This window comes from Diadema setosum, chromosome 8 (assembly GCF_964275005.1).
Source record: "Diadema setosum chromosome 8, eeDiaSeto1, whole genome shotgun sequence".
Lineage (NCBI taxonomy): Eukaryota > Metazoa > Echinodermata > Echinoidea > Diadematoida > Diadematidae > Diadema > Diadema setosum.
In genome coordinates, this window is record NC_092692.1 from 15386533 (window position 1) to 15458621 (window position 72089).

The 72089-nt window shown below is 39.1% G+C and overlaps 5 protein-coding genes across 5 annotated transcripts in view; 4 read left to right on the forward strand and 1 right to left on the reverse strand.

Annotated features, from left to right (window-relative positions):
- LOC140231594 (multiple inositol polyphosphate phosphatase 1-like) overlaps positions 1 to 3923 on the forward strand; it is a 9066-nt gene extending 5143 nt beyond the window's left edge. The window contains exons 3-4 of the mRNA XM_072311741.1: positions 1343 to 1565; positions 2329 to 3923. Of these exons, the coding sequence (XP_072167842.1) occupies positions 1343 to 1565; positions 2329 to 2767 (662 nt within the window). The 3' untranslated portion in view covers positions 2768 to 3923. The remainder of the gene's footprint in view (positions 1 to 1342; positions 1566 to 2328) is intronic.
- A 2525-nt stretch (positions 3924 to 6448) lies between these two features.
- LOC140232086 (multiple inositol polyphosphate phosphatase 1-like) lies at positions 6449 to 12993 on the forward strand. Its single transcript, XM_072312238.1, has 4 exons — positions 6449 to 7027; positions 7454 to 7712; positions 11716 to 11938; positions 12564 to 12993. Exons 1-4 carry the CDS (start codon positions 6449 to 6451, stop codon positions 12991 to 12993), a joined length of 1491 nt encoding a protein of 496 aa, XP_072168339.1.
- A 12000-nt stretch (positions 12994 to 24993) lies between these two features.
- On the forward strand, positions 24994 to 39542 carry LOC140231945 (tektin-3-like). The gene is made up of 6 exons (XM_072312092.1): positions 24994 to 25689; positions 28779 to 28849; positions 32820 to 32963; positions 36437 to 36659; positions 37218 to 37372; positions 38242 to 39542. Exons 1-6 carry the CDS (start codon positions 24994 to 24996, stop codon positions 38462 to 38464), a joined length of 1512 nt encoding a protein of 503 aa, XP_072168193.1. The 3' UTR covers positions 38465 to 39542.
- Positions 39543 to 55611: 16069 nt separating this feature from the next.
- LOC140232087 (adenosine receptor A1-like) lies at positions 55612 to 56607 on the forward strand. Its single transcript, XM_072312239.1, has one exon. The coding sequence runs from the start codon at positions 55612 to 55614 to the stop codon at positions 56605 to 56607; it is 996 nt and encodes a 331-aa protein (XP_072168340.1).
- A 3855-nt stretch (positions 56608 to 60462) lies between these two features.
- Positions 60463 to 72089, reverse strand: part of LOC140232089 (uncharacterized) — a 47246-nt gene continuing 35619 nt past the window's right edge. The window contains exons 37-50 of the mRNA XM_072312240.1: positions 71911 to 72084; positions 71079 to 71281; positions 70389 to 70664; positions 69602 to 69825; positions 68838 to 69015; positions 67565 to 67742; positions 66741 to 66860; positions 65400 to 65699; positions 64788 to 64951; positions 64108 to 64266; positions 63324 to 63428; positions 62626 to 62773; positions 61929 to 62198; positions 60463 to 60626 (exon numbers count right to left, since the gene is read on the reverse strand). Of these exons, the coding sequence (XP_072168341.1) occupies positions 60463 to 60626; positions 61929 to 62198; positions 62626 to 62773; positions 63324 to 63428; positions 64108 to 64266; positions 64788 to 64951; positions 65400 to 65699; positions 66741 to 66860; positions 67565 to 67742; positions 68838 to 69015; positions 69602 to 69825; positions 70389 to 70664; positions 71079 to 71281; positions 71911 to 72084 (2663 nt within the window). The remainder of the gene's footprint in view (positions 60627 to 61928; positions 62199 to 62625; positions 62774 to 63323; positions 63429 to 64107; positions 64267 to 64787; positions 64952 to 65399; positions 65700 to 66740; positions 66861 to 67564; positions 67743 to 68837; positions 69016 to 69601; positions 69826 to 70388; positions 70665 to 71078; positions 71282 to 71910; positions 72085 to 72089) is intronic.

Sequence of the window (72089 nt, forward strand, 5' to 3'; positions counted from 1 at the left end):
GAAATCCGTTTGTCCCACTTGACGCATCTCACTAAAGGGCCATTGCGGGATAAACATTTACATCGATGACTAACAAAGATTTGACACAGGCACTTGAGTTGAAAGCCACTCCAGGCCCCTTCGAATTGGGTTGAATTGAATAAAAATCAAACAGATACAAGACAACGACGGTTTAAAAATCATGCAAAGAAACCCAATTTAAAATACGAAGTTGACTGCGAAATTCTAAATGTCTAAAATTATATGCATGTTTGTGTGTGTTTAGGAATAAGTGATATCATTCACAATCACATAATTTTTGCAAATTACATAGAAAGTAATGTGACCGTCTCAATTTTTTCGTTACCAATCACATCGATTCTATATACGATTATATTTGTTTATGAATTATTGTAGGTAGGCTACGTGCCCAAGAGGTATCAATCATAGTTGTTGAATTACTGACAAAAGTTTCTCTAATATTTTGAATTAGTTGGTTTCCCATTACCGTGGGGGGGAAAAAAAAAAGTTAAAACTTGAATCCCCATCCTTACCAAACTATATCATCCCTTTAAGGGGCAAGAGCTTATCCTCAAAGATAGCTAACTTTGAAGTTAAGGATCATCGTATGAACGTAGCTATTGTTTATAATCAAACCTGTGGGAAAACGTTGAGGTCGATAATTCCTATTTCTTCAAGGGTTCTTCGTAGGTTCTGTTGACTGACACTTATCACCTTTTCATGCAAAATAGAAATTACATGATTTTCATATATACTCGTTTGTCCTGTTCATGTATAACGAAACTCATTGTTTGGTTTGGTTGACTTCATAATTTCTATGCATAGACTAGGCCGAATTAAAGATGTGGTGTAGATTGATTTCATTACAAGATTAAACTAAAACAGTTACCTGACAACCAGAAGATTTCCTGATTACCTGTGTCATGTTGCCTGTGCTCATCATTGGCATAGTGTTGGTGTGCTGAATCCGCTTTGAGCTGTAAAAGGCAAAACTATACTGAATTGTGGATTTCCCCTCTCCCCCTTCCCCCTCTTTTTTTTTTCTTCAGGCCCTATGTTTTCAGGTCGTTGTTACTTCTCTGACATCCCGTTTGCTCACAAAGACTGAGAGTATAGGACCCCATCGAATATTACCTTGATGTGAATCATTTATTTCACAGCAATGAGATCTGGCTACAAGGGTATATACGAACTTCATGATTATTAAGTTGCATTTGCAAAGGTACGGTATTACCCGTTATGACGTGCAAATTGTGATTGTGCGTCGACAACTTCACGTTCAATGATCATCATATCCCTTCGCCCACCCCGTCTCATTTCTCTCTATCCGTGTTCCTCGCAGATGAACTTGAGGTCCTGAATCACATGTGCGGTTACGAGACAGCCTACAACGGCAGCTCACTCTGGTGCAATCTGTTCACTGATGACGAGAAGCGCGTGATTGAATATTACCTCGACCTCGACCAGTACTGGACGGAAGGCTACGGCCACGAGATTAACTACGAGATGGCCTGTCCCCTGGTCGATGATGTCGCCAGCTACTTGTCGGGCGTACTAAATACGGGGTGAGCGATACGATGGGGGCTCTGTTATTTATTTAGAAAGTTTGAATGGAAGTCGAAGTAGACTTTTATGAAACTGGATCTTCATCGGTCTGTTAAAACCAGTAAATTATGCCATTCTGTTTGATTCAAACTAGGCGTGGGATAGTAGCTATAAGGCCTTGGACACTTTAACAAGAGATCCTGGGTTCGAATAATACCAGGTGCGAACCCCCCTGGGCGAGATGCTTTCATTGCAGTGCCCTCCTTGACCAAATTAGGTATGGGATGGTAATTAAGCCAGGCTTTGAACTCTTCAACAGGAGATCCTGGGTTCGAATCTCACCAAATGAAAACCTCCTAGGACGAGATGTTTTGATCATCTTAACCCCCAAACCCTTCTTTGATGAAGCTAGGTGTGGGATAATGGTTAAGGCCGTGGATACAGTAACAAAAGATTCTGGGTTCAAATCCTACCCGGTTCGAACACCGTTGGACGAGATGCCTTGGTCGCAGTGACCTTCTTGACCAAATTATTTATTGGTTAGAAGTTAAAAGGCCTTGAACTCTTCGACAGAAGATCCTGGGTTCGAATCTTACCCGGTGCGAACACCCCTGGACGAAATGCTTTAATCAAAGTACCCTTGATCTTGACCAAGGTGTGAAATGAGTACCTGACAATAATGGGTACCTACGGCAGGAAGAGCTTTGACGGTGCAACAATCAAATTTTAACTCGACAGTATCACAAAATTTTATTATGGCACTGTATTCGTCTTTATCCTCAGGACTCCCAAGGGTGCCTTCAAGTTTGCCCACTCCTCTACTCTCCAGCCATTCTTGACCATCCTCGGCCTCTACAAGGACTCGCCCAAGCTCATGGCCGACAACTACGACGTGAGCATCAACCGCACCTGGGCCAGCGGCCGAATCTCGCCAATGGGCGGCCACCTTGGCTTTCACTTCTTCCGGTGTCCCAATAACGACCACCGCGTCCTTGTCCAGCACAACGAGCTCCCCATCCAGGTTGGAGCCTGCCAGGACTTCTTCTGCCCCTACGACACGGTGGTCACCCATCTGACCCAGTCTTCAAACGGGTGCGCGTGGGACAACATCTGCAGCGTGCCCCCCGTGGATCCCGGCGATGGGGGCGCTAGTGCTCTTGCCAACTCTCTGTTTGTGATGTTGATACTTGTCGCGTCAGCGCTTCTTGCTGTATCGTGTTAAGAAAATAGATAAAATAATGAAATAATCGATGAACAGTCATAACGATGAATAATGTGATATTATAATGCATGGAGAGTAGAAAGATATGAAGGGCATTTACAAAGCTGTATTAAACATAGACGAATGCTAATATCAGGCCAGTAAGTAATACATAAATACATGTTCTATTGTTAATCTTCTTCTTCAACAAAAGAGGAAGGTTAACAATAGAACATGTATTTATGAACGCAGGTAACTATGTCATGGTTGCAAATTTTGATTGCCATAACCCTAATTCACAAATGTCATTAAAAGTATCATAGCACCAGATATATGGAGTGGGATGGTGGTGTAAAGTAGTGTTCTGGGTTTTAAATTGAATAAATGAAGCGTAACGAGCTAAACTACGTGACAGATTCATGCAAACATACAATCTCGTCACGAGGTCACCATTTACTACTTTGCGTGCTTGGCATGCAATAATTGTTTTGGGCTGGAACATTTCAATGTTTATTGGTTTGGTTGCTTGTTTTCTTCTGCATTTCATCGAAAAACAGCACATATGCATGTGACAATGAGATGACATGATGTGATCATCCCTCATTATGAAGCAATTAAGGCCTATTATCTGAATTTACGCATCGTAAATCTGTTGGTCTAATTCTAAAATAGTTTATTTGGAATCATGGCAATGCATCTTGTTAATGGAAAACAAAAGAAAGAAAAAGATGAAAGAGACTCCCATCCTTAGCAAAGCTTGACGAGGGTAGCTGCCTCGAAATATGAAACATGCTTATGAATACTAAATCAGTTGTGTTAAAACAAATTTTTAAAGAAGTAGGATGGCTTTTGCAAGTGTTTTTAGAGAGAAAGAAAGGGGAGGGGACTACAAAACAGGAAATGTACGTCTCCCAGTTTTTAAGTATTGTCATTCTCTTGGTTTTTCGTCCATTTGTTCCGAATGTGTGTGTTTGTTTCTTTTTTTGAAACATGGATCGGTCAACAGGGTCAGTCAGGGTAGTTCATGAGTCAGCAGAATTCTGTGAGCGAGCCCTCTCTCTGGATTCATTTCTAAATTTGCCTCTCCCCCCCCCCCCCCCCAGAATTGTTGACTTTAACCGAGGCTACACTTTGAAAACTAGTTAAGCTTTAGAGTATTGTGAGTTTTATACCCCAGAAAGAGAATTTGGTTAATAAAACAAAATGATGAAACGTCATTCCCGTTGTCAATATTCATGCTAACTTACATTAGATTCTTATGACTTAAGGAGTGCATAATCCTCCCAGAGGAAAATGTTGCGTGAGAGTGGAAAGCGTAATGAAAATAATACTGAATGTTGATATAGCATCAGTGATAGCAAAAAATCATGTACAGACACAATTGAGCATCAATTGCCTATCTTTAACAGAGAGAGAAAGAGAGAGCGGAGAGGAGAAAGGGAGGGAGAGGAAGAGAGAGAAGAGAAGGCAGGAAATATGAAATATAGATCTCGATTTCATTTGCAATTTCAATATAGATACATAGGGAGAGAAGGCAGATAGAAGGAGAAAGAGAGAAGAGATAGAATGAGAGTGATAGCATGACATGCGATTGTCAGTGAGTGAGTGACCCTTCCGGAAAGAACACGAAGTATGTTTCAATGATATTACACTGATACAAATGTTATAAGGTATACGTTGCAAAGACGTGATCTACATAACATTTAAGTTTTGAAAAACAATTTACTATTATAATGATTTGGGGTGGAGTTTGTCAACATGGTCAACATTCACAAATCCAAAACAATTACCTTACATAACACTGCATAATGCTCTCTGCCGAGTGAGTCGAAATTTATAAGCCGTACTTCTTTTGGGAAACCAAGGTGGTAAATGTATCACCAAGACAACATGCTTTCTTGTACCACTGGCTGATAAAATCAAAATTTATACTAAGTGCGACTGACACATTCTTCGCGAAGAAATAGATCAATATTGCTATTTGCTTGTCGACATCTTGTAGATATGTATAATATTGTGAGGTAAAAAGATTGGCAGTTCTAAATTTCGCAGTCGCCACACGCTAGGCACACATAGTCACTGTATTGTCAACAACTTCATAGTATTAGATATTCAAATTGGTCCATGTGGAAATTTCATGATTTTGTCGAAGGTATTTCCTCATATAGCTATACGGCAATAAAAACTGGCTACTTCATATCCGCTAATCATATCTCGAAAAATAGCTGACTGAAGTACCCTGAAATTACTAGTACTCGACGCGAGCAATCTTGACTTCTTGTCTGTTGCACACAGCGCCATCAGAAAAACAAAACGAGACAAAACAAAACAAAACAAAACAAAACAAAACAAAACAAAACAAAACGAAACAAAACATAAAACTATCAGACAACATGAGATTCTAAATCTTAGTGAGAGGATGGGAGAGAAGGAAACAGAAAATGAAGAGAAACGTGACATTAGCTAACAACAAGTAAGTGGGGATCCATTGTAAGATTTGGTAGGCTTACATAAGGCTGTCTTGCAATCCCGCGATCGGTGCCAAAATTTTGGTAATTCTCCGCCGTACTCAAATCAGGTTTCAGTGTCTCTCAGTCAGTTTGTTTGTTTCTTTGTTTGTTTTCTGTCAATTCAGTCGCTATTAGACGCATAACTTAACACAACATGACCACATGCTACGTGTTACCTTTCTAAATAAAGCTATCAATAAATCAAAGCACATGGTTATAAGAGTGCTCAATGTTATTGGTGGGTCTGTGAGTGAGCGAGTGTTGATGTAAACTCTGTGACATTTTAATCATTCCATCGGCTAGCAAAGCTTTCAAGTAATAAGCCAAAAATTATAAATGTCAGGGTCCTTTACAATTCATATTCTCATTGAAAGGATTCTGAAGGCTTCGTTGCACAGGTCGCCAAAAATAATATGATCATGGCTCTAAAAGTGTAGTTACACGGATCCTTTTTATGCCTCCGCCACGAAACGTCGCCGGAGGCATGTTATTTTGAGGATGTGCATCCGTTCGTAAACATAATGTAAAAGAACCGATCGCGGTTTCCAAATGAAACTTGGGATGTGTGAGTATATGAGTGTACGAAACTGCGCCTGTCAACTTGTGGGCGCCAAAAGGTCATAGGTCAAGGTCAAATTCTAAGATTTCTCTATTTCTCCCATAGCTCTACAAAGGGGAATGTATTTTCATCAAACTTGGTGCATAAATATATTACAATATATTGGATTCAGAAGTACATGTACAGCTATCTAGTGGTAGCTGTTCGGTAAAGATAAGACTATAACTAAGAGACTTATACACCGAAACAAGCCATTTGACAACAGAAGATCTGCAATCTGTTCTGGACTACCTGTTAAGTTATCAAGATTTAGGAGAGAACTACGCCTAATTTGCTACAGCAGTTGAATTTTAAAGTTTCATCTTTCGTTCTCTTTACTCCCACGGTTTACGTTTCAAATCGTGTTGTCAAAAGACCTAACATTCGCCCATAAAGGAGCTGACGCTATAGCTCACGTACATGACGTATTTAGCGTGGCGAATCTAGGCAATGTGCCTCTCTTTGGCCGCTTTAGCCTCTTTGAATGGGCACATCAGAATTGTATGCAGTAATATGCGTTCTTTCACTTTACAATGTACACCTGTGTATCTATGAAATCGCACCACGCGAGATCATAGATCATGGACTGTCGTCATGATTCGCACTCTTATTCTCATTCTGCTACTGACATTTGTTGTCGGCGACCAGGGTAGCGGTCCGACGCCTCGCTACAGTACAAAGACGGGCTATGAAACCAGCTTCGAGCCGCAGTCAGACGAATTCGTCCGTCGGGAGCGTTACTGGCGGGACATCGCCCAGGACGTCGGGGAGCTCTCCGCAGTGGACCAGTGCCAGCCGGCCGGCGTCTATGTCGTTCATCGGCACGGTACGCGATACATGAGCGTTGGCGACATCGAAGACTACAACTCCATCCTGACTCGAATGAAGACCGAGGGCGTAAACGACAACTTCGCCTACCTTCTCGATATCCCGGACAACCTCTACCCCATTTCGATGGAGGGCGAGCTTCACCCTGCTGGGTTTGACGAGATGAGGGGTCTCGGGGAAAGGATCAGAGCTAGGGTCCCGGAACTCTTTAGCGGGAACGATCTCGGGAATTTCATTTTCCAGGCAACATGCAAACAGAGAACCATCGACAGTGCGTTTGGCTACATCGAAGGGCTGCTGGAAGCCGGAGCTGTGTGCAACGTCACTGGCAAAACTCCTTCTAAGGTGGGTGTGGTCTCATTTGCAAACAAGAATAAAGCATTTGCATTAGCATTAAGTATAAAACATAATGGTACGTTTACACCATGTTCCCGGCGGCCAGAGCAGTCCCGTTTCAGGTCACCATTGTTGTTTTGCTTTGACGGAGATGGATTGTCATTTATGTATACCAGCATGCACATGGTATTTGCTCTCCCACTCTTTTCTTCCTCTAGAGTGTGATAATTGCCACATTATTACGAAAATAAAGTCGTTGTATTATTACATATCGCAGAGGTTTGAACCCTATATTACACAGCATATGCTTTGCTTTTAATTTGCCAGCGGTAGTGCATGAGGATGAACACTAATGGAATACCCTTATCAATAATGATAAGAATTCGGTGTGTCACTTTAAGATCATGCTAGCTAGCTTTCTTACGAAAACTGCAGGACACAGTGACATGTCGAAATATGACCACCGGCGACGTCGAAGTCTTGGTCATCGACCAAATCGAGCAAAGCAGGGATGACAGGGTGCTGAAATTTTACGATTACTGCGACAAGTTCATCGTGACCGTCGACGAAAACGACACGGCCGTCATCGAGAACACGAAATTCGGGCGTGGGGCGGAGATGATAGCTGTTCATCAGAGCGTGGCGGCCAAGCTAGCACCGGCTGGGTCATCCGCGCCCTTTAACATGACCATTGGTAAGCAGGTCGTACGTCTCCCTCTTCTTCTTCCTCCTTTTCTTCGTTCAACAAGTTGTCGTCTTTGACACTTGAACCTATTCGCTTTTGTGAACAAAGTCATTCTTACATCGATTTCGGATGTTCACGCGATTATCAGTCTGTTTTGTAATTGAATCACAACTTTCAATTTTCCTTAATTGATGCTGGTGTACCTTTCGCGCATCTTGCACCTGTATACACACGCCACCAGTAAACCACCATTTTACGCAAAGTGAAACCGCGGTGTCCGACGAACCTTTATTCAGACGTAGGACATATTATACAGATGGAGTGATATCGGATTTCACTCCATGAGTTGATTAGTTGAAGATGCTCTGTTGTTTAATTACCTTTTTTTTTTTTGGGTGGGGGGGGGGGGGGTCCTGCACCCTGTCGTGATTAATCAGAATTCTCAAGCTCATGCATAATCTCTCCTAGACTACCCTTCTTATATATTAGTAGCAAACAGTTAAAATACAACATTGAATATATTACACACAATCATGTCCCTCTCCAGCGGACACTTTTTAAATCGAATTATTTAGTGGCAATTGATTATGCATTATGCTGAACGATTATGTCCTGGGTCCCGTTGCAAGAAAGTTGCAATCAATTGCAAATAATTGCTAATTTTGAAACAACCATTCTGATTGGCTCAGGGTCTGCCCTATTAAGAAGACATGCATGCAACAATGATTTTGATTGACCAGTGACAATCAGTTGCAAGTTGCGTTTAAACGCAAAGTTTCTAGCAACGGGGCCCTGGTCACTCAAGAGGAAAATGTCCCCATCATAGAAAATCAATGTCAGCAAATATTAATGAAGACCAATGTTAGCACATCACCACACGCCAGGCTGAAGCTATAGTCGTCATGGGACAAACATTAACACAGTCACTTCTCCACATGCTTTTACAAGTGTCTGAATCATGCAGGTGAAATAAGTTCTCCACAGTAGCTATATAGTTTTTAGACAGTCCATAAAATTTGTAATTACACTTGCAATTTATAATGATCAGTTCCGGATAGTTTCACATCAAAAGATGGAGGTTATAGGGAGCTAATCATTTCCGCAACTCAAATAACTGCACCTTCCCAATATTTTACGAAAACCGCCTGCTTTATAACCTCAATGCCTCGTCCCCCTCAAGACTGTCTCATTCTTTACAACTTCAGTAAGATAATTATGTCTCCAACAAAATACAACGGGCTTGTACCTTCCTTGACTGCATGCACAAGCTTTGTATACCTTCTTGCACTAAATTTCTTTCACAGACGTTTTACAGTCCAGTGACCTGAAGCCATTGTGGAAACATAAATCAGTCAATAACTCATCATGACAATGACGAAACGATCAAAGCATAAACATAATGACAGAATTCAAAATGATCATGGTAGCATGACAGGCGAGGATTTCGTGCAAACAGAGTTCATCTTTTCTGCGAGAGCTGCACTTCATTAAAGGTACACGTCGGATATTATACAGTATAGAGACTCAAATGTGTGTATATATATCAAATAAATAAAGAAATATATACATATTATCAGATTATATATATATATATATATATATATATATATATATATATATATATATATATATATATGTGTGTGTATGTATGTATAGTGCGAGAGATAGTTCCCTTCCCAAACGTGCGCGGTGCCTCATTGTGGGTAACATAATCGCTGAAAGAAATTAGACTGAGGCGGAGCAACGTCCGCCTCAGTCTAATTTCTTTCAGTATATATATATATATGTATATATATATGCATGTATATATATATATATATATATATATATATATATATATAGATACCATCACATGCCATGTTTGAGTTATTCAATACTAGTTAATCAGTGGTAATATTTTGCAGTATGTGAGTGGAAAAACGTCTTAAGCTTGTGAAATTTTCCAGCTTTTCTTGAAAGTATAATTTACATAGATCACTTATTTGCCTGTATCCAATCTTTGACGAATTTCGATTCAGTTTACCACTCTTTACAAGAATTTTGGATCACTATAATTAAAAAGATACATTACTGTGTTCGAGTCATCTGCAAAGAGGATGAAAGAAGGAAGGTCGAAAGAGTTAGGGAAATTATTGATATAGTACAAAAAGAAGTGGACTGATTAAGCATAGTTAAGGAACCAAATGGAACACCACATGATATGTCCTTCGAGGACTAGATTCATGTCCATTACTAGCAACAAATTGTTGCTATTTGAAAGATAGCTTTCGAACAAGCCCAAGGGTTTTCCACGGATTATAGAATGCTTATACCTTAATATATATATATATATATATATATATATATATATATATATATATATATATTGTTAAGATTAATACATATCTTTCGAACAAGCCCAAGGGTTTTCCACGGATTATAGAATGCTTATACCTTAATATATATATATATATATATATATATATATATATATATATATATATATATATATATATTGTTAAGATTAATACATATCGAGAGAGGTTTGTTCATCAGGGAGACCTCGGTATCCTTTGATAATTTCATTGAGATGGATTTTTAAAGGAATAATGGTATTATAATGCAACTAAGAAATGTGTAAAGGTTTCCCTTGATTTTACAAGACATTTTTTTCAAGAGTGGCGGATATTGTGTCGCCAAGGTAACAGCATATGTCCCTCAAAATCAGGTAAAAGGCTTGCAGATCGAACTGCTCCACTATTTCACTGATTTACAAGAAAATTAGCACACATGAGACATTTGATATGAAATTGTGCAGTATGCATATTTCAAGAGTACAGGACGTAGGCCTACTTTGCCATATAGTAACAGGGTATTATGCCCCAAAGCAGGTAAAAGGGTTTGCAGATCGAACTACTTCTCCAGTTTTAAAGTGAGTCAAACGAAATTTGCCACACACAGCATGCATAGTACATTGTAGTAAGCCCAATGTATAGTTGTGCAAGACGTGTGTTTCAAGAGTACTGGAAAGTGTGTTGTCATGGTAACAGGTCATCATGGCCCCCAAACCAGGTAATAGCCTCGCAGATAGAACTTCTTTTTCAGTTTCAGGGAAAAAAAATGGCAAAAAATGAAATTTGAGATTAGTATGCTAATGCATGGATTTTCAGCATGGAAGGATGAAAAGTGGGATACACCGCTTAAATTCTAATAACAAAGCTTATAGGTGGTATTCGTTTCTTTTCTTTTGTTTTTCATGAGCAACATGTCCATCCTGGCGAAATACGAGGTACCTCAAGTTAGTGTAAGATGTATAGCATGTATAGGGAATCATTATTAACAAATGATCTACATTTCTGTAAGTGGTCACTGAATACAAACGAAGGGACATATTCCATTATTGTAAAAATTTTCCAAAATTTGATGTTTTTACGAAAAAATACACATTCCGTCTACTCGTTAAAGGTTGTGTTATTCTCCCTTCTATAAACGCCAAGTGCTCCTTCATTATGCTGGGAAAAAAAAAAGATATGTTAAGTTCTCTCCATGTTTTCCTTATATTGCTTTCCTATCCTGTGGCATAACGATTTGTTCATAATAGTCTTCATATCCATCGTAGGCGGTACCAACAAATTCAAATATTTCTAAATTTCGAACGGATTGTCCAAATTTCATCACTCTTCACTACTGTTTTCTACTAACGTTTCTGCATTGAATCAATCCAAACAAATTATGAATTACGTAGGGTCCATTCCCCTTTAAGCCCTAGGCATCTCTGCACAGGAGTGTCTCAGGGAATCTATCTATCTATCAAATGAACTGATGAAAGAAGATGATGATGAAATAATGTCACGCCGAATATCAGAGAATCGGTCGTTCATTACTTTTGGGACCCTTGGCAAAGGTAGGGTATTACCTCTGATGACATGTCGATTACCAATGCACATTGATAGATATACACCTTAAATAAACGAAGATGATTATTTCCCCTCCCAACCCCGTCTGTGTTTCTCTCTTTCCATGTTCCTCGCAGATGAACTGGAGGTTTTGAACCACATGTGCGGTTACGAGACAGCCTACAACGGCAGCTCACTCTGGTGCAATCTGTTCACTGATGACGAGAAGCGCGTAATTGAATATTACCTCGACCTCGACCAGTACTGGACGGAAGGCTACGGTCACGAGATTAATTACGAGATAGCCTGTCCCCTGGTCGATGATGTCGTCAGCTACTTGGAGAGGGTACTAAATAGAGGGTAAATGAATATCATGGCTCTGATGCATTGTCAGATAGTTTGATTGCGAGTCGAAGTAGAAACTGTTGAAACTTGACCTTCGTCGATCAGTTGACACCAACCTAGCAGGGCGTTTTGTTAAATTCAGTCAAGGTGTGTGATAGTAGTTAAAGCCTTGGACTCTTCAACAGGAGCTCCTAGGTTCGAATCTTGCAATCGTGCAAACACCCCTGGATAAAATCGCTCTGATTGCAGTGCCCTTCTTGGCCAAACTATAGGTATGGGGTAGAAGTTACGGCCTTGGCCTCTTCAGCAAGAGGTATGGGTTCGAATCTTACCCAGTGCAAACACCCCTGGACAAAATCGCTTTGATCGCAGTGCCTTTCTTGATCCAAACTAGATATGGGATGTTAGTTAAAGTCTTGGACTTTTCATCTAGAGATCCTGGGTTCGAATCTTACCCTATGCGAACATCCCTGGAATAGATGACCAAGGTTTGAAATGGATTCCTGACATTGATAGGGTACTGAAATAAAGGCAGGAGGGGCTAGCAGTGGTGACTGGCTTACTAGTGGGACTATCAACTCTTAACTTGACCATTATCAAAAGGTTTTGTCAATGCCATTGTTTTCATTTTCATCCCCAGGACTCCCAAGGGTGCTTTCAAGTTTGCCCACTCCTCTACTCTCCAGCCATTCCTGACCATCCTCGGCCTCTACAAGGACTCGCCCAAGCTCATGGCCGACAACTACAACGTGAGCATCAACCGCATCTGGGCCAGCGGCCGAATCTCGCCGATGGGCGGCCATCTTGCCTTTCACTTCTTCCGGTGTCCCAACAACGACCACCGCGTTCTTGTCCAGCACAATGAGCTCCCTATCCAGGTCGGAGCATGCCAGGATTTATTCTGCCCCTACAACACGGTGGTCACCCATCTGACCGAGTCTTCCAACGGATGCTCGTGGGACAAAATCTGCCGCGTGGATCCCGACAATGTGGGCGCTAGTGATCTTACCAAATATCTGCTTGTGATGTTGATTCTTGTTTTGTCTGCGTTTCTCGTTGTCTGTAGCTAAGAAAGCAATCAATGAACTACTAGAGCAATGAATAACGAGATGCTAATATGCGTGAAAAGTAGATAGACATGAAGGCCTTTAACAAAGCTAGATTAAACTTTGACAATACCAAAATCAGGCCAGCAGGCTGGCAAAACTTGAGCTCTCCAACTTTGGGTCAATTTGATCCCAGTGATTCCAAGATGCAAAATGAAAATCAGATGTGGGAGAACACGATGTTAAAATCGAGGAATTGGCCTATGAGGTCAAGTTTTTGAGTGACATTATGTCACGTCACTAACAGCGATTCAGCGACAAAGATGGATTCCAGTAGGCCTCGCAGGAAAAAAACTTGTGGTTTTTAAAATTAATGAGCATACAGGGCTCGAAGGGGGACTGTTTGGAGGTAGCCAAGGATTTTCGCTTTTTTATCAGGGCTCTTGATGAGGACTCGGGATGACACAGATTGAGAGGTGCTATGTAGGACAACCACATCTCCCACGACAAACAAGGATTCATCTCGTTCTCCTCGAAGAATCCACATCGGGTCACCTACGTTGCCGAGGAGAGAATGAAGAGGAAAAACAAAATATCTCGAGAAATTGAGAGCCACCAGTTGAGACTGAATGCAGAGGCATGAAGGTCTTTGTCGCAAAAGATTTATATCCCAAACAGCGCTGCTGCTTCGCAATAAAAATCTGTCATATTCAAACGTCTGTAAGATGAGTGGAAGCGGCCTTATTTTGCCTCGCCTAATGGGCTATGATCCATTAAAAACTAATCCCAGTGGACTGAGGCCTGCTTTCTGCAACTTTCTTTTTTTTTTTTCAAAAATACAATCATACAAACGAAAATACAATGATACCAATTTTGGTTGTCTTGGGAAGATCTTAGTGTTCAAACAAAATCAATAAATCATTAAGAAGTTAAATACAGTAAATTATTGCATTTTTTTCACTTTCATGACATGTTCAGCGTTGCAGGGGTCGTCACAATAAACATTCAGCCCTTTCCTGAGACAACAACTAGGAAACTTTTCTCAAAGATTTACTCGCAAGCAAACAAGGGGGTGAATATAATACTTTAAATGGCCATAATTAACACATCTGCACAAATCTGTTGCAGTTGTCAACACTGTACCATATCTCAATCTATTTTCCTATCAATATAATCTTCATTCATATTAATTCAAGAACAATGTTTATCAATTATTTTAAGTTTTCTTTCTTGAGGATAAAGACAGTTGTTTGTCTCGATGTTTAACCAAGAAATTACACTTGTGTGAATATACCAAAGAGACAATGACAAACTAAACTACAAGACAAGTAGTCACGTGTTGACTAGAGTGGAACAGAGGTGGAATCACTTTTTTTTTTTTTTTTTTTAATGATGAATCTATTCATATGATTAAACGAACAATAGGTGAATATTAAATCGATAATCAGCATTATTGTCAGTGTCACTAAATCGTCAATAAGATACAGAGTATTTTGACAGAGTAGTTAGAACGAGTACTGGTACTCCACGAGCAATCCTGACTTTATGTTTGTGGCAAACAGCGCCATCATCGTTGACACTAATAAACTCGCGCTGTACAATGTACTACGGCGTAATGGGGGGGGGGGGACACTCAAGAATTTGAGATTCTGAATACAGAGGGTGAGAAAAGAAAGGGATAAGGGAGATAAATTCTAAGAAAACAAAAGGTAAATGGATGCCCATATGCTATAATAATTATACCTCACCTTGTATCATCTGAGATTTAGTACATGAAGTGTAGCTAATTCCGCAAACGGTGCATGTAGAGATTTGGAGATTGCACCGCGGTACGTAAACCATGCTTTTGATGAGCGGCAGCACAGTGTCTCACAGTGTTACATTGTTTGTTTTTCGGGGGGGGGGGGGGGTTCAGTTGATTTTAACAAGGCGCTCTAAGACACTTAAATTCAACATAATCACGTGTTATATGCCTCTTATCTGAAAAAAAAATGTTGTGTTTATATTTTCTTCAGAGCAGGGAGGTGGGAAGAGAAATAAACCAAATCATAATAGCTTCTCGTTTCCCTAGTGTGCTCTGTCGAAATCTCTTCCTTTCTCTTCTTTTTCCCTCCCACCTCCCTCCCTCTATCTATCATACATCGTATTTATCTATTATACCTACCTTCCTATCTATCTATATGTATGAATCTACCTATCTACCTGCTTCTCTCTCTCTCTTTCTCTGTATATACACTCACCTACCTATGAATGCATGTATGTATGTACTCTCTAAAAAACTTCACTCAAAACTCATTCTTTTCTGTTATTCACTCCTTCAAGAGTGAAAATTTTCACTCGATTTTTTTTTTTAGAGAGTATGTACTATGTATCTATTTATATCTATCCATCGATCATTATCTCTATCTCTTTATATCTATCTATCTATCTGTCTGTCTGTCTATCTATCTATCTATCTATCTATCTATCTATCTATCTATCTATCTATCTATCTATCTATACTTAGTATCTATCGATCGTAGCATTCGGCAATACGAATTAATATTCCGTTAACACCGTGCTAACTCTCCAAAGTAGCCGTGTTTAACTGAATTAACTAAGACTACATAGTTTGACGAAATAATGAGCTTTCGTCGCATTATCCCTCAAACTGAACATTCGACAGCTCAATGAGCACCACGCAAAGACAGGCTTAGCAAGTTAAATGCGAGTGTTAAAGGAAATCCTCGGTAGATGATCGCGCACTCAGAATGAGTGACATGACGTGAGCCCTCTATTGTTTGGTCTGTGGGTATTCAGTATGCCAGTGTGGAGGCGAGATCTATGTGGAACTGTATAACAATACTTATTGTGCATAATCGGTTGACAGACGGCTTCTGCTTTCTTTTCTCCTCTTTCTTCATCTGCCCTTACTATTTTATTTGTGTGTGTGTGTGTGTGTGATACCACTTAGGAATCCTCAAATCTGGCTGTGATCTTTAGATCCCCATTATTTAGTTCTTATCCCTTGTAAATCCGAAGACTAACTGTTTTGACGAGCACAGTGTTGACAACGGGCAACAGATACGTGATGTAGTCAATCATTGATATCATTAGCAATAAAACATATGGACATATGAACTCTCAAACCAAATGACTAGCGAAAGAATATATTATAACTTTTTGTAGCAAAAGTGTGTTCAACTCATGGTTTTTCAGAAGAATGAGCATAGTCTCGGTTATAAAAATATCAGGTTTATCCCCCATGACAACACAACATTGTTATTACGACACCCTGTAATTGATTCAAGACGCATTAGTAAGTATGAACTAGAGAGAGAGAGAGAGAGGGGGGGGGGGGGATGGGGAGGAAAGGGAGAGGGAGGAGGAGATAGATAGAGAGATGGGGCGTCACTGATGCGGACAATCATTTTTTTCTCTTTTTTTTTTCTCTCGTAACAATCTTCATTTCATATCCAGCTCAAGGTCTATAAAAAGTCGCTGGCGTGTGCCATTATACCCGTGTTCCAGTCGCTTTTCATTAAGCTCCATTGAATTGAAGGTTCTATAATGTATTCCGTGAATCTTACACCGGACTAATAGTTTCATCCAATAGCAGACGCTGTCTGTTGATATGAGGTATATCATGGATGCTATTGGCACTAGATACGTACCTGATTAGATTATATTTTACACACAACCGAATACTAAATTACCAATATGTACAAAACTACTTTCAAACACCAACAATAGAAATATAATCAAACAGCCATGTACGTGCACAAAAAAGCAAACAACAACAAACACCATAGACATTTTGTGATAATTATGAGTTCGACAGTGAGATGAAATCCGTATATTCGACCGTATAAAATGCTTCTGAAGCATTGGATAAGGAATGTATAAGGGCTCTCACAGAGCGGTCGTATCTCCGTGGATATGACAGTAGATTCTCCATCAGCTTAGAGCCATTATTTACCATTTGCAAACGAAAAAAAAAAAAACCCCACAGTTTTAGTGCTTCTAAATCGTTCTAAAATATGAGTCAGGGATTAAACAAACCAATATAAAAATGTTGATCAGTTGCTAATGTTAGGTATTGTTGAATATACAAAGTGTGAACAATATTTCATTAAAATCGTTTCTAGAATAAACCTATGGTTTATTGAGAAAATTAGTGACACCTCCTTAAATTCGTGGCTTTATGGCGTAATTTTTATATTGTAAGAATTTTGTGATACACAACTGGAATATACATATATCATGCATCAAATGTGATAACTCGAGCATTTTGTTAATCACTGCTCCCTGTGGAAAACATGGGCTTTACGGTCCTGTAAGTGCAAGTCCAGTGGTATATATAGTGGTATAAATATTCTTTAGGAAAGGCACTGGTATATCCTCTTTGTCCGTCAGTTGGTGGGGACTACAAGCCCTCAGTCTAGTGGCTATCTTCCCATGTCGGAATTTACTAGTAACAAGTTCTTCTTCACTGGCGACGTAAAACAAATACGATGTTGGTAAGAGCAATCTTCGCTAGTACCATTACCACGCCCACCTGCGCTGCGGTCTCTCATAGCAACGCACACAGCATGCAGAACGCTGCATGGCGTAACCACTCAATGAGGCCACAATACCTGTGGTAACGAATCCAACATTATCGTCATGTCCGCACAAACACAATCGATAGGCCTATATGCACCTTCTACATTATGGCATTGTCTGTTCATTACCATTAGTGGCTTAGTATGAACCAAGGAGGTTGGTATAACAATATATATATTTCATCACTTTATTGATATACAAATCGAACAAAGGAATACATAAATACAAAACATAAAAGCCCAGGACATAACTGGATGAACAGAATAAGCAGGGCATATACATAAATATCACACAATGTTACAGAAGATTTACGTACATAAATACACATAACTTTGACATAATCCTACACATATTCAAAGTGTGAAAAATATTGTATAAGCAGGCAAAAGGATAAGAAATGAGACCAGAAAGATTAGGAGTAGAGAAAATGGAGACATAGAAAGAAAAAAGGAGAAAAGTAAAATAGCATGAAGAAGAAGACGAAGAAGAAGAAGAAGAAAACTCGGCCAAGTGTAGTACATACATGATACACTTTTCTCTTGACGGCATTTAACATACCTATTGAAATTTAACAAACATTTGCATTATTTTGTATTCCAGTGAGTCCAATATAATAAAGTGGGGCGATTCCGCATACATAAATTATTCACAATGAGACACGGTCATTCATTCCGCGCACATTAACATAACAATCACAGTAAATTACATAAATTATTAATATCACATGAGACGACTCAGCCCCGGGGAACCGGAAAAACCCTGGAAAAGCCCAGAACCGGATGGGGACACACCATTATTATAAACCTTTAATTTATATTCATATACATTAAAAATATATATATATGTTATAATGCTAACCCGTCTCACAAAAACTCATGCCCGACAACAAACCCTCCCGAATATCAATCCGATACACAATTAATCCAGTGGCCTCAACCTAAACATAGGGCCACGGATTAATATAAAATTATGTCAAAACAATGAATTTTGACATTCCCATTTTGATTCTTCCTTAGCCGAATAAATTACAAATGAAGAAGTGATTGCAAGTGACGGCAATCTGTCCCGATAAGTCTTAAAAGACACTGGTTTCCCTCACATAACTCAAAATAACAAAATGTATTCAGACTAGATGGACAAAAAAAAAAGCCCTTTCCAAGCCTCAAGCCAGAGCCCACCCGACGGCATAACACTCCCATCACATAGAACAATGAACTCGACTAAATGCAAACCCTACACACATCTCAACTATACTTCATAATTATATGTTATAATGATAGCCCATCTCAGAAAAACTCATGCCCGACATCAAATCCTCCCGAATATCAATCCGATACACAATTAATCCAATGGCCTCAACCTATTATAAACATTGGGTCAAAAATTAAAATTGTCACAGAATTTGCCCGATTTCCATCCTTTTATATGGAAATAAACGGAACAAAGAAATGTTCATAACCTCTGAGAACTGTTGGCAGGCTGTAACTCATACAAGATGAAACGGAGGAAACAATGTGCATTCAGTTAACTCAAATATTTTAATTGTCTATAACTGACTATTGGTTTTACAGCAAATTATAAAAAGGAAAAAACGAACATAAAATTCTTTCTATTCAGTGGCTTTCTGGCTCTTAGGACTTTATTATGTTTAACTTAAATTGGACTTATTTCACCTCGATTATGCAACTCGCTGTCACGGATGTAAGTTGTTTGACGATGGCTTATGAAGACGACGTATGACGATGACGTACGACGGTGACAATGTCAGTCGATGACGATGTCGGTCGACGACGGGGCCCCGTTACGATGGTGCTGGGATGGACTGTCGCGTGGTCTGTCGTAGCAACTCTTCGCGATTGCCGTTCGCGTGGTCGCTCTCCCGACGGACGTCTTAGCGGTGTCTCCTCAGCATCCAGGAATGAAGTCCGGTCGACAGTCTATGCTCCCTTACTGCCTCGGAGCTGGTCGACAGTTGACGCCTTTTATGCGCCTGCCTCTTGCAGTACCAGTGGGTCCTTGACCCTTCGGGAAACCCGGAAACCCTTCAAATATTAAAATATTCAGATCACTTACAGCCAGAGCACTTGGACACATTCATATTACACATCGTAAGGAGGTTAGTATGACAATAATGAACACGTAATTTTTAGCGTCTTGCCCTTTCCTGCTTTCCGTGATAATTTTAACCCAAATTATATTGCAGGGTCCTACATTATAAGGATCTAATAATTATAGCAATATCATATCATACGGATTTACAGCAATATATATATTCTATTACCAGTTCCAAAATGTTCATTATGATTGTGCAAAAATAGTGTATATGTATAGCTTAACATTGAGATACATTAGTTTGGGTAGAGGGTATACGGATTGTGTCGATACATATTGCAAGACAACACCAATTAGGTTTAAGAAAAGACATTTGTGTCGCACAAAGTTTTAGTGGTTTTGAGCATATATGGCGAGACATTATTTTTAGCCATAAAATTCATCTTTTCTGATCAAAACACAACACATTATGTCGTGTATTTCAGCAATTGTGTATTCTCCGGTTTTCTAAACCAACCTCCTCTGCCCGTGAATGAAACGAACATTATACTTATCGTCTTGACTGTAGGCTACGTGGAGATCTTGTGAGCAATTAATTTCAGAGTTAGCAACGGCACTGTGCCATTGCCAAGGTCATCACACGCACAATACTGTGTCCTAATGAAAAGCGGAAAACATCCAGCTATAGAAGGGTGGTTGATTTATTATTCATTATGCAATTTCTATCACTAGGCAACGCAATCTCCGGAGCTGGTGCATCCTGATTGATTTTGTTCAATGACTTCGGGGGTTTTGCATATTTCAGATCCTAAAACGAACAGAAAAGCAGTCAAACCCGAAAATAAGTTGTTGACATGGATACTCACATGTGAACACAATGCAAATACTCGTACACATAATCAAGAACTTTGATAGATACATATTCACACATACTAGTAATAGATAGCGTTATTATGTCTTTCAACACAAACAGCAAACGCTAATGCCTTAATTGTAAAACAACACCTGCGCGACATGACCTAACCAATGATGTTATATTAATTAATGATCAAAGTGTAAGCATTTATAGCAAACTTGACGGACACTTCAACAACAATATTCTAATTGTATCTGTTTCTCAAAAGAGTAATCGTGGCTGGGAAAATTTACCCCCCCCCCCAAACTAAAGCTTGCGGATGGACCATCGGCAAATCTGGATCTTCAAAACCGACAGACTGTCCATGACGGCATGGTTTTAAAACTTCTTTTTTTTTTTTCATTAGTATTACCCTGTCTCACGTCCGTTATACTTCTGATGAGGCATATTGTGAGTATCCTTCGGTGTTATTTGCATGCGAGCGTAATATAAACGTCTGGTAAGACTATATTCTTATGTTTATGGGATCATTTACCTCGATAAAGAAGTAATAAACATTTATATCTCTTAAAACACACAAACGTTTACCAATGAAAATAGAATATAAATCTCTTCCAACGCAGTTGCCATGGCAACAACGAAGCGGCGAGACGCATCTGGCGGATCGACAGTTTCATTAGGTAATTGGTGCTGCGTGACATGTGGCTGGGTTCCCATTATGACGCCAGGGCGCATCATTTTTTGGTTATACGATCGGCGCGCGATGCTCACGTAGGCGAGGGGATGAAATATGCTGGAAATGGATCTATGTAAACGATGCTCTTGTCAACATCGCTGAAAATGAATGAAAGGTACGCGACTATAGTTAGGTCTTTTTTTTATTAAAAAAATTATCAAACATTAATGTTCATTAATGTTTGTTTTTAGCTTGAAATTGATAAAATAGCCGTTTAATATATAATAATAACAACAACAAATAATGCATTTTATTTCATAAAAAACAGACAAACCATGGGCCAATGTTTTATATAAAGTTCTTATGGACGTAAGACTTCATGCTCAATGGGAGAATAATAACAATTATTTATATAGCGCCTTTTCTGTACAGACTCAAAGTGCTTCATTAATATCAACTTTTTACGAGGTATCACCAAATGTTCATAAAACAAAACAAAAAGAGAAAAAACAAACAAATGAAAGCAAACAAAACGATGACTTTCAAATTGTCAGATCGTTAACAGCAGTGGAATAAAGTAAGAGCTATAAAAAGTCTTACTTTTAGAACAAATTTTCTGGATTGATCTGGTTAACTGCTGACTGGATGTCAACGTTTAAGGGTTGTCAGATGATACGACTGCAGAGACTTTTGCTAAGATCCTTCAACTTACGACAGGCACTAGAGTGAATTAGAAATGAGAGTTGCCACTTTAAAAAAAAATGGTGACAAGTTCACGGTGATTTATATGCCTGTCACTGGATAGACGTAACAGGATTAGAATTCACTGGCACGGCACTATACACTAAAATGAACTCCATCTACGGCTTAAAGGGATAGTACAGTATTGGTGGAAATGAGATACCAAGAAAACACATATGAAATAGTTCAGAGCATACCATTTTAAGAGGAATTCGAAGTTTATTTGATGAAAATCGGGTCTGGCATGACTGAAACATCCAAAAACAAAGTAAAACAAAGCGATCGTAATAAAATGTGGGTCCCACACTTTATTAGAATTGCTCTGTTTTAGATATCTCAGCCATTTCAAAACCAATTTTCATCAAATAAACGTTGAATTCCTCGTGGAATTACATGCTCTTTTATATTTTATAAAAGGTTTCTCATTTATCTCAGCAAAAAATGTTAGAAACCTGAAATTAGGTCTCAACCAAAACTATACGATCCCTTTGAACTAGATGAATTGATATAAGATAGTCGTATACAAGTACCTTCGATACCAGTGAGGTTATAGGAGAACATCTCTTTGTCAGCGGAAAGCACTGGTGATTGAAATATAATTTATGTAAATGGCATACCGCATGCGTTTCATTAATGTATACGTGGGTGTCTATGTGTATATGTATGTCTGCTTGTAGACCGACGTTTGCGGTTTGTCGTAATCATGTTGTAGTAAGCTACATAGGAGGGGGGGGGGGGGGGGGCTGACCACCGCCTCCCCTCTCCCCCATTACAATGGGTTATGGGTTATTTCTCGGCCATTTTCCACAATGAAATTATAGGATAACGATATATTTTCAGTTTGCAACCATTGTAGGGTCTCTATGAAACAAATCGACTCTTTCAAACGATGGCTTATGTGAACAAGAAGCTCCATAATCACGATGAGTCGGTCGGTGTTCTATGTGATAGGATAATCGTGTTTCATTCATACAGAGGTAATGATTTTCACTGAATATGTTGATATGAAATAACTATGAGTTTTCTGGTTTTCACCACTCAAGCCATGATAAAATTTTTAATGTAATTTGACATTTCTTTGCTTTTCAATTGTTATTTGACAGAACTTGTTTCATATTCCCACGCTAAATGCCATTCTGTGCTTCCGGAGTGCTTGTTACATCACAAGGTTATGAGAAATTCGTTTGAAATTCTCTCCCCTCAACTGCCTTTCTTATAATATGATTAAAGTTTTATGTAAACCAGTGGTAGTACCCAGCAACAAAATGCAGTCTAATAATACACACGAGCATATTAATCAGTAAAACACCGCATGCATTCACAGATCTTGCCATTGTTGGAAAGTGCTAGGTAGTTTTTAGGCAGAATGAGTGCTAAGTAATGTTTTCCTCGGCAGTATTGATTCGGAGAGACTATACATTTTTATTTTGCCCCAAGATGATACAGTTCATTGAGTTCATACTGCGACCTTCTTAGGGCCATTTGCTGCCAACAAAATGGGATTGGCTGATCGAGCAAATAATTATGCTCCCTTAACAAAATGAATCCGCTTTGCCAGCGGTGTTCCGACAACACAAAACACATTTGAACGACTTCCTCCATTGTCCGATATGACGACCAAAATCGATTCTCGAAGCCTGAAGCAGAACGACTTAACTCACATTACGCCTCAGACCTCGTAGTTAGACTATTGTAGTTAGACTAGCCTGTGCAGGTGTTTGGTGTGTGTGTGTGTGTGTGTGTGTGTGTGTGTTTGTGTGTGTGAAGGGGGTATCTCTGATGTGAATAATAATAATAATAATAATAATAATAATAATAGTGGCTACTTGTATAGCGCACAGGTCCACTTTTCAGTGCTCATGGCGCTTTAAAAATGATACATTCTTAACGAAATGAATTGTCATGAAGGAAGTAGATTTGATAACTTAGAGTTTCCTTTTTCAAAAGTGTCGATAATGCTCTGTCACACATAGGGGATCCTATACATTTCTAGATTGTAAGACAAAGCAGAATGACTACAAAAGCGAAATCAGATACCTACCTTTCTTTGTCTTTTCCGCAAAAATTCCACCGCGAGTATTTTGGTAAATTGGAATGATTTTGGTAATTCATTCAGGTGTTTTTATGGCATAAATATTTTAGAGACAAGATAAGAACGTTTCACTCATGTATTTATGATATCATCCCAAATATTTCAACCTGTAATGCTTTCATACCTGGTCCATATAATATATGGTCACTACAGTGATAGATATGGTTACTGAATATGGCATTTCCACAAACTGTTCTTGAACAAAAAAGGTCCACTTTCTCTCTTTATCGCTTTAACAAAGTGTAAAATATCTAGTGAACCATTACAATGTGCATCAATCAAGTTCTAATGTCTTGTCTACTCTCTAGATTATTCATAGAAAGTTGCATTAAAACTAAGAATCTATTAATGTGATGTACCTTGAATGATCATCACGTGATGGCACTTGAAGTACATGTACTAAAGTTTTATCGGTGATGTTTGTCATTTGCCCTAAGCCATGCTTTCGGGTACACTCAAACACTGTCTGAACTACAGACTAGCTCCGCTCTCAAAGTCTAGTCGATTTGATTCGCTGATATCAGGGGGATACATTTCATTCAGAGTATTGTCGCTCGCCTTGTGACCGAGTCATCGGTATCTAAGCTATTGTTACTCTTCTGGTAGGGGGCGCGGGATACCGCTATCCGGCTCCAACATGGCGTCCTTAGCAACGCCGTCAAAGGCCATGGCCCGTCATGCGTGACTATCGCATGCGGCGAGCTCCCCGTCGTATCTATAAACATAAAAGCCACAGTCGTGCGGGGAGAGTACACGCGCGGAGTAGTGCTGCCACTTTTCGCCGGGGTATTGCCCAGTTTAGACAAGTTTTAGAGTGGATATTCCAGTCCTAACTGCGAATCATTTTGACAACATTTTGCTGTGACAACAGTTTGAAGTTTACCTGACTGACTTTACTTCGCTGTCTTCTCATTGGAGTTGTTTCACTCGCACGAGGGACAGTTTCTGATCTCGTTACCGTCAAGTACCTATTTCATCACAGAGTTGAAGCGTGTTCTTACAAAACCCCCACAAACCAGCACCATGCAGGAATATAGTGGACAAACCATGACTTCCAGCTACTTCCAAGCCCCCAAGATTGGCACAGGCAACACCTTTCTGCCACCACTGGAGAGTACCATGCAGGCCTCTTACAAGAGCTACGCCCCACCTTTCACGGTGAGCCAATCTCTCCACCTACCGTGGAAGGCGAGCACCTACTACCGCGGGGCCCAGAAGTCGATGCCAATGAGTCGAAGCGCGCCAGAAATCAACCCCAGCACCCTGTACCGCGACGACACTATGATGAAGGTCCCCCCTCTCATGCCCTCTGCCCGGACGGCACTCTTCTCTAAGTACACCCCTCACGACTGGTTCAAGAGCAACAACAGCAACTACCGCACCTCTGACATGACCCGAGGAGCCGCCCAGCGACTCCGCGACGAGAACATCCGAATCTGCCACGACACCGACGCCCGCACGGTGAAGACCCAGCAGGATTCCAGCAAGAACCTCGGCGACCGCCTCGCCGACATCAACTTCTGGAAGTCCGAAGTCGTCCATGAACTCGACGAGATGGGCAAGGAGATCAACGACGTGACGGAGTGGAAGAGGAGGTTAGAGAACGCCCTGAAGAACACCGAAGGTCCGCTGCAGATCGCTCAGGAATGCCTTTTCAGTAGGGAGAAACGACAAGGAATCGACCTCGTCAACGACGCTGTAGAGAAGGAACTGATCAAGGTAATAATAATTTCGCTGTAAAAACTTTGCCAAATTTTCTACGAAACTCGTAATTTTCCTTCATTCTAACGTTTCCTGAACGCATCACCACGTTAACGTTTACAATGTGTATAATGTATGTTAACCTGCCGCTGTCACAACTCATGTGTTTGTTGAATCTATGAAACAAAAACAAAGAAAAACAAATTCTGAAGATAACGGAAGAATGTAATGTCACATATAATTGACTGATTGATATATCCTATGAACAAAAGTTCATTACTTTGAAGTTTGAACGCCAATGTAAACATTTGAAGTCGATAATTTGGTAATTATTTGTGAACGCATCGGCATTACAGAGATCAATCGCGAAACTCAAGTCAGGGCAAGTCATATAATGGAAGTTTTAGACAGGCTCACAAAGATTTATCAATTGGTTTATCATTAAAGCTAATGACCAATGGAACATTGTCTGAACTTATTGAAAAAAAAAAGGGCGATGAAGTCAGACAATTTTGATATTTGTTTCAGTACTAACTTCACTGTTGTCTGTATTACAAAATCAGTGTGTTTTACATAATCAGTACTTTTAGCGCTTCCTGTCTTAACCTTCACTATTATCTCGGTAGTCTGCAATGTAGTTTGTAACGAGGAAAATATAACAAATATGATTATTCTCTCTTGGATACAACCAACAACAACAACAACAACAACAACAACAACAACAACAACAACAACAACAACAACAACAACAGCAACGGAAACAACATCTAAAGCCCCTCAATGAGACCCTAACATACATGTACACATAGAGTACGATCCGTCAAATCACCTCTTAAAGACTATCGTGAACATCGCAATTGGATAAACCATAACAACAACAACAACAACAACGACAACGCTTAGTAATTTATTGAGAATCTCATTTTGGCATATTCTACAAGAGAAGAGAAGAAAGAACTGACTGCCTTTCCATTCCCCTTGTACATTTCCGACTATCCACACAGGCACGTGCTGTTTATCAAATCTTGTTGGTAGAAAAAGGCAGAAAAGGAAACCTGGGTAGTGCAGGGAAAACTCATCTCGCTGAATCCCACTTGAGACGCTCAAGATGGGTTTCTTTGTTGACCGGTGTACCTTTCAGCTCACGAAAAACACTCCAGGCATTACCGCCGTTCTAAACGCCATCCTGTCAACAGCTTTAACTCCACTGCCCCACTTGAAAAACTATTTTTATGCCACAGAACGAAAGAAAATTAGCTAGTGTACCTCAGTTGAGGATTCTTATCCTATCCGTAGAGTGGAAAAAAGAGAGATCGCGAAGACAGATCACTTAGCACTTTTGTCATATTATGTCTTGTTATGATTTTATTTGATTCAGTGTACCATGGAAACAAAGGACTTTGTAAAAACATAATTTCAAGACTACATTGTACATTCGCTCCTTTGATATTTTTTTTTGGATCATTCTTTGTTGACGGTATCAACATACATAGTTTCAATTCATGTTTGTTTTTCTCTTATTAGATGCCGTTCAATTTTTGTAAAGCGCCCAAATAAAATAAATTTCATAAAAGAGAAAAGAAAACATAGGACGGCTTTATGAAATAACTATTGCACTCCGTGTCGTCTGCTACCAGTTGAAGATTCGCGCTGACCTAAATGCGCATGACGGTCGCCATGGTGATGACAATGCCCCAATGGGAGTGGCTATTGTGCATCCATGGTATCAATAACAATGGACAGCGTGTCATGGGTGAATTGTCTCTCACTCCCAAACACAAAAATCGATAGGGATAATGTTTTTGTTGTCAAGTCGGCTTACATGTGCAAGGCGGAAAGACAACTCTCATTGGCGAGTCCGCGGGTGACGTCGCGTTTCATTCATAAAATTCGAGGAGCACTGTTGGGCCGGTGTCGTATGAACAGGGTGGAGCGATGGTCGCGGTAGATTAACATGAACGCGAGCCAAGTTACCTGTACTTATCGCATCATATCAAAACTAATTTAGACGATGTAGGGTTTCATTGTAAATTGATTTTGTATACCATCTGGTTAAATTATGATTTCAAAAGCGCAGATATCAAAAACGATTTAGGGAGCAAAATCATGTCATCATCAATGCACGCTGAACGGACAAATCTCAAATTGGTGAATTTCAAACTTGAGATCAGACTAAGTCAAATCTTGGTGAAGAAAAATATGTGTACGACTTCAGAGAATGGTTAAAGTAGTAACATGTGACAAAGGTACAAAAAATCAGCTGATATGACATACTCATGGATCTATTCAGTTTAATATCCCGACAAATCCCTCTTCAAGGTTTTGAAAAACAAAGTAAACGAAAACGCCAAAACCAATGAGAAAGGTTTCAAGAGTACAGTAACATTCTCTTTGCTTAATATCATGCTTTGATATTAGAAGGAAAATAATCAATAATTCGTTTTATTCAAATGAACAGATGAATCACATCTAGTCATCAACGTGTTTACAATGATTGATAATGTATGATCTTTTCAACATTTAATCATTGCCTTTGTAAATTTGCACTTTGGTATTACAAAGTGCAAGAGTAGACTCAACAAACACATCCCATATAGAAATGCCTCATCTTAATAAGAATGTATCATTCATGCATGTCTGTATATAATCTCAGTTACGATTTGAAGAAAATGTTATTTGAGGTTATTGGTGTTTGTTTGTTTGTTTGTTTGTTTGTTGTTTTTTTTTTTGGGGGGGGGGGGGGGTATAGCTCTGTTTTAGTCTAATATAGAATGTAAAAGGTATATTTGTATTTTAAAGAGAAACCCGATTTCAGATGAACGAGAAAAGAGGAGAAATACATTCGAAACAGGTTTCATGGGAATTGCATTTCTTTACATGTAAGAAACATTATCAATCATCTAATTATCATTTGCAAAAGGCAAACAACCTGACGTTTTCGTGTATAAAATCTTAGCCATTTTCTTTCTGTCTTATTCAGGTTGGACTAAGTTGTAGTCTCCTTATTTTGAAATCTCTCAATCATGTAATTTTCAGCCCGTTTCTAGTTTTCTTTTCTCTTACTAAATATGTTGCATTTCGTAATGACTTTTTTTTTGCATTCACAGGAAGTGAACACAATCCAGAAATGCCAGGCTCACCTGAAGAAGATGATTGATCGTGCCAACACACAGCTTAGGTAAGGATCATCGGATGATCTTTTGATCTCTTCCAAAAAGAGTTATTATCTTCACCGTTCATAAGTTTTAGAGTTAGACTACAAGGAACAATATCGATCAGTACAATGCCGCTATCTTTGATGGAATCAACATGGAAATCTTCGCAGGAAATGTTCTTTTTTTTTTCTGGTCTAAATATCAGTGAGAAATAATAAGTTATAGCAGCGACAGAAAAGTCCTCAGGACCTCGTCACTTGTTTCCCAGTAGTCTTAACAAACGTGACCAGTCGTCATGTATGTTTCATCATCCAATGTTAAAACCCCCCTTCGGCGTTGTGTACGGTGACTACAAAATAAGGCAGGCTTGTCTGGTATGGCTACGACTCTTATGCCGTAGACCGTCGCCATGGCAACCACACCCAGACGATAATTGCACATTCATGAAAGTTTGATTAGCAGGTGTTTGCGCCCACCTGCCGACATTTTAGGCAAACATGGCGACACATTGTGACCAGATTTCAGCCAGCGGCGAGGAAATCGCAGCATTCGAACGCATGCAGACATGAATGGAGTGAACGCGCTGTTTTCCCTGTTTATATTCGTTACAAAACGCTCCACAAGACAAGATAACTTTTGTCTATGCTTGAGGGTCATCATTCGTTTTAGCTAGTGTATTTCTTTCCGAGAGTCCATGCCTTCATTTACAGCACTAGAACAGTATAAAGCAGAACACTGGCTCTCAAGATCCCCGTAGAAATACCAAAGAGGCGTGTACAAGAGTACGACACATACGGCGGTGAAATAGCATGTTTCAGGCGTTAACGATTGTCAGTCCGTTGGGGTTTGGAATAGAGACTGAATACAAAACAGTGATCGGACAGTTTTTTTACCATGTCTTCCTTAAAATTCCTATATCTCTTTTCTTACACCTTGTACAGTAAGATATGCTATGTGTCACAGGATAAGAATTTCGACACTGTATGTCGTATCTCGATAATTCATAGCGAATAAAGGAGGGAAGTGATTCAATGCATTGACCAGTTGCTTGGGAGCTGACGTCAGCACACCATAAAGCTCTTGTCTCTGTCACACATGCTGCGTTCAGAAAGTCACAGAGAATGAATGGAAAGACGACAACGTCCGGGTTTCCGGAGAGGTTCCTCCGACTCCCCCCCCCCCCCCCCCCCAGTTTTCGTTCAGGCCGTACCTCTTCTTGGTTCATGCAGGGAGGTGAGATCACCTCCCTGGTTCATGCTTCGTAATAAGAACTATAGACCCGTGACGGACGCGCTGACGCGCTGTGGTAAACAAGAGTTTTATGATGTCCAGGTAATAATACTCAAGAATTGTCAACGACTTAACAGATTTAAGACCCTTTAAGCACGTAGGTTAGTATTCCAAAACCAGTGATATCCTAGATTGGGGACAGTGAAATGAAAGAGCGAAAATAAAGTGAAATACATTGACAAGACGAGCAGAAATTCTGCAAAACAAGGTGCAGAGACGAGAAATGATAATACGAGGGCAAGAGAACGAAAGGAAAAAAAAAAGAAGAATATCAGTCAAATAAGATTAATCTTTCATGTGAGATATTGCTTTTAGTCCACTCCAAGTTTGTTAAGGCGCTGGACCAGATGAGCGATTCGGAAGATAACAAGATAAATTTATGACTCTTTGGTAAACATCCTCTCATTAACAATTGAACAAATAGGGTAAATTGTAAATCATGTTTGACTTTGTATTTGTTTGCTTGCAGTGGCGTGGGTTTATTTCTCTCAACCTGTGTACTGACCAAGTTTCAATACTCCCGTCGTCATGGCGACAATTGCCAGCAGTTGTTTGGTATCATAATAATTATATTGAAAGAAGAATTATTCCGAACTTTGATCGCATCAAGCACCAATATACACATTGACCTACGGAAGATATGGAGTGGTCATATATTTTCGTGAAATTAATTGGAAATAATATGCTCACAACATTTGTGATGTTTCCCAATTGCAAAGTACATTTGGTAGCTTGCATTTTCCGCTTCAATCCTGGTCTAGATGAGATAGCGGACAAATTCAAAAGGAAGTTGAGATGTCTAATGAAACATTTATTGCTAACCATTCCTACTTTATTCATGAATCGGATGTTGACCGTTGCCTTGAATTCGAGACCCTTGAGACACTCTTTGTTGCCCTAGCAACAACATTGACTGGCATTGACTGAATAATGAGAAAGATGTATACCAGAGGAAGAGACAAAACTGGTAGTCATGCCCCCTGACAACGAAGGAATCAAAACTCACTAAATATCGCGGGCAGTAAATCGAACACTCGTGCGTGGCCGTAATCAAACAAGCCTTTTCGCCCGAGCAAACACTTGGGTCAAAAGATGAAGTTTGTTTGGGTACAAATTCCACTCTGACAAAAGAGGAACGTGCGCATATAATGAAACCCTTTTGCTGTTTGCTCCTAAAATCCAAACTCCACTCCGAGATTTTGAAATGTTGAAATATATCTCTCTGTGTTGTCAAGTGGCGAATGAAACGACGGACAAATGACCACTTAAGTGATTCGCTATGGCGACACTGGTCACGCTATCTTTTGTCAGTTCACAACCACGACGACCTCGAAAAAAAATCGTCATCGCTCGGGCACACGTAAATAAGGACTATAGCAGTAAACCAATTAGAAAGCAAATGTAGAATAATGTTGTTTAATGTATATTGGCGCTGCCGCTCACTCAGCCTCCTATACATGAACGCTTGTGTCCCAAGTTCATCGCTGTAGGTGTCGCATGGTGACAGAACAGACACCTGTTTTATTTTTAGAGGAACGAGAGATGCCGAAATCTTGACCTTTGACCCTTGACGAATGCACAGTTTACCGACCGAGCTATATGAGCCGTCGATGTTTTAAAATCTTCTCTCGGGTAACGCGTGTTGGGTGCTCCCTTTACAAAACATTATCCTCGTTTTCTTTAAGCGAGCTCATAAACGTATTCATCATGTTTATAAATGTTGCTATCGTTGTCTGGCTTTGATTTCGTTTAGATGTCGTGCTCATTAACGACCCTGACATGCGCGCTTGTTTGGCCAGACATTTTACACCGCCAAAGTTAAAATCGGAGCAGCCTACACTTTGTTGGTTACAGTTAAGTAACCAGCGTCTTTTAATGTTTCATGCTGCCGGATGATTTCAGTGCGGAACCAAGAGAAGAGAGAGAATTATAAAAGAGAAGATTCATTGCATTAGGTCTGGAAACTGAGGTCGACTACCCCGAAAAAAGGTGTTCGATAGATCTCGAATCTACTGTACATGCACTGAAACTGTCTGGAATAAGATCACAGTACAGTTTAGGTTGCATCTTTGACATTAAATTATTATTGCATTGTCATATAAATTGTCTACCAACGATAACTTTGACGGTGAAAGGGACTATAGATGTTAAATTTTAGACCAAAAACTTGATTTAACATATTTTTTGGCTTTGTTTTTTGTACGAAGGAATGGGAGGGTTGAAAGTTATGACAACTTCTTATTTTGCGCGTGTCGAGCGACCAATATCACTACATGCCGAATTCATGTGAGACTACAATGTGGAAATGAAACAATCAAGAATTTGGATGTCCAATTTCTACGTATAGCTTGTACCAATGTGTTTTCCTTTTTTTTTCTTTGTCTGTTAGAGATAATTTGAATATATATTCAAATTATCTCTAACTATATAGTAAGAAATTGCACTTTCAGGAAAGCCTTTACTTTTTTCCGTATAATGTTTTGTTTTCGATGTTTTATTTGCTGCTGCTTCAACAACCTTTCAATGACAATTATCATAAGAAAGTATATACCTGCTTCAGAGTATGTAGGTGTAAAGGTCTGTATGCTTGACTCTAGATTACTTATACATCCGTGAGACATGAGATAAACAGGAATTTTTATCATGCTGGTATGAATGTATAATTAGTGAGTAATATTATTATCGTTTTCGATGATATTCCAGCATGGACCGAGCTGCCCAGCACGAACTGGAGAAGGATCTGACGGACAAGTTCCGCGCACTGGCCATCGATAACAGGTGTCACCAGCTGGCCAATACCTCTCAGGGTCTCGGCTTCTTCCGCGGCGTTGAGGGCGTCGACCAGACGTAAGTATCATTACATCATTTTTTTTTTCGTTTTCTGAAACTTTTTTTTTTCTGGTAGGTTGGATTCATGTTGATCTGTGATATTTGTTGCAGGAAACAACAGCAACACAAAAATTAAGAAAACAATATCAGTTGTTACATGATGATGGGGGGGGGGGGTATCGCTCAAGTGGCATATATATAACTAAATCTTGTGATTTTTTTTTGTCATAGATGTTTCTTCTTCTGCGATTGCATTTGAAAGCGTAACATTTTATTACAATATCTGAAAGTCTTACCCATTAAAGTAATGCAACAAAAACAAAGAAGATTTAAACACTAACCACGAATCAAACGAGTGGAACGACACGTGGTTCAACCTCCTCCCTCGTGATTTACTTTAAAGAAGTATTTCAAAGCGTGTTGGCTCATGCTCAAATCGAGATACATTATGTGGGAAGGAGAGAGGCAAACCACGGAAATTTCACTACAAAATTATTCAATTCAATTCAATTCAATATGGGTTTATTGACAATAAAAAGAACATGCAGCTCAATAGCTGAAATTGTTCATTTTACAATTAAAAGACATATACGACATTGTCAAAAAAAAAATATATATATACAAATGAAGTTGTTGACTGCAAATTACCCCAAATTAACTGCTTCGCAAAAGTCACACTTTCACGAAATCATGTAACAAAACTCTCATGTAATACAACACAGTATCCTGTTTCTATTGTAGGTGTAATTAAAGTGATAGAATATACACCGCAGAAAAAGTAAGGGGATTTTGAAAGGCTTACAGTACGTTACACATTATAGAGCACGGCATACGTCGACTGACGGCGGACGCGGTGTCCATAGCAACTGCCATAGTTACGTGTGTTCCCGCTACCTGCCGGCACAGGTAGTTTAGCCACCTTACCTACTCTCTATCGATCGATTTCGCGTTGTGTATCGACCGGTGCGATACAGGACAAATGTACCGATCCCTTTGTTGACTGCAGAAGTGACTGTTAGTGAAGCCGGCTGCACGCTCTTCCAATAACACAAATTGAGGGAATGTAGCATTGTAAAAATGTCTTAGAAGGGATGATAGTGCATTTGCACAGACGATCGATTACGAGCTTTTGTCATGCAAGGAGTGGCATGACTGTCACTTGCTTAGGGACAAATCGACACCATGCCATCTGGATCGTCACCGACTGAAATGTTTTAAGTGTTTCTAGTAACGGCATCTCACTGCACATTAAGGATATTAGGAAAATGTGTGTTTGAATGAATCCATACCATGGTCATTTTAGAACGTGTGAGGTTGAATAAACACAAAGGAGGAAAGAGATTAATATATAGATATCAATAGATAGATGGATCGATGGATAGATAGATAGATAGATAGATAGATAGATAGATAGATAGATAGATAGATAGATACAAAGAAGTAGATAAATTGATAAGAAAGAAAGGCAATGAAGGAGGAAAGAGATTAACATAGATATAGATATATAGACAGATTTTTAACAGAGAAAGAGGTAGATATTTATTGGTAGAAAGAAAGACGAAGGCCACACAATATAGAAAGAAATATTACAAAGTTTCAGCTGAAAAAACCCCCAATAAAAACCAAAACAAAACACGATACTTTTGGCGAAGACGATTTCTTTCCATACGTTCCGTGTCTACCAGTCTTCTGGCCATACATTATAAAGTTCTACCTTTTGCCATTATATGATTGCCACATGAATCATACTGTCAAGCTCCAATGATCCATTTTTTCCCCATGACCTTCACAAATGAATGCTTCTGAATTCAAGACACTGTCAGTTTTCAAGACCTCAGAAAGACAGGAGTTCTGACAAATATTTTTCTTTCCGCTAAGGGCCTCGGAAAAAAGAAGACTTGAGACGTTAGGGTTGCGTTATTTACGAAGGGCCTTAGCACGGCTCTGCAAATTTAACATTCTTCTTAAGCAAACACTGGCGTTCAAGAGGAATTCACTTCTATTTGAGCCGTCCAGAAAACCAAATAAAATCGCCCAAGTGAGGAAAAGATTTTTAAGAATATTCCGTCCCTCTGTCTACAGTAGCAATCTTTGTGGCTCATGCAAGAACGCAGTGCGCGGAACTTTGCGTAACCTTGACGACAGCTGCTAGGCAACAGAGTAGATTGATCCGCCGGAACAGAAACGATTCTCCGGCTCCGAATCGCTTGCGGGTTTCTACGACAGTGATCCATGGTCAATAATTTCAATAACAAAACAGTTTCATTACCATCCGGGCACAATTGATATTGCTACGGTAACGGGGGAAATTGGCATTTCTATTGAAATGAATTCATCGAGAAAGAGCAATTCATTAAAAATGTCGAGTGAAATGGTGGTTCGTAGAAAGGTCCATTCAGGAGTTTTTCTCATACAAATGACAAAATTCCATCAATCATTGAACAGCAGATCAACCAGATAATTGGACGCACTGCAAATTAAATTTTGGCTCCGTTTGTTGCAATTTTGCATTGCACGTTGTCTGGATAACTGACTTGCAGTGTTTAACAATATAAAGATATTCAGACTATTATCAAGGAAACCCATGAGACGAGCACAGAAAGCCGTTCATTTCTTTTGCCAGTAGTTTATTTTTCTGTTAAAAAAAAAAAAAAAAATCACACAATTTTGTGTTCCCTGAAGTTTTGATACGGTAATCTCTCTCTCTTTTTTCTTACATCCAACAAATAAATTTAGTTTGGACAAAACTGACCCGTAAATACCACTTTATCAATAGCCTGTTCTTTAGCGAAATTGTGGAGTTGAATATACAGTAACACATCACAATCAATTGTACATTACTCCGTCGAAAATAATGTGGGTAATACACGTAAACATGGTAGACTTTCACATGAAGCATAAATTCCGGAACAACACGGAAATAACTGGCAAACGTCTATAGGAAATGGACATTGAATGATAGTACATCCAGCAACGCAAGTGTACACAATTGTTAAGAAAAGTATAGCAAAAATAAATTAAAAGTAAACCAATCAAACGACGAGCAAAACGAACAAGATACTGTCCTAATCCTCAAGACACCATCATCTCAATATAATTTCAATATCCATTCCACACAAACAGGTTGCCAAAAATAGATGATAATGGCGATGGTATGATTTAGTAATGTACAAGTCAAGGCCTTCAGATACTTTATGAGGACATGAGAATCGAAACAAGTTACCGGTAGAGGGAAACGTCATGTCGCGTTTCTGCAGAAACGGAAAAAGGAAAACCATGGCATTAAGATATATGCTTTGAAAGATGAGCCCGGTCAGACAGAGTAATTCATGATTTATGTTGTAAATAAACCTTTACACTGCTTATACCTTTTTATAACATACCGTCTGTATATACCTATGTAGCTTTAGAAGTATGCGCCCTGTAATCTTAAAGTTTGTTAACATTGAGCATTCAGAAAAGCTATAATCACGCCCTCTCTGTCCACACAGCGTCACGATTCCCGAGAGCTGGGCCAAGTTCAGCAACGACAACATCCTGCGGTCCCAGCGGGAGAGGAATTCCTCCAAGGGCCTGCGCAGCGACATCGACGGCTCCCTGCACGAGACGTCGAATGAGATGTGGACGCAGTACAACACCGTCAACGTCGCCTTCAGCGGCCGCATCGCCGAGACTATGGACGCGAGGAACAACATCCAGGCACATCTGGCCAGAGTAAGTGTTTGTTCCGTTTCTGCCATTTCTAATGATCGATGTAAAAGCAAAATCATGTCATTTTCCGCAGTCCCTCAAAAAAAAAAAAAGAAAAAAAAAAAGGAAGAGAAATTAGGTAAGGGAACATGCGGCATATATATATATATATATTATGTATTTTTTTTTTCGGCTGCATATTTTCTTAACGAATCGGATCTATAATGCTCTGTATTGATTCGGTAACAGTCATAAAACAAATTGCATCTGTAGTAAAATGACGGGAAAATTCATTGCAGAGAGATACACCAAGAAAAGAAGTTGTGTCTTATATCAGCAGTCTCAGTTGAACAATGGCAACAGTTGGGAGGCATATGACGGTATTATCAAAGCATTTTACGTGTTTGAATACAAGAGACAAACTATTTTATTATATAACATGTATTTCTATAAGGTGACTTGGAGGTCTGCACTGAAACCGTTGTTATATCTTAAATTTTGTTGTGGCATAAAGACCTTAAAAACCGGTGTTTTACTCGATGGATGTCTTCTAAATTTTTCCTGTTTGCTACCCTCTTGTAGGTGCTGCAAGAAATCAACGAGATGGAGAACAACATCGAGCTCCTGCGAAAGTCCATCAAGGACAAGGAGGCTCCCATGCAGGTGGCTCAGACCCGTCTGGAGAACAGGACCAGGAGACCAAACGTGGAGCTCTGCCGCGATCAGCCACAGCACAGGTAAGCCTCCAGAGGATTTGTCACCTAGCAACGCTCTAACCACGCCTCTCCGATACCATACTAGTACTTGTCGACTCCATGGCAATGTGTTACAAATGCACTTTTGTCCATTGACACATTATGCCAGAACTTTCCGTTGTGTTCCTTCGGTAGGGGTTTGATATTGTAACTATCTTTTTGTTGTTATTCCCCTCATTTTTGTTCATCCCAGAATCCCCTAGGATACCTCTCCCACTGGAAGAGAACTCTGTGATTATGAGCATTGTTGTGATTTCATGCATGTTCTCGTGTCGTGTTCAATCACCTCACGTTCAGCTATCTAAGCATCAACTACATCAATGCTCACAACAATACGTAGGTCTCTGCTTAACCTTGGCCCTTTGTTTTACTTGTCAAAATGAAGAGAACAATTGATCTGGCTTTATTGTCCATTCCAAACCACAAACCTTGCTACAAATACTATGACATTTGGCCTGCGGACATCGGGTAGAACAAGGAAACAAACACGGATTCCTTGAAGCAGCCACAGGCTATGAGATTTGTTGTGATTTGGGACAGACAACAGGGGTAGGAATAACACCTGTACAAATTAATTTCTCGACTTCTATAGTCTGTCCATTAATCCAACGAGCCACACTTTTCGCAAGCCCTTACCTATAAACGTGTTTAACTCTGTCCATCTGTATTTTTCATGGTTCAGATTTGATGATATCGACATAAAACATTGTGCATTCATATTTTGATATGTGAACATGTCTTTCATTTCTCAAAATGATAGTCAACATCGATTCCTCCAATAAGAATAAAAATCTTTACTGACTGATTATGTTTCAGCTCATCATTTTCTGTCCTTTCATTCCATTCTTCAGGTTGGTACGCGAAGTTGGCGAAATCTACGAGACAGTCGACATTCTCCAGAATCGTCTGCGCGCCGCAGAGAGCGCGCTGCAAGAGCTCGTCCGCACCAAGACGACGCTGGAGCACGACCTGGGAGTCAAGAACAACTCTCTCTACGTCGACAAGGAAAAGTGCATGGGTGTCCGCAAGACCTATCCCACGACAGCGAAGCTCGCCGGTTACCGCGGCCAGTGAAGCCGGGGCGCGATATCCCGGCATCAAATGGACACGTGGGTCGAATTCAGCTGATTTTGAGAACTGCTACGCGTTTGACTCCTTCGGAAAGCGAATCAGTCAATATTTTCTCAATACTGTGCTTTGCTAGCTGTGTTTTTTCGTTTCTTCAACACGTTTCTGAGCGTGACATGTCTCGGTTTCTGTGCCGAACGTATGTGTATATTATCTTCCGTTGCTTTCGAAATGCCCATTTTTAAGAGATTGTGTTCAACATCTTTCCTCTGTCGATAATCTTCTTACCTCTTAAATGATGTTGCATAAAAATATACAGCAACTGACGCAAGTAGGCAACTACCATGTTGACGTCAGAGCACATACGGATTTGCTTTATCGTCATCACTCTAACATTGTGAAGATGTTGCTTTTTATTTTCTGAATTCGATAGACCTCATTATGGACAAAATGTTGTTGCCATGACGATTGTCTGCTTGCTTTTCAAACTTGTCCTTGTACGTGAAATGAGTTTAAAATAACCCCAGATCGGATTTCTGCAGTTAACGTTCGTGAAAGGGCAAAGTACGTCTGTCATAAGCTTTGAAAAGTACATGTCTCTGCAGTTCTACTTGCAGTCTACTCAATACTGAGTAAATCTATGTGGAGTTAGTGTATGTGCAAGGGTTTAAACTGTGACCACTAGTATGGCGCCCTCTGTCGCCAATATATTAAATGCCTACCATTATCTTGATTGTATCTATTCGTTCATTGTCATCATCATCTTTTTTTTTTCTTTTTAATCGGGACTCAAGTGTTTTTAATAAAGGCATCTCGATTTGTTTTTCATCAAGGGATCGTCTTACACGCACATATTATTAACTTCATAAATTTCAATAACTATTACACCCCTATATTGATTAGATCAGTTATTACATTTAAGATATGTAGGCCTAGAGTAGGAAACCTGCGTAGGGGAACCCGAAGAATTAGCATTACAGTATGCAATATCACCATATGTATATAATCTAAATATTGTCAAAGGCATTATAAGGAATTCAGATGCAAATTCCTGTATCTAGAAGGGTTTCTGCATTTGTATTCTACGTTGGTTTTTTTTTTTTTTTTTTTTTACATATTTATAAGCCTAAGTTCATATATTTTTCTTGCTCTTAATTGATATGAAAAACAGTGCATCCGTCCAACATTGTTGTGCATTAGTAGGCTAGATATCATAATTCTATCATATCTGCATGATTATATTAGTAATTATATTTTTCCTGATGCTTATTTTGCCTTCAGAATGTAACATATTCATGCCGCCATGTAAATTGATCATGTCGTTTATGAAGTTGATCGGCATGAAAAGAAGAAAATTTTGATTATTGCTATTGTCAATGATGAATATGATTTACATTTTCTACATGCCCGTTGCCTGACATTTGCTGTGCCTCAATGATTATTTCATTGTATATCGACAGTGGCAATAATTTCATTTTTGTTTCTGGGAGACAGCCAAAACTTGAAACGGAGAGAATATGAGATTGAACAAGATACCATCATAGAAAGCATATGAGGAACAAAATGGATCGTTAAAACTAAAAGCAGTATTTGGAGTTGTATATAATACGAGGAAGATTTTATCGCTTTGTACATTAGGGTGAAAGCGATGTTATATAGTCTTTGCAGATTTATGAATGAAATGTAATTATTGCCTTTTGCATGCCATAACATTATGATATGTTAGTGTTCAGAATTAACTATGCAATTCTTAAAAAAAAAGCTTCACTCGGTATGCTTTGTGTTTGTTCACGAGTGCGTGTAAAATAATCACGTGTGAAAAAATAAAACAAAAGCTTAATATTCACTATAAAATGCTTGTTTCTCTACGCGTTTATTCATTCTCATAGAGACAAGAATTCTTACAAATTGTTTTCACCAGTAAAGGCGTTGGTGAAATATGGAACAAAGTTATCAGTGTGGATGGCATGATTTAAACGCACTCAGACGTGACGAACTGTAGACTTCATGAGGCCTTAAAGGAGAAATCCCGGTCCAAATATAAGTTAGTCTGATAAAAAGTTTAGATAAGGAAGTTACGACATTATAAAGTTTGGCTAATTTCTGCAAAAAACAGTTCTTGTACAGTGAATATGAATATGTAAATGAGTGAGCTAACCATGTCATAACCTCACAACCCCCCCCCCCCCTAAAAAAAAAGGAAGGACAAAAATTCAATGTTTCTGTCATTGAAGTCTCAAACATGATGTTATTCACAATTGAATAATTTCAGAATAATGATCAATTAGATATACCAGGATTTGAGCTTTTGGCATAATTGCGTCTGAATGAAAAACTGGAAATTTTATGTGTAAACTATGTGGCAAGTTGTGAGAGGATGACATGCTCACTTTGCCATTTGCATATTCATATTAACCATCCAAGAACTGTTTCCTGAAAAAAAATAGCGAAACTTCAAAATGTCAAAACTTCCTAATTTTCACCCGATTTTAATCAAAATTTTACCGTTGAACTCGTAATATTAACTCTTTCTTATCGGACTAACTTTAATATATTTGGGCTGGATTTCCCCTTGAAGGAGTCTAACATGAGCTGGTGAGGATATGTCTCTTTCTAAGCCGAAAACTGCATGCTATGAAGATAGCCCATTAGACGATGGCAATAACCGTGGTAATAAGTATAAAGCCTGACAGCTTACTGGGAAAATCGGCATGAGCATTGCCATTCGCTTGCGACACACTAGGAAAAAAAAAAACTCTTTTGGTATGTAAGCATATAGATATTGAATTCAATTCAATTCAATATAGATTTATTCACAATAAAACAAGAACATGAGTTCAGAAGCTGAACGTGTTCATTTTACAAAACACATACGAAATGTTAAAAATACATTTTTTTAAATTGTCTCTCAATATGACGAAAACACAGTACCACTGGTGAAAAATATTGAACAGTTTTAAATACATATAATTACAAGCCATATAATGGCCCCATGAAGCATAGACTGATTGGGTTTCTCAAACTATTAAACATGAAATATAATAAATATACCCCACAAAACAGAAAAAAAAAGAAAAAAGGAAAAAATCCCAGCACATTCCGATATTATATATATATATATATATATATATATATATATATATATATATATATATATATATATATATATAATATATAATATGAAAAGTTTGAATGCAAACGCACATAAAACGCCATTTTCAAATTTGATAAAGTAAGGTCATCAAATAAAGATACACAACTTTCAGTGATCTTTTCAGTGATACAATTATACTTGCTACATTACAAGAAATATTTGTGAAGATGATATTTAATCCTTTCACATTTTATTCATTTTATTTGTTTTTCTGCAGTTTTAATCTCAAATATCTCAAATCTGTTTTGCGTTAAAGCTATAAAAATGTAGGCCTACTACGCAGGTCACTTTTCTCATTTTTTAGATACAGTTTTCATACAGTTTAATACAGTGTATCAATGACAAAATTATGTGCAGTCGGAAAGATAGATTCACTCTCAACTTTACTATAATATGAAAACGATACTTCGCTACTAATACAACATTTTTGCTTACAAGAAATTTTAGATTTTACACATTTACCACTTAAATCACGGGAAACCAAAATTGTTTTAGCTGCATAAAACTTGAGGTGCCTTTTTTTAAATGTCTACACTGCAAAAAGACCGGTGTTGAATATGAAACAACGAGATGGTGTTAAATTTCCGGTGCTCATTTATGGTGTTAGATTAACACCTCCGGGTGTCATTTCAAAACATAAAATTGTTTTTTTAATACCTTTTTAGTTACTATTCTTCTTGTTGACTTTGAACTTATAAATAACGATCTAAAATTTTCCGATAAAGTACTTGATTTTTGAACAAAAAGGTGTGAACACATTTACACCACAGTAACACCAGTTGACGCGGTCTCCTATTGAAGCTGGACCGGTGTTGTACCATTGATATCAACACCAGCAATATCAAATCAACACCATGCGGTGTCATTGTTGAATTAAAGTTCAATTAACACCAGTGCAGTGTTAAAAATACACCAGCTACAGTATCAAATTAACACCACGAAGTGCCAGATGAACACTTTTCAACACCATCACAACATACTTTCCACACCTGTGAGTGTGGTCCTCTATTGACACTTGATCGGTGTTAAATCTAACACCCATGGTGTTAAATCTTACACCGATGTTTCTACAGTGTAGTATACTGCTTTAGTGCTGGGTGAAAATGTCTCCAGACATCGTATCTTATTCTTTGATAATAACAATGATAACAACACTGAAGAAGTTACCCTGGGTAAATAAGACTTTATTATATTATAGGTTTTCCCGCCCAATTTCATGAGATTTGCATTCGAATTAATGACAAGGCATTCAAATTCAAGCGATTTTGGTCACTGCTCCACTCTCACTATGCTCATGGTTCATTCTAATTCTTTGATCATTCAATTTCATTTCATGTTTTTTTTTTTTAAGATTCCATATATTTCATTCAGAATCTATTTAGAGAGAAATTCATTCAATTTCATTACTCAAAGTTGACATACAATTTCGCACCAGCTGGATAGACGTTCAATTTTGTCCCAAATACCAATTTCAATTTCATTTATAGGAAAACAACTTGAATCAACATAAAAAAGTACCCACGCGTTTCACTTATCTTTTTTTTTTCACTGTGATATTTTGGATTGTACAATTTTTTTTTTTTTCATTTTAAAGTTTCATCTATTCAGTTCAGTCTACTGGTATTTGTATTTTGTGCATTATTGCCTGTCGGCCTTTCTTCCAGCTTCACTTTATCCCATTACAGTATATCGTTGTAACTTAAGATAAGGGAATGGCTATATCTCATTTATCAGTTTATTCTACTCCTACCTTCTCCCTGTCCATACGTCAAGTCATAAGTTGCCACAAGTGGCTCCGCCGTAGACTAGTTAAACCAAGGGTACTGCCAGTGACATCGTCTCACTTGTTTTTTTCTCTTTTTTTTTTAAATGCTTCGCTCTCTAATTGTATTGTATGAAGAATGTACATGTAGGCCTATGTGCTTTAAAGTGGAGTTATACAGGCTAGATTAGCTATCACATGGCAAAAGTCTCCTTTCACGGTACATTAACTTTACATAATTGTTCAAACAGATGATTAACTACAAAAAATTTATGAATTTAAAGAAATAACGAAAACCACTGTCCACATGTCATAAGTGTTTGCCTTATCGTGAATTTGAATTCCTTGACGTTATTAAAGGCGATGCTGATGTGAATTTGAACGCCCTTATAACATGTTTATTTGAGAAACTCATGAAATCGCATGCTGATGAAATTAAATTGAATGAACTACTTACTTTTTTGAATGTTGATCTGGGTGATCATTGAAATTCACTCGAACTTGAATGATCGCATTGTTAAATCGAGTGCTAATCTGATTAAATTGGACTTGAAAACCTATACTGTGTTATTATTACTAATTATACCATGTCCGCCTGCCTTGGTCACGATTTAATTCTGCCTGCATCGGCTAAAACGGCGAGCCATGTAGCCAATGCTTCTGCGCTTGACCTCGTGTTCTAAACTAAAACATCATCTTCTTTTATCTCAGTCGATGCATCTAGCAGTTTATGTTCAAATAACACAGGGAGTTTTTAACCTTCTGTGTGCCCAAACACTTTAAGTAGAGCATAAACTGTCAAAGCAGAGAAGTGAGCATGGAAAGCGGTCAATAATTAATTATAAATGGGCTCTAGAATCTCTGCAATCTGATTGGTCAATAGATTGTCATGCATTAATTTTTGCTGATCCACACTGAGCCATGCGTCCGGTAAAATCCGAACGCATGGCTCAAGTCTTGTATAGTGTAGCAGCTGTACCGGACGGATGATGGGGAATATGGTTGTATTTCATGACTTAACGGGCCCATCTTATAACGCAAATGATGCACAGGTCTATTTCGTGGATCAGTGAGAATTTGATGCTCTCCTTTAACGTTGACACAGTCTAAAACCCACTCGCTGCGCTCGTGGGTTTAAACAGTTCCAAAGTTAAACTCGCGCATCCAATTCTCACCGATCCACTCTGTCCGGTGCATAATTTGTATAATAATACATGGATATACGACAAATAAAGACAAGCAAGAAGGACGGAGCAAAATATTATCGTAACACAATGTATATTAATTGTGTGTATGTGTGTGTGGGTGTGCTTTACTTCGTAAGAAAAACGATGGACAGACAAAGAAGAAAAAAGACCGCTTATCTTAATGACATTGTATTGCACCTGCTCTATAAAGGAGTGTTATAAACAAAAATGAATCGCGTATTAAGCGACTGGTTTAATGACAGGGAAAGAGTGGTAATCCACCATGGATTGACGTATCTCGAAGTAAATCACTAGCAACCTCGGTGCTATTTGGTTCATCTCCAAGCAAATCACTAGCAACCTCAGTACTCATTGGTTCATCTCCAAGCAAATCACTAGCAACCTCGGTGCTCGTTGGTTCATCTCCAAGCAAATCACTAGCAACATCGGTACTCGTTGGTACCATGACCGATCAGATCAGGTGACATTGGACTACCGCATACGCAAGTTCCGAATAAAGCACGATATCTTATTCACAACATTATTCTTTGAACTAAGATAAAAGTTGACCGACTCGAGGCTTTTGACCAGTATTCCTGCGTAACGTGTTACGTGTTATACTCATACATTGAAACGTATAATGGTTCCTCCGGGATTCATTAACCTTCGAGATTTAAGGGCGTCCTTTGAAGATTGATAATTGAGATGGATAGAGCCTGGCAACACGCGGATAGAGCTCGCTTTTGAAGAAAATACCTCGGAGGTCATTGTGTGCAGCCATTCCGCACACACACTAATTTGGGCAATTATATTTTAGAGTTGTTCACTCAAATTACAAGATTGTGACTTCGTTATATAGCATGCCACGCACTGGCATTGAAGCAGACACCTGAAATTATGTATGCAATGCTTGTGTTGGTGTGGGATTACGTTACTTATGCTACATGTATTTTGTGAAAAGGATGGTAGCATTATTGTGGATGTGTTATGTGTCTCTTTAAGAAATATCATTGTTCACCACTCACAAAAACAACTTTTATAGCATACGCCAACCATATCACTCTTTTACAAGAGATAAAATAAAACATGAAAAAAAAACCCTTCTCAAGACATGTTAGATACGAAGTCTCACTTGCGATGATTGCGTGATGAAATAAGCAAGGTCAAATAACACAGGGAAAATATAGGCCCTACTTTTGGATGGATATGATTGACACTTTACGGCGGATTGTTATTCCAAAGATTGTTACTTTACGGCGGATTGTTATTCTTTATTATAAAGGATTGTTACTTTACGGCGGACTACTGATTAAAGACTTTAGGAATTACCAACATTTATCTTACTTTCCTTCAAATATATATGATATGAATATGGTATTGTGCTTGATTCAAAAATTGTGAAGAAACCTAGGTGATCTGAACTGTCATGGAACCGTTGAGTAATAAGGTTGCAACTAATGAGTTTGGACAAATAGATTTACTAGTACGTGAAGGCAATGTGGATAACATTCTTCCCTTCTCACTAATTAGCCAGTCGCTCAGTGCGTGATTGATTTCTTGTTTATATACCAGGTAACTTTGTGAGACTCCTGCATGCTCAAGGTATGACAACTGATTTGAGTCAAGCGTGTGATGAACCCTATACTTAAGCCGGGATGGGGGTGGGAGGGTTGGTGGGGGGGGGGGGGGTAGGGGGGACTGAGAGGCCCCCTCCCCGAAATTCCGCGCGCTATGTTACCGTCGCAAAGAGCTATGGCCGCGATGTTATGAAATGAAACGAAATGAAAACAGCGTCGCCGACAAAATTTATCGAAAAAATAAAATTACGTCGCAGACAATCATGTGTGTGCCGATTTTCGTCGCGATGCCTCGTAGACGGCCGATGGGGGGGGGGGGGGGGCTGGAAATCCACCCCCTGAGCCTACCTAATAGCCCGGCCTATATTTTAGTGGACAACCACACAGACATAACACTTTACATGCACAGATAAAGTTTGCTCCATTTGTGACGATCGATGGACTTGTGTATTATACAATATAAACAGTGATCACCAGATAATCAGGAACAGATTCGGCAAGAACTCCGCACAAACACAACATATTCAATGTAGCATACTTTTGATTGATCGATTGAATGATTTGATTTGATTTCTAAATTTGATTTCTAAAATACAAAGTCAATTGATCGAACTAATTGAGCACAGTATAATTTGAATCTGACCATTAAAACAGATAAATGATTGATTCAAATATCCAACAAATTGAACTTGTTGTTTCAGCTGATTTACTGAACCTTAACATTGCTTTCATCTGTACATATTTTAGCTGAAATATTTCCATTGTCCTTCAGTAATGTCTAAAGAAAATACCTAAATACAAAGATATAATCACAGAGGTTTTATTTTCTATATTTTATATATTTGCCGCCAATTCCTGTAATACATTCGCTGTTTTGCAGCATGCAACTTGCATAAACATATTTCTGGTATACTGTGCAATATACGAAATGGTATATTTCTGTATTATTTCCCCATCATTCACTCTAACTGTCACCCCTTACCTCTTCCACTATTATATTTCTACTTGTCCTTTGTTTTCTTCTAAATTCCCTATTACCCGTTTTCGCCTCTCCCACTAAGTCTCCATTTTCTTTCTTCCCCCCCCCCCTCTCTCTCTCTCTCTTCTGTCCTTTGGCTGTTTGGTGTAAGGATCGTTAGTTACGTTCACATGCAGTTGTCAAACTTGAAGTTTTGGTCGAAAACTTAACTGTCGATTATTAGCTCCACTCGTGAATTCATGACGCGTACCTAAACTTAAAGATACAACTTACACGACTTAAGAGAGAATCCCTCTCGATGATTACTATACGGGAAGTGCAAAGTCGATCTTCGCTATGACCAGGGAGGTGGGTCTTTTCCCACCTCCCTGCTATAACCTTGTGCCTATACAAAATAGCACGAACGACATATAAACGAGAAGCGATGTTCACGCTAGCTCACAAGACGGAGCGAAACTACGAGTGGCGACCCCCGTGACTAGTGCGATGTTTAGACCTCAAACCCTACGATGTCTTTTGGTTTTAATCATTGACTAAACTTTAAGAAAACTAACTTTAGAGTGCATACGCATGGCGCTAAACTATAAGTTTATCATCTAGAGTTAAGTTTTCGGCCTTAACTTCACGTTTAGGAACAGCGTGTTTGAACTGAGTCCCCATATTAAAAAGCAGAAGCCCCGCTTAAATTTGAAAGCCAAGAAGTGTTTCTGACATTTCCAATTTAAAGCGGGTGTGTGTGTGTGTGGGGGGGGGGGGCACTGTAGTGAGGTTTATACAGGTTTTCCCCTTTTATTCTACTGTAGAATACTGCGCATAACACTGTATATCATTGTGTTGTCAATGCCTCATTCCAAAACAATGCCTAAACCACAACACGACTCCTTGATTTGATCATTAGAGCATTTTAACATTAGCATGATTTGGCATCTGTTAATTGATAAGTAAATTCAAAATTAACAGAGACACAGCAGCAACAAAATGAAGTTTGTCGAATTCAGAGCTTCCTACGTCACTCACCATGCTCACTTGGTCAGGTTGGTTGGTCAAGGGGAGACCGTTAGGACCATTGAGCTCTGCAACATCATCCAGCCGTTGCCAAGCTTTGCACGTTAACGATGCGTTCCCCAAATCACGTCTTACCATGCTTTCAGATGAAAATTGTACAGATAAAGCGATGTCTATTACAATGGGTTGGTAGATGCTAAAAACCCCACATGACAAGACAATTTCTTGATTGACAAAAGGATACAGATCAATTTCTATGAGATCTTTCTCACTGGGTTCATCGTGACGACCGAAGAGTGTATCACTAAGTAGGGGGCTTGAAGAGAACCATGTGATGCTAGGTTCTGGTTGTGATATTACCGGACACTTAACAGACACAACTAAACTGTCATTTACAAAGGCACACACCGGCGAAGCCGTAATAAATGGTGGACAAGGGAACGATTCTTGAATAAGGTCTGTAACGAGGCGCCCTTCATTTATCCCTGGAGCAGCGCAGACGTCATTTTTAAAAGTCAAGTGATCATCAAGGCTGAGAAGCCAACGTAGGTTACAATCGCAGACGAGTGGGTTATTGTTTACATCCAGTGTAAGATACAACAACCGCATGTTGAAAAGACTTGTAGGGACGATAGACACATCTAGATAACGTAAATCGTTACTTGCTAAGTCCAAATAGGTAAGGTGCGAAAATATGCTGAGCTGTGTATTTCCATTCTTAATTCCTAATAAACCGATTTCGTTACCCTTCAAATTTAGGATTTCAAGTGGATATATGATGTCAGTCCTAGAACATTTAGATAGAAAAGAAATGCGATTGTAGGACAAGTCAAGGTTACGAAGCTGACAATATAAGTACAAGATACGGTCACAGTCAAGGAAGTTCATCATATTTCTGCTAAGGTTAAGAGAAACAGCAATCGGTGCAAAAATGGGTGGGATATTCACTAATTTGCTGAATGAATACTCAAGGCTTTTAAGATTCGGTGAGTGTAATTCTTGGCTCAAATCTGGAAATGAAAGTTTCGACTTCAACGCAAGTTTTTCAAAGGTGACGTATTCCATATTATCTAATAGTTGAATTAAAGAGCTATCGGTAACAATTATTTCCCTCAAGGAAAGATATCTTAATTGAGGTATTACACAGTGAGTCTCATTGAACTCTCCTACAGTTCCGCCGGTAATGCTGAGGTGCAACCTTGCCGTTAGGGTAGAGAAATCACTGCAGGTGAGTTCAACAGATGACGTCAGTAACAGATCTACCGATTTCACCTGTTCGAGGAAATGAAAACTTTTAGGCGAGATTGGCGTCCCCTCTCTGCTCCCAAAACACAGGGATTTCAATGGAAGTGCTGCAACAAGACTTAAATCCACACTTACAAATGGATTACGGCAAATCCAAAGTTCATTAAGTTCCGGACAAAGCTGGACAAGATTTTGCGGGATCTCCAGGAGACTGCTACCTCTTACATCCAGTTTTGTCATCACAGGAAGGCGAAATTCAAACACTGAAATACGGGTATTCATAAGATACAGTTCAGCTACTTGTGGGGTAGTCAGAAACGCTGACGGATCGATAAAGAAGAGTGGGTTGTTGTTGAGATTTATAAGTGCTAGTCGAGGTGAGATGGGGAATCCGTATACTACTTGAATATTGTTGTATGCCAAAAATAATGCTTCAAGACTAAACACTACACCAAATGTATTAATATCGACAAATATCAATTCATTTTCATAAACATATAGTCTCCGGAGGTGTCGGATGTCTGTAAGGGGAAACCAACGCTGTAAATAATTTCCGGAAAGATGGAGAACTTCCAGACTAAGAGGAAAAGCTATGTCTACGTCGGTGGACGATATTATGTTATGATGCAAGTTGATAGTTTGCAAATATGGAGTCTGAAATTGCCCACTTATAGATGATATTCTGTTTTCCTCTAGGTTTATATATTCCAGACTTGGGAGGTTGTCAAAACTGGAGGCTAGAACTGATGTGATTTTGTTGCCAGCCAGATATATTATTCTGAGCATTTTTAGTCCGGTGACTGGAGGTACAACGCTAAGTTTGCTATCAGATATCGTAAGATCTGATAACGATGGTAGTCTCGTGACATTGTGCAGTCTTTCCACCTGCGATGAGGACATGGTGAAGGAACGGAGAGAGGACTGGTTGGTAAACGAAATGATGTTTTTTGCGGCACCAACGACAGTAAAGGCTGTCAGTGTGTTGATGTTTTCCAGAGTGGACACAATTTTGAAATCTTTGTTTGTTCCACGAACATAAAGAAAAGCGAGCCCTCTAAGGCCAGAAGAGATGATTGTGCGTGATAGGTACAATGTTTTCAAGTTAGGAAACCCATCGACGGAGCCGAATTCACTCAATCTGTTCCCTGAGAGTGATAAATATGTCATGCTGTCTGGGAATGCATCAGATGCAACCCAGGAGATGCGATTATATTGTAAACTCACCACACGCAGGGAAGGGAGTGAAAACGTTCCAGATACTATGCCTTGAAGTCTGTTCTTACCAAGTTCGATCCTTTGCAGTTGAAACAGACCACTGAAAGACGAATTGTCAACCTTATAAATCATGTTCGCTTCCAACTCTATGGAACGAATATTGATTGGAAACTGATCTGCGGTAAAGCGCTTGATCCGGTTAAACGATAGGGAGAGTTGCTCCAGTCTCGGGGCTTCTTGTCTTAGGTGTTTTCCAACGTCTGAAATAGCGTTTCCCCACAACATAAGGGATCTTAGCGAGGTATTGTTGCCGAACACAGGGATTCTTGTCAACAGGTTTTCGGCAAGCGATGCGGTCTGGAGCTCTCTCATTTTAATGAACATATTCGTCGGAACATTTCTCAGAGAATTTCGGCTGAGCACGAGCACATTTGTCGTTGTTAATTCACCAAAGAGGTCAGGAAAAAGTGTTCCGTGTATCACTTCACTATCAGCAAATGCGTCGGAACTGCTACATTCAAGACAAGAACACTTAGGAACATTGAACACACTTTCGCACGACACACTTCGCAAACCGGAAAAACATGTACATTTGTCGCAGATGCTGTGCTGCGCAGGTACCCATGGTAAAAGACCAGATAGCATCAGCAGAGTCAGAATGAACATGGTAGCAGAGAGCCCGGCCTCAATTTTCTTCTCACAATGTATCGCCATTCTCATTCCTTGAAAAGTCAAAGAAATATAGAGGAAATCTCATAATCAGTGAGAAAAAAAAAGAAATTTGAGTATAGGATGTATAACTGTTGATGTTTATAATAACAAAGCTGGGTAAAGCCCTCGACAAGATCGCTCAAGAAAACAAGAACAATCAAATAAATAGAATGGTCTACAAGGTGTATAATAGCACAGTCATGGATTCCTTGATTTGTGAATTTCGGGAAAAAAAATCACTGAGGAGAAACTTCAACAAATGCACAAACCTTGATAAAGACGTGAGTTGATTTCAAGACGCACAATGCATGGAAACATTATTTCTTCAGGTTTCATATCAAACAAAGACAAACAAGCGCACGAACGAACGCTCGCTTTCAGCAGGTCTCCGCTTCCCAGTGCAAGGCGAAGGGAAATCCGCGGCAGGCAGCCAAAAATGATACATCTAAACAGCTAATAGGCTGAGAAAATGTTTGCATATACATCTCAAATTGGAGGGTTTATAGGTGCAGTCCAAGATAATGACCTTGTTTCGCGGGTAGTTTCAAAAGAACCGCATCATAGTGTGATTAATGGAATGCTATTTGAGCCGGCTGTAGTTAGGCAGGTTCGGTAAAGGTAAAATCTCATCACTCGGAAGTCCGATTGATTTTCAAAGACGCTTCATCCTCTTCACATGAAGCAAAATAAATCAAAGCTGCAAAGTATTCCTTGTGGTCAGGATCTTTTCGAGGAGGAGGCTTCAGTGGATGTAAAAGCTTCACGAAAATCCCTTACTTACTTCAAGGTAGAAAATGCAGAATAATGTGTGTGAAACTGCTTCAGTAAGTGGGAGAAATCGAAGAGGAAACAAGTCTTTCACAGAAGATTAAAAGAAGTTATTACATTAAAAAAAAAAAAACATAACGGACGTCAGAGAATGCAGCAATATCTTGATCGTTTTGCCATGTTTGCATGAACCGGCGCGCCGCGGCGAGTTCTGACGCAAGTACCGACAAAGCAAAGGGCACGTCTCACTTGTTCATTATTAAAGCCTGACAAACTGTCTGAGCCTTGCAGTTGGATAGCATCTATCTCCGCCACCTTCAACCCTAATGCCATGGACCTACTACACACATGGACTACGAACGGAGGTCTTTCTTTGATCCGTCCTGCACCTGATTATGTGCATCTTGATGAGTACATTCAGATGTGTGGACAATGACGATTGTGTAATCGTTCATGGACAGTGACAAAAGAACCGTTTCATTCATTTCGGTTTCATTTCGCTGAGGTGTCTTTTCAGACTTAACTGCCTTTGGAAGATCGACAATGATGGGGAGCAGGAATTGTTGGTGTACAGCATGCTAAGTTTCCGGAGGAATTTTTCTGTCTTCCTGATATATATGCAGCGTGTCCCAGAAAAACGAAACCGAGTTTCTTCTCAATTTTTTAGTAATCAATTCATAAAGATGAACGTCTTTTTCAATAATCTTTCGAAGGGTACCATCTACAGAGAAAAATCTTTACACTGGCACTGCACTTGTGAGCAAGAAATGTATTCCGTATATATATATATACATATATATATATATATATATATATATATATATATATATATATATACTATATATGAAATATGATATATACATGTATGCATGAATAATGTATTCATATATGAAAAAAAGTTTTTTTTCCCTAAATTGTAAATTACGGGACAATTTCGTTCTGCCTGTCATTACGAACTCAAGTAGCACTTACTTCACCCCCAACCCCCGAATGATATTCATTTTTTTTTTTCACACAAACAGTCAAGCAAAAATAGCTGCATGCGTCAAATATTAGGATGATTCCTTGGAATTCTTGCGTAGAAAATTCGTTAAGATAGTGCAAGTAGAAAATTCGTTAAGATAGGGCAAGTAGAAATGACGTTCACTTTTTATCAACACGAAGCCTATAACTGCCTATGAAAGCAGTTTGCGGGAAGAAATAATGGTCAAGGAATTGATAATCATACACATATCTTACAAACAGACCGTAACACAAAAATACGCACACTGAAACACACACACATATACACACGCATACACTCTAACATGCACGCATACACACACACACACACACACACACACACATACACGGACACGGATTCACATGTTTGCACATCAGCCTATTGTAAAGACTAATTGACACCAATACATTGAGAAATCCAACACAGGGAAATAAGGGGATCTTGGGAATGATTTTTATTGTAATTGACTTTGTATCATTGGACACACTTTTGTCGGTCATAACACAATATGACGTCGTCAGAATAGAAGCTCAGCAATATACCTTTCCTGTGCTTACGGAAATGTAATACTCCAATTACTGAAATAGAAGCAATCACCAATAAAAACAATTACTGATGTTATGACCATTAAGTCTAAATATTTCTATCAACACTACGTTCTTTCAAAAACACCTGATTAGTGATAAATGTGATTTCGGTCATAATCATCCATTGTAGGTAAGTTTTAATTCTCCTTACGGTCAAAATCATCTTGTGATTGCCTAAACTCGGAAGAGCATTCTGAAGAATCGTTTGCTAAGTTTCTACTTTAATGGCATCAAAATGAATTAATGGTAGGGATCGATATTCTTGATCAAATAAGCCTGAATTACGCTGGTGGGAAGTTGAGTGTTTTACTATGTTACCATCAGCACAACAAAAAACGCGTAATCCACTTATACCATGAAACCTTATAAATGATCACGAAGCTACATTTTTAATGCTGGTGAACTTACTGTCTTTTTAGACATAAAGAAATGTCAACGCATATTCATCATGAAGTATCAAACCACCATTGCACCTTTCTAGATCTCAAATATACTAAAAAATGTATGTTTCTAGGAAATGTCATGTAGTAAGCATGTTTCTATACCCAACTAAGTGGTATTCGTCAAAATTCCTAGTCTACTCGCATGTATTTTACTGAGCACAGATCATCAGGAAAAAATGGAGAAAATATACATTTATATTTCTATAGAATTTATCCTAGTTTATCAACATTAATATTTCTAATACTTGACAAACGACGGAATAACTGCGATAAAACATTTGTTTACAGGTGATTGAATTAATTCATAATCATGTAGTCTAAACACTATCTTTTTCTAATATTCATGGAAGGCAATGAATCATAATCACTGCTTTTAGATTTTTAACCCCCATAAGGTCATTTCAGCTAGATATCATTGGTAGATGACAGCAACATGCTCATACGATCAATGCAAGTGACCCATTAGAGTCAGTTTACATTGCCTTCAAGAATCTAAGGTCAAACTGGAAAAAATGCAAATCAATGTATAAATAAAAGATGCGATGACGGAGGTTGGCAAGGGGACAAAAATGGGCTGTGGGAAGAGCAGGGGAAGGGGGGGGGGAGGATAGGGGATTAAGGGGCTTAAGAGACACTATCTGAGGTAGATGACCTGTGGCTTGTCGTCAAGCTGATACATTTAATAATTGATCTCATGCGCTCGTTGATGATTTATTGAATATTTCGAAGTAACAGTACACTGCATCGTGATGTCAATTGGCTTCGCCGAAATGATTATATTTCTGGAGACAATTCAGACGTGAGAATAGGCGGTCTTCCATTACATCATGTATTGCACTTCAAGGACATACTGCATCAAGCAACATTAGATTATGGTTTCACTCTGTTTGGACTGACTGCCAGAACAAGCTAATAAATTTTGGATAAGATATTTACAGTTTCAGGCGAGAACCAAATAATACATGGGACTTTGGATCTCATTGATAGATTTTCGTTTGAAGCTTCATTAGTTCGTTTTTGCTCCAATCAGAAAATGGGGTGACTCGCACATAATTCAGTCAGAATCATTTTGGCAATAGGACGCGAGCCTATATTATCAAAAGTGCTTGTGACTCATGGATGACAAGGATCTGTAAGAGGATAACTCTTTAGAGCAAAATAATGTTACTCCCTCTCTTGTTTGCAAGGGCTTTTATGTATACATTGGTAGAAAGTCTCAATGTACTGCACGAGTACATGGTAGAATTATAGCAATCACGTTGACAAACATTATTGATCTTATGACATTTATGATGTCGGGTATCCCATCATGTTTGGATTAGCAAAATGCAAGCGGATGGTATGAGGAAAAAACAGCAAATCTAATGGGACCAAAATAGAAAAAAAAAAGAAGAGCCGAATGTCTATGATAGCCCAGTTATTATTCCGCTGCCAGCATATACTCCAAAGAAACTTTGAGACAGAATCCTAAATAACAAATAGTCATTGTGTTCACTGGCACTATCCGACAACACAACATGGACTTTTCTAATGGCTCAAGCTCACCTGAGCACATAGATTCCGCCCTCATACAAGTTCACCTCCATCGGTCTATCATGATTGTCGCTTTCATACCGCTAGCCGTCGTCATCGTGTTCGGTAACGGTCTGATCTTGATGGCCATACGGAAGGAACCAACGTTGAGGGAACCACGGTACCACTTCTTGGCTTCTCTGGCAATAGCGGATCTCCTGGCGGGTCTGGTTGCCATACCTATGGAAGTCTTCAGAAGAATCGTTCGTAGTCACGCCACGTGCACTGTAGCAACGTCAGTTTATTTCACAATCTGGTCCTACGTCTTCACTTCAGTATCGTTTGTGGTAATCGTACTGGTGAATGCGGACAGATATGTTGCCATAACTCGACCCCTGCGGTATGTCTCTATTGTTACGTCTAAAAGAGTGGTCATGGTGATTGTTGGAGTGTGGGTGGGTTGCTTAACGTACGGTTTCATGTTTGCCTATGGCTCCAACGAGGACCAATCCGTAATTGAGTATTGCACTGCAAAGCCGCGGTCGTCCAGGAAAGTTCACCACATTGCCACCAGCGCTTTCATCGTCGTTTTCAGCCTCGCCGTCACTGGAAGCAACCTCCGGATTCTCGCCATCGCAAAGTCCCAGGCGCGCCGCATCCAGATAGCCGCTGATCAGCAGCCCATGCGTATCCCTCCTCCGGAACCAAGGCTCAAGCAAGAGGTGAAAGCAATACGTGCGATCCTGCTCCTCGTAGTCACCTACTGCGTCAGCTTATTCCCTACATGCGTTTGGTATGCCGTCAAATATTTCCTTGGCGTAAGTCACCTTACTTACGTACTCGCAAGCGACATCAGCTTTTTCTTCCTGAACATCAGTTCAGCAGCGAACCCTTTCATCTACAGCACTAAAAGTCCTTTCTTCCGAAAGACATTTAGGAAGATAGTCCCAGCCTTGTTCAAGTGGCTCGATGGTAACAGAGTCAACGTCGATCTTCAGTAGAATAGTCACAATGTACTTTGACTCAACTTGAACAAAGTGTTGATATGTATAATTGTATTTAGGGTTAAGTGGGTGTTGGATGGAAGGAGACCTCTTGGCTGTAACCTTGTAATGGATCCAAATGTCATTTTTCATGTTTTTCCTCCCGAGTTTTGATTATCATTTCAGTGTATCATAGCGTTGCTGTACATTTGCTTGCTTTAGGGTATTTTTTTTTGATGTACTGATTGACTTATTGATTAATTCAATTCATTGTCCATACTAAGAATTCTTGGTTAATTGAATGTTACAAGAAATAAACATAAATTACACTTAGATACACTCAAAGACTTTGTACAACTGGAACTGAAACTGTATTATTACCTAATAACAACGTTGGGGATGTTACAGATAATGATAATAATCCGTATATATGATGATGTAGTAGTGATGGATTCTCCTTTTCAATGACCATATTTTGCTTGCACTTTCACTCAAGATTGCATATCTGGTCTTTTTTTTTTTCATTTTATATGCAAATGATTCAAATTTAATCATAATAAGTCTTATATAATGGCATAACTTCCCTTGTGAATCAATATTACCGTAAAAAAAAATCAACTGTAAACAAAATTAATCTTCTCTATTATGCTAGGATCATAGTTTAAAAAAATACAATTTAAACCATTAATACCCTTCTTATACGGATGAAGAAATATATCCTACTTCTTATATCAATGTTTGTATCATTTTGTAAGAATACCTGAACGGTACGTATACTATTAACAGAATATTGTTCATTTATTTCATGTCTTACATTCTATGTCAAAACAATTAAAACTTGTTCGATGTACAGACGATTTACACAATGGGATTAATGAGCAAACACATTTCTGCTTGACAAATAAGTCTGCGGCGTTATAGCCGGAATGATATTTTTGCTGGAAAGACAAGAGAGAGAGAGAGAGAGAGAGAGAGAGAGAGAGAGATAGAGAGAAAAATAGATAGATAGATAGATAGATAGAGAGGGAGAGAGAGAGAGAAAAGAGAGAGAGAGAGAGAGAGAGAGAGAGAGAGGGAGAGAAAGGGAAGGAGGGAGATCGAGAGGGGAAGAGGGAGAGAGAACTTATACCTTGCGTTTGACTTGCCAGACATTTTTATAGCACTTTGTTCGTCTTCTATCTCACTGGATATGTTCGCACCCATTAATTTCTACTTCGAGGAGAAATGGGAAATATAGAATGAAAATACATACTTTAAAGGGGCTGTACAGTTCTGGTTGAAGTGAGGACTTAACTTTTAACTTTTGTGAGATATTCAGAAACCACTCTATGAGATGTCAAAGAGCATGCCATTTTAAGTGGTACCAAACGTTTATTTGATGAAAATTGGTTTTGAAATGGTGGAGACATCCAAAAACAAGGTGAAACAAAGATATCCTAATAAAAGGCGTGGCCTGTCGTTTTTTATTATTATCACTTTTTTTCGGGATATCTCAGCCCTTTGAAAACCAATTTTCATAAAATAAAAGTTGAATCCTTCTTAAAATTATATGCTCTTTCATATTTCATAAGATGTTTCTCATTATCTCACTTAGGAATGTTATAAACCTGAATCCTCACCTCAACCAGTACTGTACAGTCCCTTTAAATATAGACAGAGATGATTGCATGGGATTTTCTGATCACGATTGACTGTTGAATCAACAGCACTAATAAAAGTAATTGGAAATAGATATCATTCTCTGAAGCACAATTATGAAATCAGAAAATGTAGGAGGAAAATGGTATAGAGACAAAGTGAAGAAAGCAATTACGTACGTGGGAGAAATAATAAATTTACTTTCTCGAGTTATGGCTATAAAATACGGATTCTTCAAAATATCGTCCCTGTTCATGCTCCGTGATGTGAAAATCTCATTAAATTCATGAAATAATTAAAACATTATGGGAGTATTAATATGCATAGGTGATCAATAAAACTGTTCCTCTGTTGACGGCAAAAGCTACGCTCTGCCTTCATTTAGTAAAGTGAATTGCTGTTGAAATATTACGATTCACAATGACGCAATGCGAAAAAAATATAATTATTTTCCCTTTCTGATTATGGAATACCTAGAATTCGAAAGTACAATGCCTTCACGTGGTTTGATTCTGTAGCAAAACATATGTTCGACACCTCTAAGGGGAAGTAGATGCGAAAATGTACCCAAGGTTTTTTTTTTTTCAATATGATTAATGAAGTGATGATTTCACGGTTATTGGGCAGTTATAAGATGAGACGACATCCACTTTTTATTCAACCCGAAGTCTATCGAAGCAGTTTGCTGAAAGAAATGATTAATGATTTAATACACACACACATATATATCGTACAAGCCGACCGTAACACAAAAAATACGCACACAGAAACACACACATACACACACATAAGCACATACACTGACACACACGCACACGCGAACACATACACACACACACACAAACACACGGACACGGACGCATTCACATGTTTTCACATCAGCCTACGTGAAGACTAATTGACACCAACTCACGCCTTAAAAAAAAAAAAGAGAAATAACATTTAGAAATTCAACACAGGGAAATAAGGGGATTTTGGATTGATTTTATTCTAATTGACTTTGTATTATGGGACACTCTTTTGTCGGTCATAACACAATATGACGTCGTCAGAATAGAATCTCGGCAATATATCTTTCCTGTCCTTACGAAAATGTAATACTCCAATTACTGAAATAGGCGTAATCAACAATAAAAAAAAAAATATATATATATATTACTGATGTTACGACTGTTAAGTCTAAATATTTCTAATAACACATAAAAGACATGATGAGTGTTAAATGTGATTTCGGTCACATTTATCCAATTGTAGGAAAGTTTTAATTCTCCTTACGGTCAAAATCATGCTGTGATTGCCTAAACTTGGAAGAGCATTCTGAAGAATCGTTTGCTAAGTTTCTACTTTAATGGCATCAAATGCTATGTTTGGTAGGGATCTGCTCGATCAAATCGGCAAGAATCATGCCGGCGGGAAGTTGGGTGTTTCACTGCGCTATACCGTCATCGCAACAAAACGCGCAATTCACTTATACGCTGTATAACCTTCTGCATGGTCACGAAACTACATTCCTTATGCTGGTGCAATATACTATCTTTTTAAACATAAAGAAATGTCGACGCATGTTTATAATAAAGTATTCAACCTACATTGCATCTTTCTAAATATCAAATGTACTGATAAAAGGCATGTTGGAAATATCATGTGGTAAAAGTGTTCTATACCCAAATAAATGGTATTCGTCAAAATTCATAATCTACTCGAATGCATTTTACTGAGCACAGATCATCCAGGCAAAATGGGAAAAAAATACATTAAATATACATTTATATTTCTATGAAATTTATATAAGTTCATCGATACTAACATTTCTATTATTTGACAAACAATAGAATAAATTACATCATTTCGATAAAACATTTGTTGGCAGGTGAATAAATCAATTCATAATTATGAAGTCTACATTTCTTTGATGATCATCTCTAGAAGACAATGAATCAAAATAATTGATATTAGATCTCTTTCTTATTCCTCAATAAAGTAATTTCAGCTATATATCATTGCCCGATGATAGCGACATGACAAACTCATGATGAATACAAGGGACCCATTGGAGTCAGTTTACATTGGCATCAAGTATGTCGAGAATCTAAGGTCAAATTAAAAACAAACAAGCAACAAATCAATGAATAAATAAAAGATGATGGTGGAGGCTGGCAAGGGGACAAAAATGGGCTGTGGGTGAGGACGGAAAGGGGAAGAGGGAGGAGATTAAGGGGCTTAAGTGACAAGGGATTATCCGAGGTAGATGACTCTGGGTTTGTCGTCGTCTTGGATCTCCTTGCTGAAGAGTTCCTTGTCGTGGCGCTTCTCCACCTTGATGAATTCGTTCAGTTTCATCACCATGTCGTCCAGCTTGAACTTCATGTCGTTGCACTCTTGCTGGACGGGCTCGATGCCTGCAAAGAAGACAGTACGTCAATGATAGATAGATAGATAGATAGATAGATAGATAGATAGATAGATAGATAGATAGATAGATAGATAGATATAGATAGATAAGTAGATGGATAGATAGATAGATAGATAGACAGACAGATAGATCGATAGATAGATAAATAGATAGATAGACATATAGATAGATAGATAGATAGATAGATAGATAAATATATAGATAGATAGATAGATAGATATAGATAGATAAGTAGATAGATAGATAGATAGACAGATAGATAGATAGATAGATAGACAGATAGATAGATAGGTAAATAGATGGATAGATAGATAGACAGATAGATCGATAGATAGATAGAGAGATAGAGAGAGAGGGAGGGAGAAAGATACAGAATGAGAATATTGAGTGAGAGGGGAAAAGAGAATAATGATGCAAATAGTAAGATAATGTTCACTTGATATTGGTATGAATTAAGCTCACTGAATGTGTGTTTGAATGGTTCCGCAAAAACAAGCAAAAACAAATAGTGTATTTGGAAATGCATCAGAATTGATATGAAATAATTTTGCATGTGCATTTCCTGCTATATGCTTTACTGCGATGATATAATACAATTAGCGATGCCTGTCTATTTGATAATTTGGTTCACTATCGAACAACACTCATTTGCTCATTTTTTCAGTAATATTACATGGAAGTGTGTTTTCAGTTGATGAACCTAGCCCTCCCAAAAAAGTAGTATTTTGCATTTAACAAGATAATTGCAAATTAATAAATTGTAACTAAATATCGGTCTCATAAGAGCAGTTAACTTAAATACCATCTGTGGGCAACAATTTGTCATATTACTTGTCGTCTGAATCTGAGAAATCATTACCACGATGAATTTAGATACCAATGCGATTGATTAGTCCGTTAGCTTGTTTTTGATTTCGTAAGTCAAGGATGCGATATGGGATGCGACCGGTAAGCACTACTGTGAGTAAATCGCAGTGACTCACGATAATTATAACATCCAAGTAAAATTATTGTAAAATGGTGTATAGTATGTTAGGTATGCACCTAACCTAGAATAATTGTAGAATGACGCATGACATACCATACACCATGCTACCTACAAACCTATCATAAACAAATTCATAGTTCGCTCTTTACGCGACCGACCGTGCACCATAACAAAAATATTGAAGTCACGTGATTCCATATCAACCAATCACTGATCGTGTTTTATGTGAGGTGTCTTATTCATGAAAATTACACAGAGTGACAGCAATGTCCGCAACGAGTAAAAAGGGACGGAGCTTACCCTCGATGTACTCTTGCTTCTTGCGGGTCTTCGGCTCCGTGCGCTTCTTGTTGATGCCGGTCCACTTCTTGAAGCGGTCGACCATGAAGTCGACGATCTCAAGACGGTTGCCCTGCTCGGCCTGGGCTGCCTTGACCAGGGCGAAGGACTCATTGATGATGGCGAGCAGCATGTTGATCATGACCCACATGATGAGGATCACGTAGAAGAAGAAGAAGAGCGGACCAAGGATGCGATCCACCTCCAACATGGCAACGAAGTCGAATTTGCCTAGATACAGACAGAACACATATCATCATGACCATCACATCACCCTGTGGATTGAGGTACCACCATCAGGAAAACATGTTGGTTATTTTTTTTTTTTCATGCAGGCCTATATTACCAAGAATCCTTCGCGGCATTGTTCTTGCTTGTTAAAAGCCTATACAACTTTTCATCAAAAATATCTCAAAACTTGCATCTTTTGTGAATTCATATATTGTAAAACAAATTTTGCCCCGTCTTTGGTCTCCATTGAGACGCCCGGTGAGGAATATGAACCTATATAAAGCCACTACACAGACATTGACAAAACCTTTTCACTGATGTGCAATGTGCCTTTAGCCGTTTAGGATGAATGAAATGTAAGGGAATGTGTTTGTGTGTGTATGTGTGTATGCATGTTGCGGGCGCTACGGAGCTTTCACTGACTTACCTAGGAGGGTACCGAAGAGAGATTCCAGTGTCTTGATAAAGGAGGAATAGTCTCGCAGCTTGTAGAAGATGAGGAAAGCGAAGCTACTGAAGGCCATGTACATCACGCCGAACATGATCATGAAGAGGGACAGCTCGTAGCCGAACACCTGGACGACAAAAGTTATTAATTAAGCAAAAATGGTTATTCTGCAAATGTTTCTTTCATTTTTTTTTTCTGAAGAAAGTGTACAGCTTCATGGCTGCATCTGATGTATGTATAGGTCCCTTGCTGTCTTCAAGTTTTGTTCAAGGACTCAAGATTTACTGCTTTCAGAGTATAGGCATAGACACAAACGTAATGTCGTCGCTTTGGAGATTCACGATGGTCATGCCAACTGAAAATGCAAAAGCAACCGCTTTTCATCTGTACGCGTACACATGAACATGTCTCAAATGACATTAAAGATTAAAGCAAAATTATAATGTGACATATTGCCGTTTCTCTTTGCAAGTGGAGTAAGCGGCTTATTCTGATATTTATTGTAAAACTGAACTCGTCGCGTCCGAAATCTGGTAATGCTCAGCAGATCCAATGTTTATGGCACACCGGAGTCCGATTTAGGGAGGAGTTAAGAAGGAGCTGTAATTGTGGGGGGGGGGGGGGGGGTATGTGGGTGGGTCTCTTAACTACCATCGAGGAGAGATTGATGTACGTACTGAGAGTGTTTCCGTGAGGAGCAGCATATTCTTGTTGAATCGTAGGAGGCGGATGAACTTCACGGTTGCTATGAAGAGCAGCAGGCCGACCATCGTCGTGTACAACTAAAAAGAGCAAAGTAAATGATTACGTAGCCCAAGAGGTAAAGATAACACGTACACTGACGAGATCATCTGCCTTCCTTGAGCGACAACTTGAGAGAGTCGAAGGATCACATTAATTTCAAAAGAGAATCAATACTTATAAATATAAACAATATTTCTCCAGAACCCTTGTCTCGGAAGTGAGGGAGACATGAGGTTATGCCTTGCACTCGTAAGGGATTTGTTGTTACTTAGTATTCTTTTAAATAATGCGTATTTTTATGCGTATTCTGGATGGAATTGCTGCCATCTTGGTATACAGCCAAAACTATCATAGCTGGCACCCAAGGGGGCCAAAAAATATGGCCGTTATAGACAGGAAGACAGGGTCTTTAACATGCTTTTTCTCCGGGAAGGAATTGTTTTTTTCAGTTGTTGTATACGGCAGGTGGCTGCTATAGAAAGGTGGCCGCTATAGACAGGTGGCGGCTAAGACAGGTTTGACTGTACACTGGATAGGGCCCTCTCTTTTCTTAGGTCGTTCTAAGCTTTAGCTGAAATAAAGTAAAGTTAATTGCTATAAAGTTCACAAAAGTCTCTGACACATTTAAAGCAATAATGTCAGCATCGTTCTCGCTTCATTCTGTTCTTCAGTGTGCAGAGACCAAGTCAAGCTAACTCAGGACAAGTCGAGACTTACGTCGTCCCACATAGCGAGGTACTGGAAGTTATGGAAGGCGTTTGGATCGGCGCGGATGTCGCCCATCAGCTGGTTCGACTGGAAGAGTCGGTACAGGTATGACGTCAGAGCCCCAGCCGCCAGCCCAAGCGACACGAGCTCGATGACATTCCATGCATTCTGTGATAAATAAGTGTTAAGAACGGAAAAGTTAACACATACTTTCATATTAAGACTCCTCTCATTATCAAAGTGAATAGTGGTGTGTCTTCAACATATTTACGGTTTCAACAAGCAACGGATTTTCTTCCCATTGTATGCATATTGCAAACAAACAATCATGTAAGCAAAAACCAAAACAAACGGTCGAATCTGTATTATCCCAAGAAATCTCACATATCGAAATTAAGATAAACCGTAAAGATGATTTCTCTAGTGCGAGAGCAACTCTGAAGAATACCCAAAGTTGGCGGTTAACAAAATTTATGCAAACGTGTTATTTGTTACAGTGTTTAAATCTTAGATTCAAATGTCTTCTCCAGAGATACAACATACCTAGAAATTGGAATCCCTATAAATCCTAGATTATATTGGCCACAATTAGTCTTTATAATAAAAGTTTATATTCATCGTGTTTATAAAAAAAAAAAAAAAAAATCACTTCCAGCCCCACTGTGTGAGGACATTTGGGAAGTTCCTACCTTGAAGTACGCTTTCTTCTCCTTTATAATCTTTTTCACTTCCCGATAGCCGTAGAACAGCTCAAGGAGAACAAAGATAGCCTCTCCAGCCATGACGAAGTAAGCGAATGGTCCGTAGTAATGGTCAAGGGTCATTGCTTGGAACTTGACCACTGGCGTTGCGCCTACGAAGTGGGAAATACACGCATACAATAATGTTGTAAATATTTCATATCCATCTCAAAAGTAGCTTTATCCTGTATTGTCAGACAGTTTTACCTGTAGGGGGAAGAGCTAATAGAAAATCATCACTATTCTAATCAGCAACCTGAACTCAAGTAGGACGAACAATCAACCCCCTCTTCCACAGTGATGTTATCGTATATGAATAAATCAGCATCATTACAGTCAACAACATCATCATCATCATCATCATCATCTCATCTCAGAAGGATAAAGCGCTCTCTCCCTAATCAATATAATTATTTGAATGCACCTGTATCATTATTACCATGATTAATTCCTTAAACTATTTCCACCCTCGGATATAGAATCAGCCGCTTCCTCGACAGCAGTGACTACAGCGAAATGATGTGAAATGACTATGCTTTTTTTTCGGCAATAATGCAATACCTCCTGTCGGCGTGAATTCGACAACGCAGAGGCTGACGACGTGGGAATTAGTGGTCGGGTTGTAGACAGTAAACTCTAGGAACACGGCCCTGGTCTGCTGGTCGATCCACATCATGTCCTTAAGGTAGTTCAGCATCTCGTAGTCGTTGTCGATGTTGTTGCCGAACTCCACGGCGTAGCCGCCGCCGTAGTAGACGAACTGCTCGGCGTAGGCCGGGTAGGAATCGAGCTCCAGCCAGTCTCGGTACTTCCACGGGTAGTCGAATCGATCCGTTTCCCACATAGGAATATTCATGGTGTCTGGGTCACAAAATAATGATAACGTCAAAGTAATTAACACAACTATTGTATTAGTATTCATTGACTCTTATTTCATTTATTTTCCATTAAAAACAAAGCTATGCAGAATCATAAGCACAATGTACTTGTATAAACAAAGAGTATTTCACACATTTAAATGATACAGGGCCGGCGGTAGGGGGGGGGGGTCCTCGGCCCCCACTTTTTTTTTACCCCGGATGTGGCACAAAAAAAAAAAAAAAAAAAAAACAAAACAAAACATAGAATGAACCTTTTAGCGCGGTAAAGCCTTTGTTTTGTTTTTTTTTGATAAAAACCATAAGATGCGCTGAAGACTTTTCTTTTTTGCAAAGCTTCCATCAAATATGTATCATATTTCTTGTATCACAAAACTTCCGCAAGATCTCACTTATATATCATGGCTACTTTAGTAGACTGCTGATTATAGTTCTAGCATATTCGATTCTATAGTGTTAAAGCATTTGTTGTTGTTTTTTGATAAAAACCATAAGATGCGCTGAAGACTTTTCTTTTTTGCAAAGCTTCCATCGAATATGTATCATATTTCTTGTATCACAAAACTTCCGCAAGATCTCACTTATATATCATGGCTACTTTAGTAGACTGCTGATTATAGTTCTAGCATATTCGATTCTATAGTGTTAATGAAATAAAGTGATCGAAACATTTACAAAATTCTGTATGTATAAGTTAATTTTACCTCGTATATAAGATAGTAGAGAGTGTTAGGGGACACTTACCACTTTATTTTAGCAGTTTTATTACAATGATGCAGCCTCGTATTTGCTATATCCTGCTGATGTTATGTTAAATTTCAAACCATGGTATATTCGTTTTTGTTTTTCTCTAACAGTCGTTAATGCTCCTTTATAAATCGTATGGATAACAATGTCTGCCATGTGGATGAAGAATACGAGGAGTTCCTGAATCTAGGAACTGGATATATCTATTTGCTTTCGGAGTGCATAGGTGATGTTGTTTCTACGTAAAGAGCAAAGCTTGATCGGGAATTGTTCTTACCGCTCATGTTGACGGGGAGCCAGCCCGGATGGTAGCTATCTTCATCGTCGTCCGCCGCGGAGTAGACGTCGGTACAGTGGTTGATCACCGCCATCATCACGTCTTCGATCTTGCATGAGTCTGTCGGGGCGAAAAATAAAATATGGTTCATATATTTCATCATTCGTGATTAATGAACCCACTGACCTAAAAAAAGAAGAAGAAGGTATCCTCCATAGAAGTGTAATTTTCAATTTAGTAGCTCATTTCACCTTTCAACAAAATATTGACAGTAGTGTTTTCGATATTTTGCATCGCCCGTAACAGCCTAACGAATCTAATCAATGAATTTCATCACCGGAAATGAGTGGCAGCAGCAACATTCAATGTTCACAGCGATGTATCAACAAATGTCACAAAGAGCCGAGACGGAAGAAGCGAAAGTACCACGAACGATCTCGTAACGGATCATAAAGCATGGTCATGATGGTAAAGGCGTCGGAAATGTCCGATACCTTGCTACCGCATTCTACGCTCTGATGACAACACTCTAACTACACCTGTAATGTGTCAGTAGGATAGTTCAATGGTGTCAACTAACCATTCTTGCTTTACATGTCTCAGTGCCATATGGTTGAGGGGGCTCAGTATTAGTATCACTTCTCGATAATCCGAGGCATTTTGCGCATTGTCTCAGGGCGGGGTTAGGGTGGCAGGCATTGTCCCAACATGCCATTCGTATGTTCGTGTTTTCGCTATCACCACTTATCATTAAAAACCTTGACGCTTTAAGGCAGCTAAATTTCTATTTTTCAAAGGTTTGGAACCGGCAGAGGGATTCTTACCTTGGTAGACCCGCACTTGTCTGAGGCGAGCTTTACCCAGTAGCACGTGGGTCCGGTCTGTAATATACTTCTGCTGGGTGAGCACGGCGTCCGGTTGACCGTTGTATTTATCCCCGGGGTACAGGGACGGAATGAAGGTCTCCTCGAGGTACTGGAAAAAGTTTGCCCTGCCACCAACCTGTGAGAAGTTAAGGGCGGGGCACGCATCGAAGGATGAGAAACAAGAAACTTAAGACTGTTGCTCGCAAACAAAACGGGTACAGCTGGAACAATGTCTAATGGTAAGATTACTATGAACAGTATTGCATAAAGAGTTCTATTTTGATCGTGTTAACAGCGCGAAAAAAAGACACATAATGAGATAATTATAGCGACGAAATCGTGTTACACACAAACATCACCGTATTTCGTCAGACAATCTGAAATTCTTGGGGATTTCTAGTCGCGACAACGATACGGACTCCTACCCACTTGTATTTGAAGCTCACTTTGGTTCGGAACGGGCCAAAAGGTTATGCGTCAATGCACCAAGAGCTGCAGGTCAAAGTTCTTCTGCCACACTGACTGATGATGTCTTCATTTCTTGCTGCGACAATAACATAATCTAGTGTCGATAGGCTTGGATAAAGGCTATGTAATGCCATCAGGAGTCGATGCACAGCTATAGAGATAGTACATTTGCGGTAGCTGTAACGCCGAGAATGATTTCATATCCGCAGCAACTACTTCACAAAAACACAATAATTCATAACGATTTTGCTTTTGTAGAACAGGCCACTATTTTGTCCGAGGCCAAACAGTACAGGTATCGGCATGTGCTGGACGTACAAAAATACTTACAATTGTTACAAAAAACGCAATAATTGTTGCTGAAAATGCATTCTACTAGCTCAGACTGTTTAGTGTCAGTGTTCTTCTGATTTTCACACTTTGCATATTGTTATGGTTCATTTCGACCACTTTAGTTTTCAAGGTAATGTATAATTTCATAAGGTTCCACAATTATTGTAATAGTCTTTTCATTCTAGAATGGTTTGTTTTCCCTACTTTTTGTTACCAAAGAAAGTAAAATGTATATGCTTTTTTGTTGAAAATGAAATAAACTTTGAAATGAATTGAAATGAATTGAATGCATATACTTGGAGTTACGTAACATACATAGTATGTTTAAAGTGTGAATTTCGAATTATAATCGCATGTTCGAAATGTTTCATAAGTATACTTTTAAACCATTCCTGCCACTCAAACAAACGTAGCACCAAGACAAACTCACAGCGCTGAGCGATCTGATGCCGTGATACTGGGCGTTGCCGAACGTGTTGGAGACAGACTTGAGCACGCCGTAGCTGTTTTGATCTCGACTCCCATACGAGATGAGGAACATGATGTAGAGGTAGAACATGTAGATGAAGATTTCCTTGATAATGGACATCATTTCGATCTCCTTGAACCTGGGGGAGGGGTGAGGTAGGAGGAAAAGGAGGGGGAGGAGGAGGAGAAGAAAAAGAAAAGGAGATGGAAAGAGAGTTGGTTACCATAATTATATGGAAAGTTGTCATTGACATCCATTCGTTATCAAGATTTTTGTTTTCTCGAAAATAAGGCCTTATATCAGTATTATCATCACTTTCATTATCATCATCACCATCATTACCACATCATCATCATCTTCATTATTATTATTATCATTATCATTATCTTCATCATCATCATCATCATTATCATCATCATCGTTATCATCATCATCATCATCATCATCATTATCATCATCATCGTTATCATCATCATCATCATCATCATTATCAGCATCATGGTGTTATCATCAAGACAATCATATTCATGAAATTATTTATATACTTTTTTTTTGCCTGCATGAACTTTTAGAATCATCACCTAATCATGGTTGATATTATCATGACATTACTAGTAATTTTCATTGTCGACATCAAGATTTACAGCACAGCCATCATCAATGTTATCGCAATTACCAAACCGCATCTGTATTTATCAAAATGTTTAACTTGGTTGCTAGGATACCTGGTCTCCCTCATCTCATCCAGGGTGTCGGTGTCTGGAGGCTTGACTGGGCACATCATCTTCTGCTGCTCCAGCTGCTCCACCTTCTCCGGGTCCTTCAGCTCGTCTTCCGTCATCCTCTCGTGAATGAACTCCTCGTCGCCCTTGAGGGCGGGCGACTTCGACTCGTCCTCCTTGTCGGGCTTCTTTATCACCAGAGCGAAGAACGTCGCGAGGCACAGGACCTGGGGTATTTCGTCACAAACAACGGATTTTGTTTCTTAAGTTGATGTTATCACGGAAATGGAGAATGCTGTGCAATGTCATCATTTACATGGATGTCATATACGGAGATCTTACGTGTTCTGGTAAGTTAGCACTTACGAGCATAATAACGATAGCCTCACAACGATCGTTATAACGACATATTTGCGCTTTAATTCCAGTAATGAGGAATACATTCTGCTGACGCATTTAATGAAGTTACCATGCATTCCATAGCACTTTTTTTTTTCTTTAACAGACGGATCCCAACAGTTTAAAAAAAGAGAGAAGAGGATGTTTGTATCATTTCCACGAGGTCATATACTTCTTGTCTTCTAGAATCTACGGCCACTGGTCAAACAATCACCACTTCTGATAGAATGAAATGAGAGGACTTAAATCTTCAGAAACGTATACTTAATGATTTGATAAACATAAAATGGCACAATTCTTGTCACAGTGTCATTGCCTGTATCTTGTACAATATGTGTAAAAATATTCGCTTTTGGTCTATAATCTGTGCAGAAGAGAAGAAATGTCTTACCTTGATGGGCTGCGAAAAGAGGATATCCTGGACTAAGGAGAAACAGATGGACTTGAGCCACTCGGTGGCCTTCTCTACGCCGAAGGTTCCGGCTACCTCCACGGTGAGCCAAAATGCCACGCCCACCGTCGCGTAACCCACCACCCAACCGATGATGAAGCACTGCCATGGCAATTGGAATTTCTCCTTCTTCTTCTTACCGGTCTTTTTAAGACCAGCAACGAGCTCCATCCCGTCATCTGGCTTCTTTTCCCCATTTTCCTCAGCTTTCGCTTTCTGTTGGGATTTGCATGATGATACCATGAGGCAAAAAACCAACATTACTGAACTGTTTTTAAAGAGAGTCACTCAAAAAGATCTGAATATGTGTTACCAGCCAGTCAGAAACGATATCATTTGTTGTGTTTCATTTTCAAACAACATACCCATCAAAAATAAGAGTCAAGAATGATAGATTAATAACTTACACTGCAGCAATAGCAAAAATATAAGGTTTCTTCACGTATGCACCCCAATAGAGAGGAGCTTTCGATGGGCCTAAAAATAAGAGAAAGTGATTCACGAAATTTTAGTTCTTTTTTCTCTACTTTAAACCAGAGGGGAAAAAACATTTCTATACCTCTTCGTGCTCGAGAGGAAATAACGCAATGTCAATTTTCTCGCACCGAAATAAATTCAACGTTTTCTGACCTCTTCATTTTCATCTTTGAGTCGGTTGTCTCCTTCGTCGTCGAAGCGCACGGTGCGACTTCGGGCTGACTTCAGCAGCCGTTTACTGTCGTCACCGGTGTCGAGGAACTCGAGTTGCTTGACGAGCTCGTCTTCGGCCTTCTCGTTCATCCGATCTCTCTTGTCCTTCTCAATCTCCTCCTTGGTCTTCTGCTCTTCTTCTTCTACACATGCATTGGAAAATCAATCCAAGGCGTGATCACGATCAGTAAAGTATTTGTCTGCGACAACCAGACGACTGTTAGGTGGTTAGAGCCACACAAGCGTGTCTGACCATCAGTAGACATCACTTACATTCATGCACACTTGATAACCCTCTCTATATCATATCATCGGACTAAAAAGGTACTATTACAATCTGTCATGACATACATGGCCAGATACAAATCTCTTGCATTACCCCGCGAAGTGTGTTACCCGTGAATACTCTACACGACTGTGATGATATCTGACATTGCTTGGACAATTATACGGGACTAATACTAAAGTCAGGACCGTCTTGACATATGAGGATGGCTGTTGTTCTTATTATTGTCGATATCATAATCATTAATAAACATGAACGATGAACAATGATGATGATGATAATGATGATGATGATGATGATGATGATAATGATGATGATGATGATGATAATAATAATAATAATAATAGTAATAATAATAATGATAATAATAATAATAATAACAATGTTAATCATCATTATCATTACAATCATTATCATCTTTAATATCATCATCGTTGCTATTGTCATTGTCAGCAGCAGCGTCAGAATCGTAGCAGCCAGCGTTACCTTTCTTTTTGTCCTTCTTCCAGAACTTCCAGTTGATCTTGTCCGGCGGGGGCTTGGAGAGGCGGAACATTTGCACCACGATGAGGTTGGCGGGGAACACCATGAGGGAACTGATGACACCAATGGTTATCTCCGCCAGGGAGAAGGAAATGGGCCCAATGGCGAATGATCCACCTGTG

Excerpts from the sequence above, each read along its gene's own strand:
- LOC140232086 (XM_072312238.1), top strand. The coding sequence starts at position 6,449 with ATGATTCGCACTCTTATTCTCATTCTGCTACTGACATTTGTTGTCGGC. Across the intron at positions 7,028-7,453 it reads CTGGCAAAACTCCTTCTAAG|GACACAGTGACATGTCGAAA; the intron begins GTGGGTGTGGTC and ends CGAAAACTGCAG. Across the intron at positions 7,713-11,715 it reads GCCCTTTAACATGACCATTG|ATGAACTGGAGGTTTTGAAC; the intron begins GTAAGCAGGTCG and ends TGTTCCTCGCAG.
- LOC140231945 (XM_072312092.1), top strand. The coding sequence starts at position 24,994 with ATGCAGGAATATAGTGGACAAACCATGACTTCCAGCTACTTCCAAGCC. Across the intron at positions 25,690-28,778 it reads TAGAGAAGGAACTGATCAAG|GAAGTGAACACAATCCAGAA; the intron begins GTAATAATAATT and ends TTGCATTCACAG. Across the intron at positions 37,373-38,241 it reads CGCGATCAGCCACAGCACAG|GTTGGTACGCGAAGTTGGCG; the intron begins GTAAGCCTCCAG and ends TCCATTCTTCAG.
- LOC140232087 (XM_072312239.1), top strand. The coding sequence starts at position 55,612 with ATGGACTTTTCTAATGGCTCAAGCTCACCTGAGCACATAGATTCCGCC.